Raw genomic sequence first — 67,517 nt, 5'->3', positions numbered from 1 at the left:
TAATTCAGTTTTTATTATGATCAAATAAAATAATAATAAAAAATACTAAATAACAAATAAATAATAAAATTAAGATGGACTACCGCCACTGTAAAGAAAATTAATACTCTTTTCATTTTTATTTAGTTTTGTTTTATAATTGGGGAAGGGGGGCCGCTAATGGGAGAAATCGAACCTACAGTTTAGCAGTTTGCTGCTCAACACTTATACCATTTGAGTTACAGCTCATTGGTTCATTTTTATTTAGTTGTCGCTTTAAAATAAATTGTTAATATTAAAAAAATGTTTTTTATCATAAATTTTAAAATTAAAATTAATATAATCCTATTTATTAATCCAATTAGTGAAGAGATTAGTTTTAAAATTAATAAATTTTAGTGGGATGGTTTTATAAGTAGATCAAATTTAGAAAATAATTATAAGAGTCACCTAAAAATTCTAAAATGGCAGTGGTTTATAGATAAATATTTTTTTAAAGTAATAAATAAATAAAAATAGAGAAAATTATTGATGATAGCTAATAAAACTAAACATTAAAAGAAAATCATTCTCCTGCTAAACTGCTAAGCTTTTTGAGAGCACAAAATATTTTGAAGCCAAAAGTTCAATTACAACATGGTTTTCAGGGCATCTCTACTAAGGGTCATCGAATTGATATTTGATGAGCCTTGTTCTCCAACAAGCATCATCAAAATTAATTTGATGACCATATTTCTTTTTTTCACATTCTCTCTCATCAATTTTGATGACTTTTTTAAGGGAAAAGAAACGAAAATATTCTAAAATAAATTAAATATTATTCAAATAATCAAAACTTAAATTCTTTACATTCATGACAAAATAAGGAGAAAGTTTATATTTTCTAACGAACTACTAAATAATAGTCATATTGCACACTTAAATTAGAAAAAAAGTCAAAAAAATGTGTCAAACAGCTGTAAAAACGCGTCAGTAACGTGTCTGACACGCGTGTCAACAAAGCGCGCCAGTTAGGCGTCAACGCGTGTCAGCGTGTCAGAATTATTTAAATATGTATCATTTATGTATCATTTATGTATCATTAATGTATCAAAACATATTTGTAACTCAATTTCAGTTGTATGATTTTATTTGGTTAATTATTCAACCAATTTCACTAATTAGGAAGTTGTACTGAATTTTTATTATTAGATGAATCTGTTCCACGTCTCCAAGAACCCAAAAACTTGGATTAGTTGCGAATGTTAGGGATATTTGAATTACTTTTGTTCATTGAAAATAATCTATCGACGATGTATCTAAAATATATCAGTCTCTTTAAAATTTATTCGTTAAAAATAATTATTATGAGTTGGAGACTGATTCTAAAAGTTATAATAAATGGTGTATCTATGATGTATCAGCGATGTATCAATGATCTATATATAATGTATCATCGATGTGTCTAATATGTATACATACTAATATATACATAAAAACTGAACCAACTTAAGTTTTAGTTAGAGATAGCTAAAAGTTTAAGACAAATCAAGCAATATGTTGTTAATAAGAGCATATGATTTTAAAAATTACAATTTATGGTGTATCTATAAAATTTATTTCGTTAAAAATAATAAAAAAAGATTAAAATATGTATCTACGATATATCAGTTGTCTATCTACGATGTATCGGTGGCGATTTATGTACTGGTGATGTATATACGATGTATCATTGATGTATCCAATATGTATATACATAATAAAATGAACAAATAACTATATAATGCCTTTATTAACATCAGTTGAAGTTAATCTTAAACAAACAAATTTATATCAAAAATATAAATATTTATATTTTTCTAATTTACATAGCAAATTAAATTTTAGAAATAATTCAGATACATCTCAGAAACAAGTCATGTGCATTTTAAAACATTTTATATACTTCTCAAAAACATCACAGATACGTCTCGGAACCAGCTCGGCTACATTTTTCAAAATAAAGAAAGTAGTCTAAACTTCCAACAAAAAAATTAATGAAACCATCAAACTAAAAAATAGAAGCGAACATTCAGTAAACAAAAAGAGATCAATACATACAAATATATAAAAATAATACATTTCACATATATCTAATAAACAGCTAAGATACATCTAAGAAAACAGTCCAGATGCGTCTCAGAACCAGCTCATGTATATTTTTTTAAAGTAAAAAGAAGTATTCTAAACTTCTTGCATCGCAAATGGCAACTTTTTTCGTATCGAAATAGCTCCACAAAATCAAGTCTATGTCCTTCCTCAAACATTCGAGAAACCAATTCTAACGCCACTTTAGTTAACTCAATTTGTGCATATCTAGAGACAATAGTATGCTAACAAACCAAATCTCTCTCATGAATTCTATCAAACAACTTATATGCATCACCAATTACTCTACATTTAAAATATATATTCACACAGGGATAGATATGAGGTAGGGCCAGTCAGGGCCTGGGCCCTACCTCAATTGTTTTGAATTTTTTTTATTAGCCGTGCATGTCTATTCACATGGTAATTGTATTCCAATTCTTCTTAACATTCAATTTCACACATAATGCACAGCCACTGAATTCCTATTAAAAAAGTTAGTAATCTTCATCTTTCATTACTTTAATAATAATATTAAATAGTCATTTTAATTTATTGTATCCTAAGTTTTTTAAAACAATTAAATTTTAAAACAAAATAAAATCACCTATTTGAAATTTACATATGACAAATTTGATTTTTTTTCCCTATGTTTAAGATTTAAAATTGACATGAAACGTAAATGGTTTTTTTTAAAAATATAAAATTTAGTAATATCAGAGCCAAATAATTTTTGTATTAGCGTTTAAAAATGAGTTAATATAACTTTTTTTAATAATTTGGGAGGAGAGCGTTTGTGAAAGAAATTGAACCCACGACCTAGCAGTTTGCTGTCGGCGCTTATACCGTTTAAACTATAACTCATTAGAGTATTATTAAAACTAATTGATGAAAAATGCCAAATTAAGTACAATTTCATTTTTAATGATTTTGTGGTAATAAAAATCTAAGTCTAGTTTGTGGTCTTGAAATTCTCTTTATAATTACTAGATAGGTAGTAATGTTATTCTATTTGAATTATATTATAATATATGTGTTTATATTTTTAATTAGTAATATAGTATTGATTAATTATTGTGAAATTTTCTAACTATGTAGATAATAGATAAATTTTTGATAAAAAAATTACGACCTTAATAGATAAATTTTTGATAAAAAGAGCATGACCTCAATTGCGGAATTGTTAATATTCTTAATGCGGGGTAATAGAAGAAAAATACCAGTATAGTTTAATGCCAATGATATAAATTTACAATCCCGGTATTCATGATATTAAAAATCAAATTTGTATGGAGTATTTGTTAATGTAAGAGATCTGATAATCTTAAAATACAGTTTGAAAAAAAAATAATACAAATTTAATTGGAGGAATTACAATACATCAAAAAAATAATTCATATTAGTAGTGGTGTTATCTCTTCAAACAAGTTTAATTGGCAAAAATAATTTTTTTTTAATTTTGTGATACGTTAATTTTATTTATTTTTGGTAGAATTAATTTACATTAGAAAAATTAATAATTATACTTTTTTGTGATATGATATCTTTATTTTTAGGCTTAATTTCTTAAAAAACCCCCACCTTGTACTTTTTCTTCGTTTATACCCTGACCTTGTAAAAACACCATTTGTACCCAATTTTGGGTTTTTATGTTTCATCTCTACCCAAAAGCATTAAATTGTACTTTTTTCATTTGGAAAAGAGTTTAAAACATATTTTTTTCTATTTTAAAATATACAAATAAATCCTTAAACTTAAAAAATAATCAAATACATCCAAATAATTAATTAATATTTTTAATTTGATAAAATAATAAAAAATTAAAAAAAATTATTATTATTTTTTATTTTTTTGTCGGAAATATTTTTAAAAAATTTAAAAAAAAAAATCGAAATATTTTTTTAAAGAATTATTATTATTTTTAATTTTTTGAAAAAGATGGTATTTTTGTACTATTAATAACATTAATATCTAATTCGTATATAAGTTAAAAATGAAGGATTGTTTTAAACTTTTTTTCAAATGAAAAGAGTACAATTTAATGCTTTTGGGTAGAGATGAAACATAAAAACTCAAAATTGGGTACAATTGGTGTTTTTACAAGGTCAGGGTATAAACGAAAAAAAAAATACAAGGTGGGGTTTTTTTAAGAAATTAAGCCTTATTTTTATTAACTAAATTGTGCCCTACCTCAAATTTAGAGCTGGCTTCATCACTGCATTCACAACCCTATTCATAACAAATAAATTTAAAAAAACCCACTAGTAACCAACTGTAAATCAGTTATTATTCAATTCAACATGAAAATAAAATAAAATAATAACAATCAAAATTGAAAAAATGAAACCTATCTTCCAAATCAATAATAAATCAAAACCCATAAAACATCATTTCTCTACAATATCACACAAAAATGAATTTGCTAGATAACCCCCAATTTAATTTAAAAATTTCCAATCCATATCTTTTCTTCATCACCAGCGCCGCCACCGAAAATGACAGTTACATCAGGCAAAGAAGTATAGCTATGACGATGATAATAACCTGAACTATGCCAGGAATATATTACTCAACCGAGAGCCGAAAGCATGCCAATAATCTCCTTACCAATATGGGGCTAGCCTGTATGGTTAAGGCGTCTCTAAGTGCATCAAGAGGTTGTGGGTTCGAACCACGCCTCGGTAACTAACAACTAACATGAGACTCTAAAGAGTCAATTTCCACCTTTGATAAAAAAAAACGTCAATCTTGTTACATAGTCGTTTTGATGGGGGTGATGGCTACTTCTTTGGGGATTTTTTTATTGGCGAAGAACCAAAGAGATAGTTTGTTTAAGGAGAAAATGACATTTGATGAAATAAATAAAACAACTGTAATCTATAAAATGATAGAAAATGTAAAGATTTTACTAGGTGGCTATTAGAGAAAACAAACACTGGTTTTGTAATTATTGTGTAATTTTCTCTTCTTTTTAATCATCTAATTGCTATTTATAATATTTTATTATTTAGTTAACTTACAATTTAATACTCATAATTTACTTTTATTTAATTAAAGACTATATTTAATTACAGAGTTAAGCATAAATAAATATAAAACTATTATATAATTATTGTGGAATAATTTTACACATGAATATTAAAATACTCTAATCATATATTTTCATTAAAATATTAAAATTAAAACATGACATTAATAATTTTACGAGGCGATAATTTAAAAACGAAACATACTACTACGATATTAGATAGTAAAGAAATAGAACATCCTTTTTAAATTAATATTCTGGTAGATTGGTATTATGTCTGCTAATATTGATAAAACAATCATCAAAGTTGTTTGAATTAGAAGATGATTAATTTTGTTGAACTCTTTTCTGAAATATTCGTCTATTTTCGGCTTTCCAATATGCACGCATGTCTTAATTCAAATAAATTAATGTAATATTTATTTTTATTAATTTTATTATAAATCAAGTTTTAAATAATATACGTTGTTTATAACAAAATAAATTAATGACATTTTATTTTTAAAATATAATTAATATTATATATGTTAATTGGATGAATATGTAACAAAAATAAATTTATAGGGGTAATTGGTAAAAAGTGTATAAAATGTTAACGTTAAAAATGATTAAAATAGTGAACTGCTCCGCTCCTAAATTACTAAGTACCGTCCTTTTTTTTACCTAAATATCCTTTTACCTTTTCCTAATTCTAAAACTCACATTCAAATCCTCTCAACTCACATTCAAACACGAATACACTTATATTAATTTTTATATTAATTTTTTTATCAAAAAAATATACTTATATTATTTTAAGTACAGATATATTTTTTTTTATCAAAAAAAAGTACAGATATATTAATTTTTTTATCAAAAAATACATTATATTATTTTAAAGTACAGATATATTAATTTTTATATTAATATTTTTATCAAAAAAATACACTTATATTATTTTTAAGTACAAATTATAGGCTATTTCATTTTTTTTAAAGAAATCATTTAATTTCAAAAAAATTAATTTCAAATTGTTTTCGTTTAATTTCTAAATGTTTTTCGTTTAATTTCAAAGGTATTTTTTTTAATTTAAAAAAAAATTGTTTAATTTAGAAAGTGTTTTTCGTTTAATTTCTTTTTTTTTTCAATTTTTTTTAAAATAAATTAAAGGACTTCTCCGGAAAACGTCTCCCCAAAGGGGAGACTTCCCCAACGAGGACGTCCTTTAATTGTTTTTTTTTTGAAATAATAGAAGGGCGAGGTAAAAAAATGGACGGTATCTAATAATTTAGGGACGGTATTTAGTAATTCCCTTAAAATATTAAAAAAAAAATATTTGTTGGTGCTAGATTTGATAACTATTGTTCGAGTGAATTTAATGATTTTCATCAAATTAAAATTTGATGATCTATTTTTTGATGCTAGGCATTGGAGATGGCCCCAAACGGTGAAAAAACAAATCTTCTTTACCAATTTTAGAAATAACATTTTTTTACTTAATATTTTACTTTTATTTTTAATAACATTTTAAATTAAAATTAATTTTCACTCTTCATCACTCGTCTTTAAAAAAATAACTATTTATTTGAATATGGTTTATATAGAAATAATTAATATTATTAAAAAAATGTGTAAATGTAATATTTAAATACTTCATCCGTCCCAAAACAATAGTCAACTTTCCTTCTTTTTTTTGTCCCAAATAGTTATTTATATTCCTTGTAATTCACAATTTAAAGTGTTGATTTTTCCATTTTACCTTTATTTAATGTTTATTATTTATTGCCATTAGTTTAAAAAATAAATTAGACATAATATTTAATAAGGGTATGATAGAAAAAATGAAAATAAAATTGCAAAAAATTAGAGCATTAATTGTGTTTTATAAACTGTGTGAAACAAAGAGAAAGCGAACTATTATTTTGAGAATGAAGGAGTAGATTATACAGAGTGCTAAACAAGTGAGCTATTAAATGTTAATTAATCAACATAACATGTCAAATGAGTACTTACTGGCCAATGAAACAATCTAAAAAGCATAAGACATCATATATTTCTATTTCATATACTTGGTTTGCATAGGCATAGACATCATATATTCGAATTCAGATTTGATGATCTGAAATCACCAATCCACAATACAAATTTTCTTCAAATTTTAAGACGTAATTCATTTATTAGTACCTCAACAAAATGCTTAGCCGAACCCTTCAGAACTAACCGCCCAAGCTGCTCTTCGATCATCACACGAGCGCAAACAAATTTAAGCTTTTCCGGTGAGCCCTTTGGAAATAACCACCCAAGCTACTCTTCAATCTTCATGCACGGGCAAACAAATAAAGCTTCCGTTGAACTCATGGAAACTAATCATCCGCCCCTGGGCAACCAATTAAGCCTCCCTATGCCCTCGGGAACTGACCATCTAGCCTACTCTCTACATATGTTCAAACAAATTATGTTTTCGCTGAACTCATGGAAACTAACTTCCACATTCGGGTAACCAATTAAGCCTCCGCTACACTCTTGGTAACCATTGTCGGCTACTCTCCACATAAGCGCAAACAAAATAAGCCTCCGCTGAACACTGGAAACTAATTCCCACACTCAGGTCACCACTTAAGCCTCTGCTATACTCTTAGGATATAACCATTTCAGCTATTCCCTGCATACACGCAAATAAATTAAACCTCCTCCGAGCACTGGAAACTAACTTCCACACTCGGGTCACCAATTAAGCCTCCGTTACAATCTTAGGATAAAACCATTTCGGCTACTCCCTGCATACACGTGAACAAATTAAGCATTTGTCGAACTCTTGGAAACTCACTTCCATACCTGGCCCCGGGCAACCAATTAAGCCTAAGCTTCACTCTTGGAAAATACCTCTCGGCTACTCTCCACAATGGCGCAAACCAATTAAGCCTTAGCTGATCTCGTGGAAACTAATTATCCAAGCGACTCCTCACATAGACTGCCGATTAACCCTCCTCTGTGCTCCGAGAAATTATACATCCGCACCCGCTAACCTATTAGGTCTCCCTTACACTCCAGGGAGGCACAAGTTACCTATCAAGCCCAGCTTCTGCTCTCATCAGTCTTTACAGGCTTAAGCAAATCAAGGCTCAGCTACATGATGGGAATTAACCATCCCCATAAAACACCAATTAAAGGGCATGTTTGTTAAATCTAATAAAAATTACTGAATTTAAAATACTTGGGTATTAAAATTTACATAAATAAGTAATAAAAAAAACAGAGAAAAAGCTTATACTCAACAAACGATCTCAAATTTTGCTTATGCTAATAACTTTAATCCAATCAGGCCAATAAAGCCATACTCCACATCCTTCAATTACTACAATTACACAATTAAGTTAATATATTTGCAACTTAAACAAAGAAAATGAAACAGATTTCATCATCATGGATCCCTCTCATATTGCATCAATAAATTAGTAAAAGAAATGTAAGGAAAAGTCCCATCTAAACTATGAAATAACTCAAACTCACTCTTCTTTACATCTTCTTTCTTAATCTCTTCCTCTTCCTCCACCACCATTCTCATCCCTGGTGCTTCTGTTCTTGAATCAGCAGCACAATGCTTTAAAGAATTATGTAACTGGGTATCTTTCTTTTTTGATACCATTGAACTTTTCTTCTTTAAAGATTTTACATGCAGGCCGGGATTATCAGCTGGGGCGTTAGTGGTGGCGGCAGCGGTGGCGGAAGAAGGGAAGTCTGATGAGGGAACATGGCGGAGGAGCCATTCAACGGTCTGGCCATTAGTTTGGTGGCCAAGCTCTCGAGTCAGTTGAAAGATTCTTGCGGCGCAGTCGGCCGGAAGACGCACACGTGTCCCCCGGCCATCCACCTTCTTGTGACGGTCTTTAGAGCGTGGTTTGGTTATAGAGAGGACGAGTTGTTCTTGGGTTTTGGCGAGGGGAGAGACGCTAGTGGCGGCTGCTGCGGTGGTGGATGGGGGTAGGAGCTGGTGGGTGGTGGGGATAATAGCAAGCGGTGGTTGTTGTGGTGGCGATGGATTGATGGGTACTGCTTCAGAAGCCATTGTTAAAGAGGAAGAAGAGGAGAAAGGTGTTAGGGTTTACAGAGCTTTTTATTAAAAATGAAGGATTCCCCCTCTTTAAAGATTTTGAATAGTAAAAGTGAGGATATTAAACAACCTAGGTCACTGAGTTATTTCAATATTATAAAAAGGGTACTAAGTTTCAAATTGTTAAACAATGGTCACTAAGTTATCAAATTATTTCACGGGATGTCACTCGAGGCAAAACGCACTTAACTTTTTGCGTTTTATCCTACGTGGCATGCCATAATTACAAAAAAATATATAATTTAGTATCAATTTTGACAAAATGGTATAACTCAGTATCCGTTTTGTAATTTGCTATAAACTTAATGATATTTTTTTAAAACGGTGACCTCTCTGAGAAATAATATGATAACTTAGTAACTATTTTTTAACGATTTGAAATTTAGTACCCTTTCTATAATATTGGAATAACTCAATGACTCAAAGAGTTTAATATCCGTAAAAGTGAAGAGGATTTTTAAATATTGTTTAATGTTTTTTCAAATGGTAAGAAGATCTTCAAGTAGAATGTGTTTGGGATGTTATAAGTAATAGGAAAATTACAAAATGGGTGTTTATCACAAAAATTAAAATTCAAAGAGTTATACTCTCTCTCTCATACACACATAAATATAGACAGAACTGATTATAAAAATAAAAAATAAATTAGTTATTTTTTATTATATTTTTAGTAGAGTGTAATACCCCGTAGAATTATTAGCGTTTATTTTCGTGTGTGTCCGATTTTAATTGATTAGGACCTCGAAAATAGTGAATAAATTCACGTGATGAATTTATATGGGTGAAAATGTGATTTGCTATGTGTTTGCCTTAAATGTGATTTTTGGCAATTTTACGTGTTAAAAGTGAATTTTGTGATTTTTCACTAAAAATCGTAAAAATAATTATTTTAAATATTTTTAAAAGCCCAAAAATATTTTAAAAACAGCCCATATGATATGATTTAATGTTTTTGAATATTTGGTAAAGTTGAAATTATTTTGCCCCTAGAGTTCGAATTATTTACAAGAATGCCATAATGGCAAACTTGTAAATAATTGAAACTTCAAATAATATCTAGATATTTTCCTAAGCTAAACTTGGTGCCCAAGTCTCTATTTCATCTTCTCCATTTGAGTGTGGGTGCCGAACCATTCAAGCTAAAAACACAAAAATTTATCCTTTGATTTTCTTTCAAAATTTTCTTAACGGAAATTGACGAGGAGCTTACGTAGATCATTAATCTATATTTGCATGTTCATTTGAGGTATAATTTCAAGCTCAAATCTTAGTTTTTATTTGCTGATGTTGGTTGAGGTCTAGAAACATGCATAGGATGGTTTACATTTGATGTTTGATGAATAATTAGTTGGTTTTGGTTGTTATTTATGTGGGTTTCGGTTTTTAAATAATTTTTCCGTAAAAATTAAATTATTTATTTAAATTTCTGGGCTGATCTATATGATGATATTTATATATGCTTTAAAGTGAAATTTTTGTGGATTAAAAATGTTAAACATTTCGGGTGTTAATTTAATTAGTTGGGTTTCGGTTTTTAATTGTTTTAAAGCTTAAAAATAGCTTAAAAAGGGTAAATAAAATGATTTTTAATTTCTGGAACTAACTTTGTTCATGGATGAGTTATATTTGTGGTTGATGTTAATTAAATGGTTGATGGTTAATTTTTAGCGGTTTAATAATCGGGTTTAATTTTTAATAACTCTATTCGGCTAAAAATTATGGAAAAAGGGTAAAACTGTCATTTTAAATTCTGGGCAGAAAATATTTATGAAAAATTTATGAAATGTGTTTGATAATTATTTGTGGAGTTTAAATGATTTTTGTGTAGTGTTTTGAAGGATTAATAATCGGTTTTGATTATTAATTGTTATTTCGGTTTTAATGGTTAAAATAATGGAAAATATTATTTTAAAAATATTGGGCTGCTGTTTTTACAAGATAAAAATTAAAAATGTATTTGAAATTATTTTTGGTGAATTTCGGTGTTAAAATGGCTTAAAATGGATTTTTAAGCGTTTTTAGCGTTTTTGAGTTTTCCGGCCAAAACCACCGGAATACGGTGACCGGAGTATGAGTAGAGGGGATAGAGCATGTTGGCTCAGTCCTAAACTCATTTGGCAGCAGTTAGTGCCGAAATGTTTTTTGGCAGAAAATAAGGGGGGGCCGAGCCCCGGGTCAAAAATATTTTACGGAAAAATATTTTTGGTTATTTTTGAAATGTGGTATATTTGTTGAGATTTTCTGAAGGTGTATTTTAGAAAATTATGTGAATTGAATGTGTGATAGAATTATATGGAATTATAATTCTATGTTTATTTATTGAAATAAATAAACTACGTGGTGTATCGTATAGAAATACGATGACGCGGATATAGATAGTCGGAATCAAATTTGGTTTGTGATTATGTGGTTATATGGTTGAGTCGGTCTAGAGTTTATCCTAGAATTTAGAGTTATTACATTTATTAATGTTTAATCTCTAAATTAGATCCAGCGAGTTTTGTCGCGGAAACCGGCGAGCAAAGGTTTTGATTAATCGACGGGTGGTATTTTTATAATTGGAATAAGCGAGTACTGTGAGTGTGTTTACAACTTATACTGCTAAATATTAGTATTAAAAATATTTGCGAACTGCTTTACATGATTTGCAAATGCTTTATTTTATTTTGAATTTAAATCGCATGAACTATTCATAGTGTTGAAACCGATTTAGATTCATTGAAACGTGCTTACTATTGGGCGGCAATAGTGCTGTGTGATCACCGGTATTGCATTTAGAATGGGTTGCATGTGAATATACTGTGTGAATCCTGGCGACGGCCTGGAAAGTCAGGCGACGGCCTAGACTCTGTGTGAACAGATCTTCAGAGGCAACGGAATATAGACGACCAAAGGCAGTAAAGAGAAACTGCCGAGATCTGAGAGGTTGAACCTTTTAAAAAAGTAAAAATGGCGACGGTATATATGTACTGCCGAAATCTGTTGTATGGTGAAAGAGTCTAAAGACCTTCACATACGTAAAAGATGAATGATCAGATTTGACGGGCTAAAGTACAAAAAAAAAAAGAAATGAATAAATACGGCCATAAAAAGGTTAACCCGAATATGATGAAATGATGTGGAATATTTATGTTTCCTGTTTTGAAAGCATATAGGAACATGAATCATGGTTTAGGGTTTCATATGAATCGGTAATCTGGAATGCATTGCTTTCATATTAATGTTTATTAGTACATGTTGTACGCATTCACCAGTTTTTATAACTGACCCCGTTGAATTTAATATTTTTACAGGCGAGTAGTTTGACGTGTGGATTTCCAATTTCTTGTTCCGGAAATCCCTGGCTTGAATAAAGTGAGAATGACTTTCCTTTATGTGTCTAGAGTTGCAGTAGCTAGAATAATGAACGGTGATACCCTAGTAGTCGTTGGACTTATTTATGCTTTATATTTTATAACGCTTAAACTCTGATAATATGTAATATGTGAATGCTGTGCGAAAGTCCGAGCGACTGCACTTGAATAAAATGCGGCGAGCGAATCTGCATAATGAAATGCAGTTAAATCCATAATGAAATGGTCTGCATAATGAAATGCGGTTAAGTCCATAGAGAAATGGCCTGCATAGTGAAATGCAGTAATTACCATAGTAAGTTGGTATGCATAATGAGATGCACGATAAACCATAATGAAATGGTTTTAAAAACTAAAATGCAATAATTAAAGAAAAAAATTATGTGCATGTTTTAAATGGTAATTGATAATAGAACGTTTTAAACTGCGATTTTAAAATGTTCGAAAATGTTTTGAATTCCGCGAAAAATTTTAAGTGAATTTTAATGTACTTTTAAGGCTTGCTACGGGTTTCGGAGCAACCACTCCCATTCCCTAGCGCCGGTCTCGATGCCGAGAATCGGGTCGTGACAAAGGTGGTATCAGAGCAATGGTCGAAAAACGGGCCATTGTCGAGTTTGATATCAAAGTGATGGTTTATAGTCTTAAACCATTACTAATATATGAAAGGAGTAATGAAAGTTGGTATCATTTCCACCGACTGAGTGATAGTCGAAAAGTGGTTGATAGTAAAGGTGGTATCATTGTTATATACCGTATGGAATGTGAACCTAGGAAATTGGTATAGAGTCTACTGCAACATATAGGATTTTCGGTCATGTCATTCGTTAAGTCATCATTTGTTTTTAAATATTCCCAGCTGTGCTCTAGGATCGAGTCTGTATGCTTGTTAGGAGTAAGTAGAGCCTGATAGTATACGATTAGAACGCTTAGATAGATTTTAATAGATGACGTGCTTTGATCAGAATGGCTGATCAGCATGAGGAAAACATTCAAGAGGAGAATGTTCATGATGAGGAGTCCGTTCATAACGATACGATACCCGCAGCAGGCGAAGGTCGTGGTCGTGGACGTGGACGTGGTCGAGGTCGTGGTAGAGGCCGTGGGCCTAATTTTAATATTCCGGGCTTTGATTTCGAACAATTTTTAGCTGGCATAGCAGCCATGCAAACGAATCAAGCGGAAGTGCAAAATATGCACAGAGAGCAGTTGGATTATCAACAGCAGAGAGTTGGTGCTAATGTTGATCGTGATCTCGTTATGGCTTACATGAGGCTCAAGCCCATGAAGTTTGATGGATCGAACGATGCGTTAGATTTCTTAGAGGAAGTAGAGATGAATGCTAGACGTCTTAATGCTAGTGAAAGACAGACTATACTGATGGTGGAGATGTCAGTAAAAGGATCTGCGAAGGATTGGTTTCAAAGGCATATTCAACCAAGTATGGGAGAGATGACTTGGAATGAATTTGTCACTCGATTTAAGAATTTCTTTCTGCCGTTTTCAGTAACGGAGAATCATCGAGAGAAACTGTTGAGTCTGAATAAGATAGGAAAGACTGTGCAGGAGTATGTGACGGAGTTCACAAGATTGAGTCGATTCACACCTGATTTGATGTTGGATAGAGATAGGGTGAATTCAAGGTTCATTAAGGGGCTAGGACCCGAATATATTGGATTGCTATCTGATGTTAGTAAGGATTTGGTGCAAATCATCGATAGTGCACGTCAGATGGAAAGTACTTTGATCCAATTTGGAAAGATCAATGTTACTAGTGAGCTCGTAAGAGAAGGAACTGCTAGTTCGAATACGAATAGGTTTACTGGACCATATCGTAAAGGATTTAAGAAAGGAAAGAAAGATAGGAGGTTCAGTATGTCTGGATCAAGTTCTAGTGGACGAAGTTCAGGAGGAACAGTACCACTATGTAATACTTGTGGGAAGAAGCATTTTGGAGCATGCTATTGGGCAACGAGAGGTTGTTACACATGTGGACAGCAAGGTCATTTCTCTAGAGAATGTCCTATGTCTGGACCACAAGGTTCAAGTGCTAGTGTTGTTCAACCAGTGTTTCAACAACCTAGACCTGTATATCCTGCAGTGTCTGGGCAGGCACAGAACCAGAATGTGTTTAATGGACAACGTGGAAGAGGATATGGTTTTGGTAATCGTGGTGGAGGAAGGACCATAGGCGGACGAGGATCTGGAGCAACTGCTAGCGGAGGGCAGGCTAGAGTTTTTGCGATCAATCCTCAAGAGGCGAATGCGTCGAATGCGGTAGTGCAAGGTATATTTTTAATATCCTCGCATGATGCATCAATTTTATTTGATCCCGGTGCTACGCATTCATTTGTATCGTCGAGTTTTGCATTAAAATTAGGAATTCAACCTGTAATTTTGCAAAACCCATTGTTAGTAGCTACACCTGTAGGCGAAAGCATAGACGTTACTGTAGTTTATCCGTCGTGTCCTGTGTTAATTGGAGAGCGAGAATTGCTTGCGGATTTGTTGTTGCTTAATGTTTTAGAATTCGACGTCATCCTAGGAATGGATTGGTTGTCGCGACATTATGCAAATGTGGATTGTAGAGAAAAGATAGTGACGTTCCATGTACCTGGAACTGAACTTATCTCTATTCGAGGAGAGAAATTGGAAACCCCAAAGAGTTTAGTCTCGGCTTTGAAAGCGAGAAAGATGTTGAGTAAAGGATGTCAAGGATTTTTAGCTCTGGTACGAGATGTTCAGAAGGAAGTTGGAAATGTGAATGATGTACCAGTAGTTTCGGAGTATTCTGATGTGTTTCCAGAAGAGTTACCTGGACTACCACCAGATCGAGAGATTGAATTCTGTATTGATCTAGTTCCTGGTACAAGTCCAATATCGATACCTCCGTATCGTATGGCACCAGCAGAACTAAAGGAGTTGAAGGATCAATTAGAAGAATTGATTGATCGTGGATTTATACGACCAAGTGTCTCATCTTGGGGAGCACCTGTGTTGTTTGTTAAGAAGAAGGATGGATCAATGAGACTCTGTATAGATTACAGACAACTCAATAAGGTCACAATCAAGAATAAGTATCCTTTACCCAGAATTGACGATTTATTCGATCAATTGCAAGGAGCGAGGTACTTTTCGAAGATTGATCTGAGGTCTGGTTATCATCAGTTGAAGATCAGAAATGATGATATTCCAAAGACTGCATTCAGAACAAGATACGGTCATTATGAATTTTTGGTGATGTCATTTGGATTGACAAATGCACCAGCGGCTTTCATGGATTTGATGAATCGGATTTTTAAACCGTTTCTAGATCAATTCGTGATAATGTTCATAGATGATATCTTGATTTATTCGCGCACAGAGGAGGAGCATGCGCAACACTTAAGGATTGTGTTACAAACTTTGAGAGATCATCAGCTTTATGCCAAATTCTCGAAGTGTGAGTTTTGGTTAGAAGAGGTAGCATTTTTGGGACATGTAGTATCTCAAAGTGGGATTAAGGTAGATCCTAAAAAGATTGAAGCTGTGATGGATTGGAAAAGGCCAAGTTCAGTGACAGAAATTCGTAGTTTCTTGGGTTTAGCTGGTTATTATAGACGGTTTGTGCAAGACTTTTCTAAGTTGTCTGCACCATTAACTAAGCTAACTCAGAAGAACGCGAAGTTCATTTGGAATGATCAATGTGAAGTGAGTTTCCAGAAGCTGAAGGAGTGTTTGACGACAGCTCCAGTTCTGGCATTACCAGAAGGTAGTGATGGACTTACAGTCTATTGTGATGCTTCTAGGATCGGGTTAGGATGTGTACTGATGCAACATGGACGAGTTATAGCTTATGCTTCTCGCCAGTTGAAAAAGCATGAAGTTAATTATCCAATCCATGATCTAGAATTAGCAGCAGTGATATTTGCATTAAAGATTTGGAGACATTACCTATATGGAGCAAAATGCGAAATATTCACTGATCACAAGAGTCTAAAATACATATTTGATCAGAGAGAGTTGAATCTCAGGCAGAGGAGGTGGATGGAGTTGCTAAAGGATTATGACTGTACGATCCAGTATCATCCTGGCAAAGCTAACGTAGTTGCTGATGCGTTAAGTAGAAAATCAGCAGGAAGTTTAGCTCATGTTACTTTAGTTGAGAAGAGACCAATGATTAGAGAAGTGCATTCGTTGTTTGATCAAGGAGTTCAATTAGAGGTTTCGTATTTGGGGAGTTTGTTAGCTCAAATGACGATTAAACCTACATTGAATGATCAGATTAAGGAACTTCAGACAACGGATCCTCAACTAAAGCATGTTATTGCAGAAGTTCAAAAGGGAATGAACTCTGAGTATAATTGGAAAGGTGGTATTCTGAAATTTGGTACAAGGGTGTGCGTGCCAAACGTAGAAGAATTGAAACAGAGAATTATGATGGAGGCACATGGATCTAAGTATAGTGTTCATCCTGGTTCTACCAAGATGTATCACGATGTTAAGGAGATGTATTGGTGGAATGGTATGAAAAGAGATATAGCAGAATTTGTTGCTAAGTGTCCGATATGCCAACAAGTGAAGTTGGAACATCAGAGACCATTTGGATTTTTGCAACAATTGCCAATACCAGAATGGAAATGGGAAAGAATAACCATGGATTTTGTCGTTGGATTGCCTAAGTCGCAACATGGTTTTGATTCGATATGGGTTATCGTTGATCGAATGACAAAGTCGGCTCATTTCATTCCGATCAAGGTTACCTATACGGCAGCGAAATTGGCACAGATTTATATTGACAAAGTGGTCAGTTTACATGGAGTTCCTGTGTCAATTGTGTCAGATCGAGGATCAGTTTTTACATCCCGATTTTGGCAAAGTCTGCAAGAGGCTTTAGGAACGCGTTTAGATTTTAGTACGGCGTTTCATCCCCAAACGGATGGACAGTCTGAAAGGACCATCCAGACTTTGGAGGATATGTTAAGAATGTGCGTTTTAGATTTCGGAGGCCATTGGGATGAGTATCTACCGTTAGTAGAGTTCTCATATAACAATAGTTATCATTCCAGTATTGAGATGGCACCGTATGAGGCGTTGTATGGACGTAAGTGTAGATCTCCAATTTGTTGGGAAGAAGTTGGAGAAAGAAAGTTGACAGGAGCTGAAATAGTTCAGATTACGTCTGAGAAAGTGCCGTTGATTAAGCAACGTTTAGAAACTGCATTTAGTCGGCAAAAGAGCTATGCTGATGTGAGGAGAAAGGATATAGAATTTCAAGTCGGAGATTTTGTGTTTCTTAAAATATCACCTATGAAAGGTGTAATCCGATTTGGAAAGAAAGGAAAGCTAGCGCCGAGGTATGCAGGACCTTACGAGGTAGTTGAGCGAATAGGAAAGGTAGCTTATAAGTTAGCATTACCGTCTGAGATGTCGCAAGTACATCCAGTGTTTCACGTGTCGATGCTTAGGAAGTATATTCCTGACCCTCATAGACTTATTCAACCTCAGGAGGTTGAGATAGATGAAGAACTATCTTATGAGGAGGAACCCGTAGAAATTGTGGATACCCAGATTAGGAAACTCCGTAGTAAGGAGATACCTATGGTAAAAGTGCTCTGGAGGAGCCGTACAATTGAGGAATGTACGTGGGAAACGGAGGCGGATATGCGGAAACGATATCCCCACTTGTTTGCTCAAGGTAATAGGTTGTTTTGAAATTCGAGGACGAATTTCTTATAAGGAGGGGTGAATGTAATACCCCGTAGAATTATTAGCGTTTATTTTCGTGTGTGTCCAATTTTAATTGATTAGGACCTCGAAAATAGTGAATAAATTCACGTGATGAATTTATATGGGTGAAAATGTGATTTGCTATGTGTTTGCCTTAAATGTGATTTTTGGCAATTTTACGTGTTAAAAGTGAATTTTGTGATTTTTCACTAAAAATCGTAAAAATAATTATTTTAAATATTTTTAAAAGCCCAAAAATATTTTAAAAACAGCCCATATGATATGATTTAATGTTTTTGAATATTTGGTAAAGTTGAAATTATTTTGCCCCTAGAGTTCGAATTATTTACAAGAATGCCATAATGGCAAACTTGTAAATAATTGAAACTTCAAATAATATCTAGATATTTTCCTAAGCTAAACTTGGTGCCCAAGTCTCTATTTCATCTTCTCCATTTGAGTGTGGGTGCCGAACCATTCAAGCTAAAAACACAAAAATTTATCCTTTGATTTTCTCTCAAAATTTTCTTAACGGAAATTGACGAGGAGCTTACGTAGATCATTAATCTATATTTGCATGTTCATTTGAGGTATAATTTCAAGCTCAAATCTTAGTTTTTATTTGCTGATGTTGGTTGAGGTCTAGAAACATGCATAGGATGGTTTACATTTGATGTTTGATGAATAATTAGTTGGTTTTGGTTGTTATTTATGTGGGTTTCGGTTTTTAAATAATTTTTCCGTAAAAATTAAATTATTTATTTAAATTTCTGGGCTGATCTATATGATGATATTTATATATGCTTTAAAGTGAAATTTTTGTGGATTAAAAATGTTAAACATTTCGGGTGTTAATTTAATTAGTTGGGTTTCGGTTTTTAATTGTTTTAAAGCTTAAAAATAGCTTAAAAAGGGTAAATAAAATGATTTTTAATTTCTGGAACTAACTTTGTTCATGGATGAGTTATATTTGTGGTTGATGTTAATTAAATGGTTGATGGTTAATTTTTAGCGGTTTAATAATCGGGTTTAATTTTTAATAACTCTATTCGGCTAAAAATTATGGAAAAAGGGTAAAACTGTCATTTTAAATTCTGGGCAGAAAATATTTATGAAAAATTTATGAAATGTGTTTGATAATTATTTGTGGAGTTTAAATGATTTTTGTGTAGTGTTTTGAAGGATTAATAATCGGTTTTGATTATTAATTGTTATTTCGGTTTTAATGGTTAAAATAATGGAAAATATTATTTTAAAAATATTGGGCTGCTGTTTTTACAAGATAAAAATTAAAAATGTATTTGAAATTATTTTTGGTGAATTTCGGTGTTAAAATGGCTTAAAATGGATTTTTAAGCGTTTTTAGCGTTTTTGAGTTTTCCGGCCAAAACCACCGGAATACGGTGACCGGAGTATGAGTAGAGGGGATAGAGCATGTTGGCTCAGTCCTAAACTCATTTGGCAGCAGTTAGTGCCGAAATGTTTTTTGGCAGAAAATAAGGGGGGGCCGAGCCCCGGGTCAAAAATATTTTACGGAAAAATATTTTTGGTTATTTTTGAAATGTGGTATATTTGTTGAGATTTTCTGAAGGTGTATTTTAGAAAATTATGTGAATTGAATGTGTGATAGAATTATATGGAATTATAATTCTATGTTTATTTATTGAAATAAATAAACTACGTGGTGTATCGTATAGAAATACGATGACGCGGATATAGATAGTCGGAATCAAATTTGGTTTGTGATTATGTGGTTATATGGTTGAGTCGGTCTAGAGTTTATCCTAGAATTTAGAGTTATTACATTTATTAATGTTTAATCTCTAAATTAGATCCAGCGAGTTTTGTCGCGGAAACCGGCGAGCAAAGGTTTTGATTAATCGACGGGTGGTATTTTTATAATTGGAATAAGCGAGTACTGTGAGTGTGTTTACAACTTATACTGCTAAATATTAGTATTAAAAATATTTGCGAACTGCTTTACATGATTTGCAAATGCTTTATTTTATTTTGAATTTAAATCGCATGAACTATTCATAGTGTTGAAACCGATTTAGATTCATTGAAACGTGCTTACTATTGGGCGGCAATAGTGCTGTGTGATCACCGGTATTGCATTTAGAATGGGTTGCATGTGAATATACTGTGTGAATCCTGGCGACGGCCTGGAAAGTCAGGCGACGGCCTAGACTCTGTGTGAACAGATCTTCAGAGGCAACGGAATATAGACGACCAAAGGCAGTAAAGAGAAACTGCCGAGATCTGAGAGGTTGAACCTTTTAAAAAAGTAAAAATGGCGACGGTATATATGTACTGCCGAAATCTGTTGTATGGTGAAAGAGTCTAAAGACCTTCACATACGTAAAAGATGAATGATCAGATTTGACGGGCTAAAGTACAAAAAAAAAAAAAGAAATGAATAAATACGGCCATAAAAAGGTTAACCCGAATATGATGAAATGATGTGGAATATTTATGTTTCCTGTTTTGAAAGCATATAGGAACATGAATCATGGTTTAGGGTTTCATATGAATCGGTAATCTGGAATGCATTGCTTTCATATTAATGTTTATTAGTACATGTTGTACGCATTCACCAGTTTTTATAACTGACCCCGTTGAATTTAATATTTTTACAGGCGAGTAGTTTGACGTGTGGATTTCCAATTTCTTGTTCCGGAAATCCCTGGCTTGAATAAAGTGAGAATGACTTTCCTTTATGTGTCTAGAGTTGCAGTAGCTAGAATAATGAACGGTGATACCCTAGTAGTCGTTGGACTTATTTATGCTTTATATTTTATAACGCTTAAACTCTGATAATATGTAATATGTGAATGCTGTGCGAAAGTCCGAGCGACTGCACTTGAATAAAATGCGGCGAGCGCATCTGCATAATGAAATGCAGTTAAATCCATAATGAAATGGTCTGCATAATGAAATGCGGTTAAGTCCATAGAGAAATGGCCTGCATAGTGAAATGCAGTAATTACCATAGTAAGTTGGTATGCATAATGAGATGCACGATAAACCATAATGAAATGGTTTTAAAAACTAAAATGCAATAATTAAAGAAAAAAATTATGTGCATGTTTTAAATGGTAATTGATAATAGAACGTTTTAAACTGCGATTTTAAAATGTTCGAAAATGTTTTGAATTCCGCGAAAAATTTTAAGTGAATTTTAATGTACTTTTAAGGCTTGCTACGGGTTTCGGAGCAACCACTCCCATTCCCTAGCGCCGGTCTCGATGCCGAGAATCGGGTCGTGACATAGAGTTCAAATTCGCTCAAGCTCGTGTCCAGGCTGAATTCGAATTTGAGAATTTAATATCATTCGAGTTTGAACTTGAATAACACGTTTGAGCTCGAGCTCAAGTAGCTTGGATATTATTCAGACTCGATTTCGAACTTGAGAATTGATATTCATTCAAGCTCGATTTTGAGCTTGGATAACACACTCGAGTTTAAGCAACTCTCGCCTTAAGCGTTTACATTGAGAACAAAATGTATATTCAAGTCTCTTTTTTGTCCATATTATTAAAGTTAAATTCATATATTTTCATTTGACAATATTAAATTACGTATTTTTAATTTTGTAATCATTAAATTTTTTTTATCACAAAAATAAAATGCGTATATTGTTAGTGCAGTGTGGATAAGTTTTTTATGATCGTCTTTTCTTTTTAATTTATGAAATTTAGTCCATCTATTTTAATGTTTGTTAAAATTAAATTTCTAAAATAACCTTTTTTTTCTCATTCGAGTTTACATCGTTAGCACATTTTGTGACGGACATTCGATATCTATAAAATTAAAAAAATAAGTTGTTGATGTTTATAAATATAAGAGAAGGGCCAATGTCCAAAACATGACAAGTACATGGACTCAAGAATAAATTATGCCAAGGTTGGGGTCACTGGCTAGCCACTAGTAACCCAGTGGGCAGCAACAACCAAACAAAAACAGTCAAGTTCGTAGAACTACAAAGAATGTTCTGGAACCATTTTTCAACAATAAAACTAAACCCTAATTGTAAAACCCATTTCGTTTCTCTCTGGGTCTTGCCTCTTTTCCTTATCCAAACAAAGCTTTAGAAAAAATGGCAACTTCTAATGCTATCTCCACTGCTTCCATTTTCTGCTCTCCCAAACAGGTACTACTCTTACTGGCTTCAATTTTCTGTTTGTTTCTTTGGAAAATTATATAAACTTTCTTTCATTTTCTTACATGTAATTGTATAATTTAGTAACCCTATAGTGAAAATGGTCGTGGGTTTAATTTGAGTTAATAAAGTCAGCGTTTTTACCATTTTACTACATGGTAGCTTGTTTTATCAATTTTGAATTGTGCTTGATTTTTGAGTTGCAGGGAAGTTTGAGAAGGAGAGTGAACCAGCAGCAGAATCAGAAGATGAATTATGGACAGAGCTCTAGAAGATTTGCAGTGAGAGCTAATGCTAAAGATATTGCATTTGACCAGAAGTCCAGAGCTGCACTTCAGGCTGGCATTGATAAGCTTGCTGATGCTGTTGGCCTTACTCTTGGCCCAAGGGGTAATTTCATTTCTTCATCTTAATTGCTCTAAGAGATGTTTTACTAGGAGTGTTTTACCGTTTATATAATCAATTGCTGAGGTGGTTTTGTTATATAAGATTGTTATGGGTTTTAACGTGATGTAAATAAAGTTGGACATTTTTTTAAATTTGTCTTATGGTTTGCTACATATTAAAGTGTCGACTGAAACATATTTGTGTGCATATTGTAGGGAGAAATGTTGTTTTGGATGAGTTTGGAAGTCCTAAGGTGGTCAACGATGGAGTAACAATTGCCCGAGCTATTGAGTTGCCCGATCCCATGGAGAATGCTGGTGCAGCTCTGATAAGAGAGGTGAGACCTTGTGATTCCTCTCCTACTTCTCTATATAATTTAAGAATTCACCTGCCATTGTTGTATCCATGTGAATCAATGGTTTGTTGTAGTACATGTTGCATTTTTATGTCGTCTGGATTCAGAATTAGAAAATTGATATGTTTTGGTTTTATGGAACGAAGGTGGCTAGTAAAACTAATGACTCTGCCGGTGATGGAACAACAACTGCATCAATCCTTGCCAGGGAAATAATCAAACTAGGACTTTTAAGTGTCACCTCTGGCGGCAACCCAGTCTCAATTAAAAAAGGGATTGATAAAACTGTTCAGGGTTTGATAGAAGAACTAGAAAACAAGGCTAGGCCTGTTAAAGGTCGTGATGACATCCAAGGTATTGTTCTGCTTACTCATTAGTTCAATAAATCTTTAAAGCCAAATCTTTTTCTGACATGTGATTGCCAACTGATATCGGGTTATATGCCTTTAGCTGTTGCTACCATTTCTGCTGGAAATGATGAGCTTATCGGCATAATGATTGCTGATGCAATTGACAAGGTGGGGCCTGATGGTGTTTTGTCAATTGAGTCATCATCTTCATTTGAGACAACAGTGGAAGTTGAAGAAGGAACAATGGTATTCTATTTATCCCTGTTCTGTCTCTCTTCTGTTTAGCTCACGAGACAATCCTTGTTTTTAGATTCTAAAATATTAGTATGGCTCTATGTGATATTGTAGATAGACAGAGGCTACATCTCTCCCCAATTTGTTACAAATCCCGAGAAGTTAATTTGTGAATTTGAGAATGCAAGAGTGTTGGTGACCGATCAAAAAATTACAGCGATAAAGGACATAATTCCTCTGCTGGAGAAGACCAGTCAATTGAGAGCACCTTTGCTTATAGTTGCTGAGGATGTTACTGGGGAGGCTCTGGCTACGCTTGTTGTGAACAAGTTGCGAGGTATTTTAAATGTTGCAGCTATCAAAGCCCCAGGATTTGGTGAGCGGAGAAAAGCATTGCTTCAGGATATTGCTATCTTGACGGGTAATAAATCATTTGATATTTTTATGATTACTGCTAAGTGCTAAATTGGTGCAGTGTGTAGCTATATGAGAACCTTAAGGTGAGAAAAATGTAACTGGAGTGGTTTGACAATTTGCATGACGGCTAGTGATCATTTATTTGTGTTAGTAAGGCTTAATTGCAAAATAAATGATGAACTCTAACTTGTTTTGCAATTTTAACATGAATGTTCAACTTTGGCAATTAAGAACACAAACTACCAATTTTTGTAATTCGAGATACTGGTCAATTTTTCGTTTAAAAAATGCTGATGTGGATGTTCTGGTGTCTGCTGTTCAAGAGTCCACATCGGCATTTTTGTTCCAAATTGCAAAAAATAAAATAAAAAATGTTCGTGTTTTAAATTGCCAAAGATGAAAAATTCGTGTTAAAATTGCTAAACAAGCCGGGGTTCATGATCTATTTTGCAATTAGCCCTTCTATTAAATGAATATTTTGTGTTAGTGTGGCTGATGGGTTCTAATCCTCCGTCCACCTTTCCTATATTTAGGAGCTGAGTTCCAAGCCAGTGATCTGGGTTTACTCATCGAAAACACACAAGTTGAACAACTCGGTATTGCAAGGAAAGTGACCATTACCAAGGATTCCACAACCCTTATTGCAGATGCTGCATCCAAGGATGAGTTACAAGCTAGGGTTGCTCAACTGAAAAAGGAGTTGTCTGAGACAGATTCTATTTATGACTCAGAAAAATTGGCTGAAAGAATTGCCAAATTATCCGGTGGGGTTGCTGTAATCAAAGTAGGAGCTGCAACAGAGACTGAGCTTGAAGACCGTAAACTTCGAATTGAGGATGCCAAGAATGCTACATTTGCTGCAATAGAGGAAGGTATTGTTCCCGGTGGTGGTGCTGCATTGGTTCATCTCTCGACATATGTTCCTGCCATCAAGGAAACGATTGAAGATGCTGATGAGCGGTTAGGTGCTGATATTGTCCAAAAGGTAACGGCTGTTCTACTTAAATGTGTCTTTAATATTGAAAGTCAGTTCTTAAAAATTTCAAAGGAGCCAGTTTTTTTTTGCTTAAAATTGGTGTTTCAAGATATAATTGATTTGTTTGAGATTGATTCTTGGATAAATATGAGCTCCAAATATATAGTTGAGATTTTATTTGTGGGTTTCGAGTTCTTATCTGTTCGTAGTGCCCCTCCTAGTTTTTTTTGGATGCGGATGGAGTTGACTGATTCTCTTGTTAAGTTACAAGACCTTACTTTACATACCTGTTTGCATATTTGTAGTTGTTGATAGGTGTGTGCAAAACCGAATAATCCAACTGAACTGATAAATTCAGTTCCGTTCAGTTTGATACTATAAAAAAGATGGGTTTTTGGTTCTTTTCAGGTTTGGACATCAAAAAATATCAGTTACATTTTAGCATAAACCGAACCAAACTGAAAAATTAACTGAACCAACTAGTTCGGTTCGGTTTGAAATCTTTAATTCTTAAAATTTTGGTTCGGTTTGGTTTGGTTTTTAGAAAAACAAAAAATTGGTTTGCTTCGGTTAGAACCAAATGCACTCCTCTAGTTGTTGACCTAATTAATTTATATTATCAACTGAATTTCCCCACAGGCATTGGTAGCACCAGCATCGTTGATAGCTCAAAACGCTGGAATTGAAGGCGAGGTAGTTGTGGAGAAGGTAAGGGCTCGCGAGTGGGAGATTGGTTACAACGCCATGACCGACAAATACGAAAACTTAGTGGAGGCAGGCGTTATTGACCCAGCGAAGGTGACTAGATGCGCCTTGCAGAATGCTGCATCAGTTGCGGGAATGGTCCTAACCACTCAAGCCATTGTGGTTGAAAAACCTAAGCCAAAGGCACCTGCCGCTGCTCCTCCACAGGGTCTTATGGTGTAATTTACTAGGAAATTCTTAGAACTAGTTAGATTCTTGAGAGATGAGTTTGGTTTTGTTTCGAGGAGCTACGAATTGTCAGTCCGGGATCTCCGTGTATCTTTAACTATGCTTATCATTTGATCAATAGCTTCAAGTTTGTCGGAACTGGAGGTTGTATACAGATTAGACTGGAGTCGAGGGATTTTACGACATTGTGATCTGATTGATGCTGTACAAGGGATAATCATTCTGTACCTTCTTTACTCTTTTGCTGTCATGAATAAAACGTTATATCAAAATATTCAAACTTTCTTCTGTGTAAATTATTGTTTTTATCAGAGCAGGTCAAATAAAACTGAAATGAGGAAATGCATTTATTTTTTTCAAAAAAAGAACGAATTAATCGAATTGCAGTAAAATTGGTTAAATTGATGAAAAACATAAAATTACTATTAAAAATAAATAAAAATATGAAATATTTGTTGAATTGAATTTCTGAAATAAATTAAAAGAATTTTCTTGTAATAATTGAAATACATCAATTGGCACTTTGGAGTTTACAGTCTATAAATTTTTTAACAAAAAATAATCTGGTTTTTGATCTTATAATTTGAAAATAAATGACACATTTTTATTTGATCAATTAAGAATAATATTATATATTTAAGTAAACTAAGAATAACATATTTTATTTTAAGTCAATCAAAAAAAATTCTTAGTAGACTCAGTCCACCACGTTATCCGTGAACTAATCCTATCACATAATGACACGTTATTAAAATGATGGCAATCTTATAATATTACTATCGACTTAAGTAGCAATATGGCTCAATTGATCACAAGTGTGGACAGTAAGCATGGGACATAAAAGAACCAAGGTTCGAATCCCATATCCCTCAAATAGGACTTATTGGAAGCATTTGTGGATGAGTTGTTAAGCCAATATTAAGCGGGAGGTTCGGGCGGTGGGATGCCGAGGCTAGCCTCCCCGAGAGTTTACCCAGGTGGTCGGGCTCCGCCGTAAAGGGTGGTCGGGCTACGCCGGGGGTTCCCTCGTTACCAAAAAAAAAAACACATAAATTAATTTTGTTGGCAAATCAGTACACGAACTTGGTGATTATGGGCAATTAGCCTATTTTGGCAAATTAACTTACAAATTAAGAGGACAAATTACCAATTGAGGGAACTATTAACTTACAAATTGAGGGGACAAATTGCCAAAAAAGGGCAAATTGCCCATAATCACCAAGTTCGTGTACTGATTTGCCAACAAAATTAATTTATGTGTTTTTTTTTTGGTAACGAGGGAACCCCCGGCGTAGCCCGACCACCCTTTACGGCGGAGCCCGACCACCTGGGTAAACTCTCGGGGAGGCTAGCCTCGGCATCCCACCGCCCGAACCTCCCGCTTAATATTGGCTTAACAACTCATCCACAAATGCTTCCATTGGCAAATTAACTTACAAATTAAGAGGACAAATTACCAATTGAGGGAACTATTAACTTACAAATTGAGGGGACAAATTGCCAAAAAAGGGCAAATTGCCCATAATCACCAAGTTCGTGTACTGATTTGCACACAAAGTTGATTTATGTTAATTGCCTATTGCTTACAAGTTGAGGGGGATATTGCCACTTAAATCTATTACTATTCAAATGTGTAAATAAATAATAAACAAATTTACAAGATTGCCATTATTTTAATGATGTGTTATTATATTATAGAGGTAGTCCATAAATGACGTGGTGGACTGAATCTACCTAAGAATCTCTCGTCAACTAAAAGTAAAATTGGGTCCTAATTTTTGTTCTTATCCATATTTTATAACTTTATCTTTTATCAATTTAAAATTATTGGATATTGCTCTTAAGTGATCGAGATGGTTGAAATTGAATTATTTTATTCAGATTAATAGTTTAATGACCAAATTAACCCTTTACTCATAAGTTTTTCATCAGAGAATGTTTATAAAAACAAATGAGAAGTACCATTTCATTTCGGGTATTAGAATTAGAAGTAGAGTTAGAAATGGTTATTTCATTTCTGGTATTAGAATTCGACATGGAGAAAACGAATAATATATGGACTTTTGTTTTTGAGCTTTCATTTATCCTTATTCTATGATGATCTATGGAACTTTGAGATTAAGTATTTTTACGTTTATTGTTATTTTTAAATTAAATATAATGGAACAAGATTCATCTTTAACTTAAACTAGAAAAATTACGTTGCTTCACTTCGGACAATTATTAATTTAAAGGTAATCATGACTAAAAATTAAAAAATAATTATTACCTAACTAATTGATGAATAATACTTATAACCGGCAAATGAAAATTATTCATCGACACATATTTTTAATTCAATTTGAATTATTTACAGGAAAGAAAATATAATTTTTTATCATATAATTAGTCATTTTTTTGCGATTCCCCTCCCATAATTCACTAAAATCTAAAATGTATCAATACTTAGAAGTAATATTTTATTTTCAATCATACCGATTATTCATATGCAAAAAGATAAATGTAATAAAAAAGTAAATTGATTTGTTTGTCTATATAATTATTGTAGCGTAGATGTACTTTTTTAATAACTACAATTTTGTTTTTTTTAATTGGGATTGGCGATCCTGGGATGAATTGAACCCATAGACGGATTCAAGATAAAGTTAGGGGTAGCCCGAGCCAGCCCTGTCTCAATTTTTCTAAAAAAAATTACATTTAAAACATTTTAAAAATATAATATAAATATGCCTTACTTTGGATTTTAAAAAATTATATCTTTCAGTGTATTTATAATGTAGTATAGTAATATTTTATATTTATTTAATTAAATTATGTCTTATTTTAAATAATAGTGTGACTTCGTCAGTGACCCACAACTTTAAAAGTATATTGTTTAATGTTTATATTACGTAATCTATAACACACTGTAATAATTATAAATTAAATTGTGCACTATTTGATAAAAAAAACAATCTGATAAATTATTTTAATCACATATGAATAAATATATGTGTGGTTGTTTTAAGTAAGAATAACATTTTATTTATAATTTTTTTGATGAAATATTGTGTCTATGTTAATTCAAAAACTACATTGCCGAGGTACTATGACAAATACATTAATATAAAAATGTTTTGATTAATCATTTTAACCTTAATAAAAAAAAGCATGAAAATCATGTGTTTTTAATAAATAGTAACATATTCCTGAAAAAAAAAAAACATTGCAGCAAAAATTTAAATTTAAATCATTTAATTAGTGAAGTGATGGTAGCCATTTAATGAACCATTCATCACATCCATTGATTATTATACCAGGGATGCTCTCTACCGTTCAAACAAAGTCCATTAAGACTTTGTTGTAAAATAAAAAGATCAAATGTCAGCAATTTTAATTAAAAACTAATTTGGTATTTCAATTTACAAAAACCTGAAAATTAGTGATTAGTTTTGCAAATCACCTAAATTTTTATTTTAGCTTATGCGTATCCTACGTCGAAAAGACATGTACCCAATTGATAATCTTAAGGGACAAGGAACATATTGAAACTGATTGGGGTAATGCAGAGCAGGAGAAGTCTTGTTTTTCCCAATTAAAATGTGAACTATTTAATTTTTTTTTTTGAAATAAAAAGTTCTATTAATCAAAAGCTGATTGATCAGCCAGTACATAGAATTTGATAATCGGAGGGACATGCCCCAACCAATTAGATAAACTAAAATAGTCATATACTACCACATGAGATTTTCTATCGTAATTAAAACAGCATATATGCATCTCAATTAAGCTAAAGTAGTCATGTGCTATCAAACTGATAATATTACAAAGCAAAGAGTTGTTGTTGAAGGCATCCATTACAACCTTTGAAATAAAGGGAATTAGATTAGCTTCGCTTGCCATGATAATACTAACTTTAATCGCACGACTGCTACAGCTAGCAGCTATAATTTCATCGTTAAAAGCCCTAATCACATCTTTTGTGACATATCTCTTCTCTTGAACATTAAAGACATCATCTATACTGACGAAAAATATACCGATATTTGGTGAAATCCGTTGTAAGATGGTGGCTCTAATTGTTTTAGAGATCCAAATCGCTTGCATCGCAAAATACAATTTCATCTCCAACGATGAAAAAAACTATTCTTAATTTCGATTAGAACAGATCTAATAAAATTAAGATACTAAGGTAGAAAAATAATTTCTAGATCTAGACCAAAATTGGCCAAGAAATAAACTTTATTCAAAATTTAAAGAGAAAAACTATGGAAAAGGCTAAAAAACTGAATTTAAGAGATTGGGGAGGTGATTTTTGGCCAAGAATGGCCAAAAACCACCTCCCAAATGAATAAAAAGGAAAAACTTACTAGGGTTTGAGAGGTTTCTCAAAGAGAGAGACGGCTAGGGTTTGTTGTTACTCGTGAACTATTTAATTTTTGAGAGTAATTATTCAACACAATTATTATGCTATGCTATATGTATAATTTATAATAATTTAATCAGTTAATTCTGTAATTAAAATAAATATATTCAGTCATCATTTTAAATCTATTTTCGAACTTATAATCATCATTTTAAACCTATAAAATTCTATTAAAATTAAAATTGAAAAAAATAAAAAAAATAAGTATATAAAATAATTATTCATTGAATTAACATGTTATAAAATAACCAATGAACTATAACTCAAATGTTATAAGCGTTAGACAATAAATTGCTAGTTTGTGGGTTTAAATCCTCCCAAAATTGTTTTCCCCTTCTTAATTATATGAAAAAAAATGTTATAAAATTAATTTTAAAAGATAAATTTTAAATGAGGATTGGGCATATTAATTATAAATTATAAAATTAATAAATCAATGACGTGGCTAATCATCAATTACGTAGAATAATTATTTTCCTTAAACACATTGAAAAGTGACGAATCAAATGCATTTCTCAGTTTATTTATTAGATAAAGTTGGAATAATTACAAAATTGATACCATAATTAGAATTTAGCTTTTGAAGTTTTTTGCATTCACATTACTTTCTGGTTTTGCTTCTTCTTTCTTTTTATCCCTTTCTCAGCCGTTCTTTTGTGCTTCTTATAATGTATTTTCTTCTATAAATTGGAAATCTTTTGTTTCGTATTTTTTTTCTCTTTATGTTTAACTTTTTGCATTCGGCAAAAATAAGAGTCTACCTTGAAAATTTTGTTCAATTTCATATAGTAAAGTTCATAATTAATACATTTAATATTCCGGATTAATTCCAAAATAAATAATGACTTATAGCTTTTACAATTTTAATACGAACTTTTGACTTTAATAATTTAAAATTATTAATTATGAATTGATTTTTTGCAAATTAAACCGCCGAAGAATCATAAAAATGCTGAAGTTGGAATATATTAGAGTAAATTATTATTAGATCCCCCACATATATCACAATTAACACTTTTTCATCCTTTCTATTTGAAAATCAAACGATATGATTTCTCATTTTTATTTTTCTCAACGATCTAATCATTCAGTCCATTTTTGGTGTTAGTCAACCGAGTCAACGAACTACATGGTCCCTCACTTTTATATCTCACAATGATTTCGTCTCTCATTTTTGTTTATGTCAACGATTTTATTCTTCATGACTGAAAATTCATTTACCGCTAAAGCCTTTAACTTAGTTAACTAACATAAAAAGTAAACGGAGGAATTAAACTGTTGACTAAAGTAATAGTTAAGGAACATGTCGTTTGATTTTCAAATAAGAAAAATTAAAGTGTAAATTATTATATATGTAAAGGGTCTCATAGTAATTTTTTCTATATACTACTACATCACTTTCCGACGTCTACTTATTAACACTTTTTTATATAATTTTTTTTTGAATCAAATCTTAATCTGAGCTAGCTAGAATGGAGTAATAAATAAGGCGGAACCAAATAGAATGATAAAAAGCATGTATGTTTTTTTTCGTTGGGATAATGTTGAGAAAAAACCCCAACTTGTAATAGAGTGGACCTAAGTCCGAGTTATCGATCCCACAAGGAGTGAATTCAAGAGTGATTATTGATGAGAATGAACTTAGTTGCTATTCAATTCGTTTAGCAAGAGAATAAGTATTTTTTTTCTTAATTAACCAATCAACCAACTACTAAAACTAATGCTAATTTAGGAATTAACAAATTACTAATTTAAAGAACCGAGTAAATACTATAATAATAAACGAAATTCAAGTGATAAAGAGGTTTGGGAGCTAATAATCCTCTTAGGTCATGCAATCAAGGGTATCGGGTTTAGGGTTCTAAACGAGGACCGAGTGTTCTAGACCGCAACTCCCGCTCTCTCGAGCTTCAAAGAGCTACAAAACCGCGACTAAACGAGCTTAACCTACTCTCGTAGCACTAAACGCAAATAGAAGCAATTAACAAATAATTCACAACTCATAGGCCACCTAATTACTAACCCACTCTCATGGTGTTACTAACTAAGTCTCTAATTAATCAAATCCAACTAATAAACCCTCTCTCAAGGTGAGAATTAATTTAAGAACAATACTTAGGTAGCTAATCTAAGCAAGCTTTAGGTTCCTTAATTAGAACAATCAACACAACCCCAAAACCCTAACCCAATCATACACAACTAAGATTCAAATTAACCCCCAAACATGGGGTTTAGCCAACCATGGTGAAGATAACAGAAATTACTAATTTATCAACAAATATTAAACATCTATTGCTATTCATAATGAGTAAAAGACAATTACCTTAAGTAGAGCTTGTGTGTAAATAATAGTATTCACTAGATAATGAAGCTTGAAATAGTAATAAGACTTGTAGAAGAAGAAAAATCATAAAGAAAACTAAAATCTGGAAATTACTTCATAAGAATAATAAGAACAATTGTAGATCTACAAAAGGAAATAAAAAGTACTATATTAGGATTGAGGCTAAAAGTGTAGCATGTTTTACCCTAAAAACATAAAGGCCTTATATAGCCAAGCCAAAAGAGGCTAAATGACAAATCCACTAGTACAAAGGTTTGACCAAAAGGGGAAAAATGGGCCCACTAGCACACTGACCCAAAAAGATTTTCTTCTCCAGGTTTCCTTCATGTCTCGATCGAGAAGCCTTTGTAAGGATGCTTCTCGATCGAGACCCTATTTTTAGGTAGCTCTCGGCTTCTTTTGGAGACCTTGGTCTCGATCGAGAAGCTTAGAACAGAGGCCTTCTCGATCGAGACCTGCATAAAAAGAGGCTTCTCGATTTGAAAACCTTTGTCTCGATAGAGACCTTAGTAAACCTTGGGTCTCTTTCAATCTTGCGTCCTAGCTTCCGTCTTCTAGATTTCTTTGATACTTCGCCCTTTATTGATCAAAAACCTTCATAATCGCTCCGATTACCTGAAATTGCACGCACACGTAATAAGGCATACAATTGCTTTAAAAACGCATATAAAACGTTCGAAGCGATGCTAAAAAGACTCGAACCGATAGGAGTATTCCACTCCTATCAAACCTCCTCACACTAAACTCTTGCTTGTCCTCAAGTAAGAAGAATTTCTCACTTAACAACTACGGAACACAATCTTAGCAACAACTATACTCCCAATTTATGAACACGCAAATGCAACATCTAGTGTCAACAACTCACGAATCATGCAAACAAATGAGGAATGCAATAGCCAAGACATGAGGAATATGGCACTTTGAACAATTCAAAAAGTTTAATAAATCTTTCAATTGGCACTTACGAGAGCACTATCATTTAAGGGACATGCGATATGTTGGTCAACTTAAAACATGAGCACCAAGTCAATCACCCAAGAGCATTAAACACGAGCACAATTATTTCTCACATGATTTCTCTCTTTCGCACAAGTGTTTAAGGTAAGAAAATGCAACACACAATCACGGAATTCCCATAAGTTTGCTCATAGTCCTAGACTCCACTACTAGCTCGGTAATTTGATAATTATCATATGGACTTGTAAGGGTTGTAACGTGGCCAAGGTTCGGGGACGGTTTAAATTGATATGTAGGCTAAAAACTTGACTTGAAACTAGGTGATACTCTATCATCGGCCTTAGGTTAGCTTGGAATTTTAGCACATTTGAACTCTTATTGTCCTCTAATGCCCTTATTTCTTTTCTCTTCTTGCTTTTCTATCTCTTTTTTTTTTTTTTTTTTTTTATAAACTTTATTTATTCTTTCTTTGTTTTGTTTTCTCTTTTCTTCTAGGCATAGACTTTCGGCTTTTAAACTCGAGTTCAATCTATCTTGTTTCGTCAAGCTTCTATATTAACCTCCTCACACTAGTTTTCCAAGTCAAGTTTTGGGTGTTTTTAAGCGGAAATGGAGAATAGGATTGCTTAGGTGACAATGGTGATATCAACAAAAACAAAGTTTTAGGCTCAAGCTTGTGTTTCTAGAGGTACAATGGTAGGCTTTTAAAGTGGGCTCTAAAACAATGGTTACTCCTAATGCCATATTCATCTAATCATCAATTACTCAACATTGCAATTTTGAATGGACACCGAGCAAATTCTAGGAATTCTCGGCAAAAAGACACTCACAATAATCTATTAGGCTCAAAAGTGCTCACATACAAAGTGGTGTTGTGCTCAAATGCTTAAATCAAATGAATTCATGCCAATGTATGTTCATGTTCAAAGCGACACAACAATATTCCAATCAAGGTCACACATCATGAATCCGCATCAAGTATCTCGGTCATGCCTAAAGATCGTACAATTGTAAAACTTGCCCTAATGCCAACTCAACATGTCTAATTCCATTGCATTTCATTAAGCAAGCATGAACCGTAAATTGTTTAATTAGATAAAAACATTTAAACATTCATAAACCGGGAGATAATACTTGTTTTGACGAATTTTCTAAATTTGCACGGATTATCATTCCATAATCGAGATTTGATTTCAAACAAGAGGTCACGGAGGTGACTCACAAACTAAAACAACTATCACAAACTAAAACAAACTAGACTCACAAGACTCGACATAAAGCGATAAAAGCAATAAAATAACACACACTAAAACGAGATACAATCTTTGCCAACCCTCCTCACACTATTTCAAGCTTAGCCCCTAAGCAAGAAATAAAACAAAAACAAGCAAAATTGTATGAGTTGAGTTAGAAGGATGCAAATCTCGATTTAGTCGAACTCCGGAGGCTCGGGAGAAGGTGAAGGAGTATCAATCCAAATGTCGCCCGTGCCGTTCACATAGTCACGGAAATCGCGCCCATGGCGGTTCACTTTCGCTTTCAAACGCTCGTGATAATACTCCATCTTGCGCCACATTTTCCTTTGATCCTCCATAAACTGAGTTTGCGTCGCCATGAATTGGCGTTGTTCTTCATAGAACCCCATTGGTGGACCGTGACCCATTTGTGCATCCGCCGGAACCCCTTCGCCTTGGTTGCTTGATTCGACCGGTTCTTTCCCCGCTCTTCTCGATCTCGGAGGTGGTTGTGGTGGCTCCGGTGGTGCCTCTCCCGGATATTCCGCCTCTTCCCCAAATTGCGCTTTGTAAGCCGCCACAACTCCATGCTCCTTTATCCATTTCTTTCTTTGATAGTAAGGCAACATGTTGTCTTCCTTTGCATAACCGGCTTTCTCCAAGTGATCGGAGTCGAGCTTCCTAGCCGGAATCGGAGTGAAGTTCGCAAAGGCTTCATCGGAAACCCCTAACATTAAAGCAATCCGAGTTACCAACCAACCAAAACCAAGTTTGGTATCATCATTCGGCACATCCCTCAAATTCATGATCAACCGACACGCCATATTCAACTTGTAGGCCTCCACTTCCGGATGCATAATCGCATTCATCATAAGAACTTCGGTTTCTCCTATCTTGTTGTACTCATGCCTTCCGCCAAAAGTGTGCCCCACCCATTTCAAAATAATCACAAGGATAGAATCCTTCACATCAACCATTTTGGCCGTTTTGGCCTTGTAGCCCTCCATTCCCGACGCTTCCAACCAAACGTCTCCATAGCTAAATTCCTTTGGATTGTCTTTGAGTCCCGTAGTTGGCAACCCAAACTCCGCTTGTAGCATCTCCATTGTCAACACATACTCCACACCTAGGAGCCGAAAATGGAGTGTCAAATTGTCTTCACCTTGAGCTCGAAGCGTGGTGAAGAATTCCCATGTTAACTCTTCGTATCCGGTGGTTGTGCATTCCGCCAATTTGTACAATCCAAGAATTTCAAAATATTGTCTAACCCGAGTGCGTATCTCTAGCACAAGCATGGAATGCCAATCAATGATGAACGGAATGGCAAAGACCCGCTCCTTGATTTTCTTGAATCGCTCTCCTTCCTCCACCGAATGGATTTGGAATGGAGAATCGTATTGTCTTGTGAGGGCCGCCGGAGTGGTAGTACCGACAACTCTTGACCCGGAAGCGGTTGTCTTCTTCCTTGAACGGATTGGTTGATGGCGTGGTGGTGGTGGTGGTGGTGGTTCAAGTTCCTTGGTGGGGAGATTAGCGGAGCTCTTTTTCGACGTTCCGGTTTTTCCCATGTTGATTTGTTGCACAAAGGGTGTTTGAATATGTTTTTACTTTGATTTTTGGTGGTGGTTTGAGTGGTGTTCTTGTGGTGGCCGAATTTTTCAAGAAAGGAAGAATGGTGGATATGGTTTTTGTTAAAAGAGGAAGGCTTTTTAAAGAAAATGGAGAGGTGGGTGTGTATTTATGGCAAAGTCATTTGTTTGAAATGGATGTGTGGGATTTTGACAACTCATCAATCCATGTACTTTGTGCTTCTTGTGAATGGCCGAGATCATGCCACCTCAGCAATCCATGTGCTTCTCTTTTGTGTCTCTTGGAAATTGCATACTTTGACTGAAGTCAAAAGGGCTTCTCGATCGAGACCTACCTGGGAAAGGAGTCTCGATCGAGACCCTATTTTTGGCATGCTCTCGGCTTCTCAAAGGGAGTCAGGTCTCGATCGAGAAGCCTAATCCCATGAGCTTCTCGATCGAGACCAGGGCAAAATCTGGGCCATGGTTTCTCAATTCAATCCTACACACCACAACGAAAAACAAATACCCCGGCATTATCTTGAATATAAAACGATAACTGACGAAGAAACTAACAAAAACAAAACTAAATTTAATTTAAACAAGGAAAATGAATAAACACAAATAAAACTAACCTCTCGGGAATGCCTCCCGAGTGCGCTTTTTAAGGTCGAAAGCTTGACCGTCAAACAATGAACTCAAGTAGGAGTAGTGAAAGATATCTCATCTTCCACTCGGTTCGTTAATGGCCCGAGATACGGCTTACACCGGTGCCCGTTAACTTTGAAGGTCTCGCCTTTAGAGTTCTCCAATTCGACCGCTCCATGACTTGCCACATGCTTGATTTTGAATGGACCACTCCATCGGGATTTGAGCTTACCCGGAAACAACCGCAAACGAGAATTATAGAGAAGGACAAATGCACCAACCTCAAGCACCTTGGGGGCAATATGGGCGTCATGCCATTGCTTCGTTTTTTCTTTGTAAAGCTTGGCATTTTCATATGCCATGAATCGGAATTCATCCAACTCATTCAATTGAAGCAATCTCTTTTCCCCCGCCTTCTTGAAGTCAAAGTTTAACTTCTTAATAGCCCAATACGCTCTATGCTCGAGCTCTAGAGGAAGATGACACGCCTTCCCATAAACAATACGGAATGGTGACATACCGAGTGGAGTCTTGTAGGCCGTCCGATATGCCCACAATGCGTCATCCAACTTCAAGGACCAATCTTTCCGGGATCCATTCACCGTCTTCTCGAGAATTCTTTTCAACTCACGGTTCGAAACCTCAACTTGGCCACTCGTTTGGGGGTGATAAGGTGTGGCGACCCGGTGATGCACATTATACTTCCTCATAAGAGCTTGAAATTGCCGATTGCAAAAATGCGAACCACCGTCACTAATAACCACTCTAGGAGTCCCAAACCGATTCACTAGCCGCTTAAGAAAACTCAACACCACTTTAGCATCATTAGTGGGCAAAGCCTCCGCTTCTACCCATTTCGAAACATAATCCACACATACCAAAATGTATTGGTTTTTGAATGAAACCGGAAAAGGCCCCATGAAATCTATACCCCATACATCAAATATTTCCACTTCTTGAACCGAAGTCAAAGGCATCTCATCTCTCTTCGAGATGTTGCCTACACGTTGGCACCGATCACAATGGTCAACAAACTCCTTGGCATCACGAAACAAAGTTGGCCAAAAGAACCCGCTCTCAAGCACTCTAGCGGCGGTTCTTGCCGAACCATAATGTCCGGTCTCATGACATGAACTCAAAATGGGCATCATTTCTCCCAAAGCCACACATCGTCTCAACATCCCATCCCCACAAATTTTAAACAAGTAGGGTTCATTCCATAAATACCTCTTAACATCGGATAAAAACTTCTTCCGTTGATGCGATGTCAAGTCCGGAGGCATGACTTCCGATGAGAGATAATTGGCGAGATCGGCATACCACGGCGTTTCTACTTCCCGAATCATCATAAGTGTTTCATCCGGAAACCGCTCATTAATCTCCATACCGATAGGAATCGGCTCCGGGTTTTCAAATCTTGACAAGTGGTCCGCTACCACATTCTCCGTGCCCTTTTTATCCCGGATTTCTATGTCAAATTCTTGCATCAAAAGTATCCAGCGAATAAGTCTTGGCTTGGCGTCTTGCTTAGTAAAAAGATATCTCAAAGCGGCATGGTCGGTGTAAATGATGGACTTTGATCCGAGCAAGTATTGCCGAAATTTATCCAAGGCAAACACTACCGCTAACATCTCTTTTTCGGTAGTAGTGTAGTTGAGTTGTGCCCCCGCCATCGTCCGGCTAGCGTAGTAAATCACATGCACCCGCTTGTCCTTTCTTTGCCCCAACACGCAACCCAATGCTTGGTCACTAGCATCACACATTAGCTCAAAAGGCAAACTCCAATCCGGAGATGAAATAATGGGAGCGGTCACAAGTGCCGATTTTAGCTTCTCAAAAGCATCTTGACAATCCTTTGTGAAGTCAAACAACGCATCTTTTACTAGCAAACTTGTCAACGGTCGCGCAATCGACGAAAAATCTTTAATGAAGCGCCGATAAAAACCCGCGTGGCCCAAAAATGCCCGAACTCCTTTGACCGTAGTTGGAGCGACTAATTTTTCAATAACCGCCGTTTTTGCCCTATCCACTTCAATTCCCGCCTCCGATATCCTATGCCCGAGCACAATTCCTTCATCCACCATGAAGTGGCATTTTTCCCAATTTAGCACTAAATTTGTCTCCACACATCGTGCTAAAACCCGCCTTAGATTCGCTAAACAACCATCGAACGAATCGCCAAACACGGAGAAGTCATCCATGAACACCTCCATAATGTCTTCAATCATATCGTTGAAGATTGAGGTCATACACCTTTGAAATGTGGCGGGTGCGTTGCATAGGCCGAAGGGCATTCGCCGGTATGCAAAGGTACCGTAGGGGCATGTGAAGGTCGTCTTCTCTTGATCTTCCGGGAGGATTAATATTTGATTGTAACCGGAGTACCCATCAAGGAAACAATAAAACTTGTGTCCCGCTACTCTCTCCAACATTTGATCGATAAATGGTAGCGGAAAATGATCTTTTCGGGTTACCTCATTGAGCTTCCGATAATCGATGCATACACGCCAACCGGTTACCGTCCTTGTGGAGATTTGCTCCCCTTTTTCACCTTCCACCATCGTCATACCGCCCTTTTTAGGAACACATTGAATGGGACTAACCCACTCACTATCCGAAATTGGGTAGATTATTCCGGCGTCGAGGAGCTTGACGATCTCTTTGTGCACTACCTCCTTCATATTCGGATTCAATCTTCGTTGCCTTTGAGCCGACTTCTTTGACTCGTCTTCGAGATTAATCTTATGCATCACAATTTGAGGACTTATTCCTCGAATGTCGGAGATTTGCCAACCCATTGCTAACATGTGTTCTTTCACCACTTGTACAACCTTCCTTTCTTGATCCTTAGAGAGCTTGTTCGAGATGATGATCGGCAAGGTCTCGTTCTCCCCAATAAAAGTATACCGGAGGTGCGGCGGTAGCGGCTTCATTTCAACTTTCGGGGGCAACTCCGAGGATGGTGGAGTCACACCATTCTTTTTGTTCAAATTTTCCGGCTTAGGTTCCTCTTCCTCGGTGTATTCATCATCCACAACCCCGGAATGAAACGTGACACTAGCAACACTTGGAAGTTCTGCTTTCATAATCTCAGAGGAGGTCTTGATCGAGACACAGGAGTCTCTATCGAGACCAGGCATAATTTTGCCTTGTCTCGATAGAGAAGCTTCAGTCTCGATCGAGACCAGTGGTCCTCTGAGATACCGAGAGCAGCTCTTTTTTGGGTCTTGATCGAGAAGCATAGATGGTGGGGCTTCTCGATCGAGACCTGCCTCTGAATACCCAAAATCATCGAATTCCCTTGTAACTCCCCGGTTTAATGAATCCATATTTTCCTTCAACTGATCCTTCACAATTTCATCGACCAAATCAATCCTCATGCAATCTTCCTCCTCGATGGCATTCCGCATCACTCTCTTCATATCAAACTCCACACTTTCCTCATCAATTCTTAAGGTGAGCTTGCCGGCATGAACATCGATGAGAGCACGCCCGGTGTTCATGAAAGGGCGACCAAGGATCATAGGACACTCTTTATCTACCGCATAGTCTAGGATCACAAAATCCACCGGAAAGATGAATTTGTCCACTTTGACGAGTACATCTTCCACTATCCCATACGGCTTCTTGAGAGAGTGATCGGCAAGTTGCAATACCATCGAGGTGTGTTTTACCGGTTGATCACCAAACAAGGACCTAAAAAGAAACAATGGCATCAAATTAATACTTGCCCCAAGATCACACAAACAATTTATAGCATTCATATTTCCTATGGTACAAGGTATAGAAAAACTCCCTGGATCCTTAAGCTTTGTTGGTAGGTTGCTTTGGATTATAGAACTACAATTTTCCGTGAGCGGTATTGTCCCACCTTGCTCCCAACTACGCTTGTTCATAATTATGTCTTTCAAGAATTTTGCATATTGGGGCATCTCCCTTAGTGCGTCCGCCAAGCTTAGATTAATTTGCAACTTCTTGAAAATCTCAAGGAACTTATGAAACTTTTCGTTCCCTTGAGATTTCCTTAACCGGCTCGGAAACGGAACCGGTGGTACAAACGGTGGCGGCGGCGGTGGCCTCACATAAGGCTCTTCCACCTCGATAACCACCTCCTCACATTCCTTTGGCAACTCTTGACTTGAACTTGCTATGTCAATCACAACTTGAGGCTCATCCTCCTCAACAACTTGTCTCTTTCCACTGGCTTTCTCAAGGTTTCTCCCGCTTCGGAGCTCTACCGCCTTAACATGCTCTCTAGGATTGTTCTCCGTAGTAGACGGCAATCCCCCTTGTTGTCTACCTTGAAGCGAAATCGCCATTTGAGAAATTTGAGTTTCCAAATGATGAATGGTAGAAGCTTGATTCTTCTCCCTTTGCTCCATTTTTTCTAGCTTCTCTAGCACCTTGGAAAGCACATTTCCCTCATCCGTATTCTTTTGTTGTTGGAATCCCGGAGGGTGTTGAGGTCTACCACCATAGTTGTTTCCTTGCCCTTGATGGTTAGGGTAAGGGCCTTGATAAGGACCTTGTTGTTGGGGCCTATTTCCTCCTTGGAAACTAGGACCCGCTTGTTGATTTGCTTGCACATTGCCTTGGCCATCTTGATTCCTCCATCCGAAGTTAGGATGGTTTCTCCACCCCGGATTATAGGTATTCGAGTAAGGATCATTCCCTTGGCGTTGACCTCCCACATAATTCACTTGTTCGCTCCAAGTTTGACCCGTGGCATAGCACTCATTACTTCCATGATTGAAATCTCCACAATGCTCACAACCTACTTGAACATATGCAACCGGAGCATTCCGTGGACCCACTTGCTTCTTCAAGGCATCAACTTGACTTTGTAAAGAGGCATTCATGGCTTTTATTGCTTCAAACTCCTTGGATTGGTCAAGTGTCATTAATGTCTTTTGAGCCGGTGGTCTTCTCCTTTCCGAGGACCAAGTGCTACTCACCATAGCCAATTTTTCAATCAACTCATTAGCCTCATCAAGCGTCTTTTGCATCAAAGATCCTCCCGCGGCCGAATCAATAGTAGACCTTGTGATCTCACCCAAACCATTATAGAATATTTGAAGCACATGTTCCCTTACAAGCCGATGATGAGGTACGTGCCTTTGGAGATCCTTGAACCTCTCCCAAGTTTCATAGAGAGATTCTCCCTCATATTGGTAATAATCAATGATGTCCTTTGTCAACTTCGCGGTTCTCCCCATTGGAAAGTACTTGTGAAGGAAAGCTTGAGCAAGATCCCGCCAATTGTGGATAGATGCATTAGGAAGTGATCGAAGCCACAAGCTAGCCTTGTCTCTTAGTGAGAACGGAAACATTCGAAGCTTGATTTGATCGGAGGTGACATTATGGAGCTTGAATGTGTCCAACACTCCCAAGAACTTGGCTATGTGTTCATTCGGATCCTCACTTGGTAACCCAAAGAATTGGCACCGATTCTCTAGGAGTTGAATCGTGCTAGGCTTGATCTCAAAAGTAGCCGCGGTGACCGGTCTTGCAAAGCACCCATAGGTAGCATTATCCACATCCGGGAGGAAGAAATCCCCCAAAGTTTGTCTTTGTGCTTGATGGCCTTGAACTTGAGGGTGATTGTCCCCTTGTTGCTCTTGCCGATTCCTCTCATCGAGTGGAGGAGGCGGATGTTGCCTCACTCCATCGACTTGAGGGTGATAATGCTCCTCCTCATAGTTATCATCCCCACGTTCCATGATAACGGGTCTACGATTCTCCCTTCTCACACTTCTTTCAAATCTCCCGAGGTTGTCTTGAAACGGTTCTAGCGGAAGATTGACCCTTCGTGTATTGTGCATACACTATAGTTGATCCCCTACACAAACAACAACAAGCAAACCACGCGTAAATCCGGAAAGAAGCAAAAACAACAAAAGTGATAAAAAAAAAACAGAAAATAAAGCTAACTCGACCGAACAATAACTAATTTCAATCAGTCAATAAACACTCGTCACTCCCCGGCAACGGCGCCAAAAACTTGTTGAGAAAAAACCCCAACTTGTAATAGAGTGGACCTAAGTCCGAGTTATCGATCCCACAAGGAGTGAATTCAAGAGTGATTATTGATGAGAATGAACTTAGTTGCTATTCAATTCGTTTAGCAAGAGAATAAGTATTTTTTTTCTTAATTAACCAATCAACCAACTACTAAAACTAATGCTAATTTAGGAATTAACAAATTACTAATTTAAAGAACCGAGTAAATACTATAATAATAAACGAAATTCAAGTGATAAAGAGGTTTGGGAGCTAATAATCCTCTTAGGTCATGCAATCAAGGGTATCGGGTTTAGGGTTCTAAACGAGGACCGAGTGTTCTAGACCGCAACTCCCGCTCTCTCGAGCTTCAAAGAGCTACAAAACCGCGACTAAACGAGCTTAACCTACTCTCGTAGCACTAAACGCAAATAGAAGCAATTAACAAATAATTCACAACTCATAGGCCACCTAATTACTAACCCACTCTCATGGTGTTACTAACTAAGTCTCTAATTAATCAAATCCAACTAATAAACCCTCTCTCAAGGTGAGAATTAATTTAAGAACAATACTTAGGTAGCTAATCTAAGCAAGCTTTAGGTTCCTTAATTAGAACAATCAACACAACCCCAAAACCCTAACCCAATCATACACAACTAAGATTCAAATTAACCCCCAAACATGGGGTTTAGCCAACCATGGTGAAGATAACAGAAATTACTAATTTATCAACAAATATTAAACATCTATTGCTATTCATAATGAGTAAAAGACAATTACCTTAAGTAGAGCTTGTGTGTAAATAATAGTATTCACTAGATAATGAAGCTTGAAATAGTAATAAGACTTGTAGAAGAAGAAAAATCATAAAGAAAACTAAAATCTGGAAATTACTTCATAAGAATAATAAGAACAATTGTAGATCTACAAAAGGAAATAAAAAGTACTATATTAGGATTGAGGCTAAAAGTGTAGCATGTTTTACCCTAAAAACATAAAGGCCTTATATAGCCAAGCCAAAAGAGGCTAAATGACAAATCCACTAGTACAAAGGTTTGACCAAAAGGGGAAAAATGGGCCCACTAGCACACTGACCCAAAAAGATTTTCTTCTCCAGGTTTCCTTCATGTCTCGATCGAGAAGCCTTTGTAAGGATGCTTCTCGATCGAGACCCTATTTTTAGGTAGCTCTCGGCTTCTTTTGGAGACCTTGGTCTCGATCGAGAAGCTTAGAACAGAGGCCTTCTCGATCGAGACCTGCATAAAAAGAGGCTTCTCGATTTGAAAACCTTTGTCTCGATAGAGACCTTAGTAAACCTTGGGTCTCTTTCAATCTTGCGTCCTAGCTTCCGTCTTCTAGATTTCTTTGATACTTCGCCCTTTATTGATCAAAAACCTTCATAATCGCTCCGATTACCTGAAATTGCACGCACACGTAATAAGGCATACAATTGCTTTAAAAACGCATATAAAACGTTCGAAGCGATGCTAAAAAGACTCGAACCGATAGGAGTATTCCACTCCTATCAGATAAGAGAGCTTCTCACTTCAAACAGAATCTGGTTAGGAAGAGAAAGGCTTGAAGTCAGTACAATGAGCTTGAAAAAATTTAATAGTTTGTGTTTAAATTATAAAATTGAGTTTCCCTATTTAAATTACAAAAAAATACTATTATTCATGATCTATTTTGAAATTATTCTTATTCTTAGTATACATGTGCTAAAAGAGGGGTGGCTCCCATTTTCTGCATATCGATTTTAATATTTAAAATGTAAAATAAATGAGATTTAATATATAACCAAATGTAAATTAATTTCATCTGATTATGAGATTAACTAAAACTTACAATACTCAGTCTTAACAATTTTAATTAGTAACTGTATAAATCAATAATTTGGCGGGCGCTGCTTGTTTTGTAGTACAAACCAAAGAAAAAAAACAAAAAAAATTAACACAAACATTTATAAGTTGACAATCCACCAATGATTTACGCTATACTTTAAAACACCAATGATTTACGCTATACTAAATCAATAATTTTTTATAATATTCTAATTTATCAAAATAAGATTAAAAATAATATTTATATCAAAATAAATTTAAAAACATTAAAAATATTAAAAATTAATTAAATTTAATATATTAAAATTTAAAATTTATGTGATTCAAAATTAAGTCATATCAAAAACATATTGTACTATATATTTTATAAATAGAATAGAAACAAACCATATTGCCTAATTTATAATTTAAAATAATTAAATTTAATTTTAAATTTCATAAACATATCTTTAAATAATTATATAAATATTTTATTGTTTATCAAATTATTATAAATAAATTATATAAATTTACTTGAATTTGTTTTACGTTTTTATGAATATATAGATTATTTTGAAGAAGAAAAAAGTAAGTTCACAAGTCAAATTTATATTTTAATTTTGACAAAAGAACATTTAACCAATGGAAGGAGATAGTATTTAATTTAATCAAACGTTAGGAATAAATAGTTGACTTTTTTAAAAATTAAGGGGTAATTAGTAACTATAACCTAATGTTAGAGGATAAATGTAATTATCCTTTATATTATTGAACAAAATTGTAATTTTTTGGTATGATATGATACCCATATAGGCTATAGCGCTTAGGAAATGTAATTATGCTAAAATCACATAATTGCACAAAGAAAAAAAATGAAGTTAGGTAAAGCATTCATTTTAAAAATTAAAAAGATTGGTGTTTTGTTAATTTTTTTATTTTGATAATTCGGAAGAAAAAGCATTTGTGAGAGGAATATAATTTATAATTTATAATTTTAATAAAAAAATAAAAATATATTATATATATAAATTTGATAAATAAATTATTTAACTCAAAAGATTAGTTAAATTTTATTAGTTATAATATAATAGTTTAAATTTTATATAATTTATAAATAATTATATTATTTACATTAATCTAAATAAAAATAATAAGTTATAAAAATAATATATTTTAATATAATAAGTTTATCTAAATATTTAATAAAATTAAATAAGGTATTAATCGTTGAAAAATAAAAATTACTGATTATGTTAAATTATTCAACATTCTAAAAGGATTTAATTGTTGGATGTTGAGCAATTCATGTTTCAACTCGAGACAGTTAAATATTAACTAAATGGCCCGTCTGAGATTGTTGTTTTGAAATTTAAAAACCTCTTTAACAATTTGCTATCCATCACTTATACCATTTAATCCCGCAACTTTCAAATCACACACACACACACACACACACATATATATATATATATATATATATATATATATATATATATATATATATATATATATATATATATATATATATATATATATATATATATATATATATATATATATATATATATATATATATATATATATATTCTCAAAACAAAATAAATACTGACGAACACTCCTTTATTTCCATGGTCCTCCATTAAAGATTCCATTTCAAAATTTCCTTATGAACGTTCTAATTTATGATGGGACAAGGATTGTTGTTGCATATTGATTTTGACATGGTCTTCCTAATTCAAGACGCCAATTAATCTTGAAAATGACCATACGAAATACCTTTCTACATAGTTGGTCTATTACTTAGCCATCTCAAAATTGTGAAAAAGATTTATATGTATTTTATAAAAATAGATTAAAATTATAAAGTTTTTTAGTGATAAATATAGCAATTTAATTAAGTCTCAATCATTCAAAAATACCCAACCTTTTCGATTTTTTTCATTTAGGGCTACATCTTTCAAAATCTTCAATTTTAACCCATTTTTTAATTTTTCACTTTCAATTGTAGCAATTTAGCCGAATTGGAGTGGAAAAAAATTCAAATATATTTGCATATTACTTTATATTATTTCAATTTACATTTCTATCATAATAAATTTTAAAAATAAAGTAATATGAGAAGTTTATTTGAACTTTTTCTCGCTACAATTTGGATAATTGGCTACAATTAAAGTGAAAATTGAAAAATAGGCTAAAATTGAAGATTTTAAAAGATGTAGCTATAAATGAAAAAAATCAAAAAGTTGAGATATTTTTGAATGATTAAGTCTTTAATTAATATTGACTAATTAGAATGTAAAATATACAATAACACTAAATAAAGAAATGTTTGGACTCTTAAATATTGATTAATTATAACCATTTGAATAACTAGTAAATAACAATCCTAATATGCAAATAACACTAAATAAAATATACAATAACAATCTTTCTTATAGTAATACACATTTTCATAATAAACATATGATAATAATACTTTGTGTTTATTCATAAAAAAATAGTTTGTGTTAATCAATTTAATTTGGTTAATTTTGTATATACTAATATGAAATGTTGGAAATATCTAGTGAGATTATTAATTATAAAATTTAAAAATAAATTACAACTCAATATAAGATAGATATAAAAATGTGCAAAGGGCACTATAACTTTTAATTAGTACAAACAAAATTTTATGAAACTAATTTTAAAAGGCTTGATGTCTTAAAAGTATTAAATTTTTCCGGTAAATTCAATTCTAATCAGACTTTAAAAAACACTAACTTTTGACTAATTCGTTTCACTTTTAGCCAGCTATTCATTATTTTTGAAAATACCAAAAACTTTTAGTTTATTTCAATTATAACCATTTCGTAAATTATATCTTAATTTTGATAAATATTTTTTAAAGGATTAGTTTCATATTAGATCAGCACTTTTCACCTTTTTTTTCATTTTTATCACAATCTTTAAAAATTGTAATTATATAAAACCACAACTTTATAAAAAAATTCAAATCCATCACATTTTAAATCCGGAGAATTTCTTATGAAAAAATGGGAAAGATTTGAAATATTTTTAAAATGTCGTAATAAAATTGAAAAAAATATAAAGATGGTGATTAATATGTAATTAATTCTTACAATAACTTTCTGTCATGTTATTTTCCGTCAGCCTAGTCAGCGAAAATTTGCCGGATTTTAAAAAGATGATAGATTTGAACCTTTTTAAAAAATGGTGATTTTATATGACAACTTTTAAAAGTCGTGTTTGAAATGAAAAAAAAAAGTGTAAAGTTGGAAATTTAATATGAAATTGATTTGTTTTAAATGAAAAAATATTAGATTTAATTAGAATTGAAAATATTATTAAAATTTTGACATTTTTTTGAATGAGTAATTGGTTAAAATTTAAATATAATTTATGAAATTCGTTAAAATTGATGTTTTCAAAAATTTGATTAAAATTGACCTTATTCCAAAGGTATATGATATTTTTAAGACATTAAAACATTTTAAAATGTAGATATAAATTAAAAATTGACAGATATTTTTTTTTTTTGAGGGAAATAGGAACTTTCATTAATCAAGAAGCTGGTAAATCAGCCAATACATGATGAATAATGTCAGGAGGGACACAACCCCTCCATTTTAGACAATCAACAGATTCAACTAAAGCTTTTTTAGACAAATAATGAGCTACCATATTGGTACGTCTGTTAGCATACATAATCTGCAGATCAATAGAAGCAGTCTTCGCCATCTCTAAGCAATCAGTGACTATAAGACTGAGTTCATTGCATTGCGGTGTTTTGCTGGTGAAGGACTCCACTACGACCTTTGCATCAGAAATGATGACAAAGGGAATTAGGGCCTCTTCAGTTGCTAATGCAATTCCATCTCGTATAGCCATTGCTTCTCCAATGCTGGTGTCTGGTAATCCTTGCTTTTTGAAACACCCAGCTGCCTTGACATGCCCAAGCCAGTCTCTGATAACTACCCCAGTGCTGTATCTCCCATTAGCTTCGTCAAAACTGGCATCAACATTGAGGTTGTATGTGTTCCGGGCAGGAGGAATCCATCTCAGATCAGTTGCTGCTGAGGTAGAAGAGCTGTTACTGCTGCTTTCTTTCAGAGATATTTTCCTAGCATTCTGATAGTCTTCCACATAAAGTGCCGCCCAATCTAAAATTTGATCTTCAGGTTTCCCCTCTTTTCCTCCACTTGAAAAAAGAGAGCCCTTCCATGATTGGAGTTTCTTCCAGATCCTGTCTTTGATGCCACTCAGACTGTCTTTTTTCCTTCTACCAATGGTTGATGGAAGCCCCAAGTACCTTTCATGGCACTGGACCACCGGAACTTGCATCACAGATTGAATTTGACTTCTGCTCTCCATACTGACCCCTCTGCCGAAAGAAAGTGCAGATTTGTCAAAGTTTATGGCCTGGCCAGAAGCTTTGCTATACTTGTTCAGAATACTCATAAGTTCTCTGCATTCCTGTATGTTAGCTCGCGCGAAAAGCAAGCTGTCGTCAGCAAAGAAAAGGTGGGATACTGTGCAGTCTCTCCCAAACTCAACTCCCTGAATCAAATGGTTCTCCACACTTTTATTGATTAAGCTAGACAAGCCTTGGGCACAAATGATAAAAAGGTATGGGGAAAGGGGGTCCCCCTGCCTTAAACCTCTACTAGGAACACAACTTCCTTTCATATCACCATTTATAAGAAAAGAGAAGCTTACAGTCGAAACACAATTCATAATCTTACTAACCCAGTATCTATCAAAGCCCAACTTCAACATCATAGCTTCTAAGAACTTCCACTCAATCCTATCAAAGGCTTTAGACATGTCTAATTTAAGAGCTAAGGGGCCATTGATTTTCTTAGTAGAGTTCTTAATGATATGCACACATTCAAAGCCAACTAAAGCATTATCAATAATGTGTCTGCCAGGGATAAAAGCAGATTGGGCACAATCAATCACATCATCAATAACAAGTCTGAGCCTATTAGCAAGCACTTTGAAGACAATCTTATACAAGACATTGCAAAGACTAATAGGCCTAAAATCAGCAATTTTGACAGCTTTACTGACTTTAGGAATTAAGGCTATGACAGTGTCATTAATGCAATCCAAAGCAGAGTTATCATTAAGAAGTTTCAGACAAACCTTGGAGATTTCAGAGCCAACAATTCCCCAGTATTTCTGATAGAACATTGCAGGAAAGCCATCTCTCCCGGGGGCTTTTAGAGAGCCCATTTCCTGAACAGCTTGGTAGACTTCTTTGGCAGTAAACTCGGCAATAAGAAGGGCATTCATACTACTACTAACTGAAGGATCCACATGCCCTGTAACATCTTCAATGTCCTGAGGAGAAGGATTTGAAGATTGAAATAGAGTAGCAAAATAGCTTTGGATAATTTTGACGATCTCATCAGGTTCTTCTTTCCAATTCCCTTCCTCATCATTCATGCCCTTGATTCTGTTTCTGGTTCTCCTCTGAGTGGCCTTTCTGTGAAAGAATCTAGTGTTCTTATCCCCATGAGCAAGCCAGTCTGCTCTGGACCTCTGCTTCCAGATTATTTCCTCCTGCCTGAGCAAGTTTTCAAGAGTTTCTTCAATACTTCTGACAAGGCCAATAGAAATAGAAGCATTTTGGGAGCTAAGGACGTTATTCAGCTCTTCCTTCTTCCTAGCGATCTTTTTTTTCAGGTTTCCCACTGTAGCTTTCCCCCACATTCTGAAGTCAGAAGCACATTTCTTCAATTTTCCAGGGATTTCTGAAATGTCATTACTGCAACCCTTATTCCTCCATGAGTCGTTGACAATTTCTTTAAACTCTTCATTCTCAGTCCACACTTCCTCGAAGTGGAACCTGCTACCTCTGCTCCTCTTCTTATTCCTCATCGGACAATCAGCCTTATCCCCACTTATCACAATGGGTTTATGGTCAGAACCACAAAGGTCAAGTAGAGAAACTGAGGATTCTGGGAATAGAAATTTCCAAGAAGGATTTATCACAAATCTATCAAGCCTTTCACGAATAACGGCTTCACTACGCTTACCCCACCAAGTAAAGCCAAGATCTTTTCCTCCAGCATCAAACAGGTTGTTAGAATCAAGGGCTTCTCTGAAGTTTTTCATGAGATACTCAGCTTTCGTAGCACCCCCTTGTTTCTCCGAGCTGTCACAAATCTCGTTGAAGTCACCCCCGCAAAGCCAAGGGCCTTCATACATCTCATTAAGTCTGTTCAAAAGAGTCCACGAGTGGATTCTTTGAGAGTGAACAGGGTTTCCATAGAACCCTGTAAAGCGCCATTTCCTTTGGTTGCCATCAGTAACAAGACAGTCTATATAGAACTTCGAGGAAGACAAGATAGATATAGTACCTGTATCATCCCAGAATAGCCCCAGACCACCACTTTTACCCTCACAGTCAACCCCTGCATAACCGTGCATATTCAGTTTCCTTCTTACATCCTCGAGCTTCACAACAGACATTCTAGTCTCCATCAAAAAAACAATAGCTGGTTTTAGTCTTCGAACATGCTCATTCAAACTTTTGAACGTTCTAGGCGAGCCTAAACCTTGAACGTTCCAGCATAGGCAAATCATTGGACTCGGCGGACCTGCTCAGCAGGTGCCACCGTTGGTGTCTTGTTACCGTTGTTGTAATCCCTTGGCAGAGAAAACCCTTCTGAGACCACTTCCATCGAGCTCTTTCCTTCCGAGACCAATTCTCTAGAGCCATTTCCTTCAATTTGCAAACCCACACCTGATCTCCCATTCTCACTGTCAATCAAATTTGAGATGTCAATTAGGGGAATGATTTTCCCCAAATGTTGTGCCCTAGTCTTTTTGCTGGAATTAGACTTAGTATTGGGCTTTTTGAAACCCTTGTCCTTGGCCCGTAAACTTGGCCCATTTTTATTTGGCTCATCAACTTTGAATTTCATTTTCATGCGCGCCAAAATCTCCTCTCCATCTGGCTCAGATTCCTTTCCAATCACAACATCCACTAAATCCGCTACATTCAAATCCCTTCCATCTCTGAATCCAGTTGAATTTTGAATGTTTTCCTTTTCAAAATTTCTAGTTTCCACAATTAACGGATTCTCTCCGCTATTACTGGTAACAATCCCAGGATTTCCTCCTCTTTCCTTAGCTGAGTTCTGCAAGCTTTCGCTGTTCTTCAATGGCTGATTTTCTTTTGTTCCAGCCCTATCAATACCCTGTCTGTCGGTGAATCTAGTTCGTTTTATCTTACTGCCAATAATCTGGAGTGGCCCAGCCCTAATAGACTCATTATACTTGTAAGGGGGGCCGTCATCAGCTCCTGCTCTCAAAGGGCATTCCACAACAGGATGGCCAACGAGACCACATTTTAGACAAAATTCTGGAAGCCTTTCATACTTCAACGCAGCCACTACAATTGTTTCCTCATCAATTTTCACCTTAAGTCCACGCTTTAATGGCTTTGTGATGTTAACCTTAGCACGGACTCGTATGTACTTTCCAATGCAATCTCCAGAGGCTCCTGGATCAACATCAATGACATGACCCACTTGGGAGCCAAGACTCCTTCCTGCTTCTCTGGTTTGACACATTAGCGGCAAGTTATGGATCTGAATCCAAAAAGGAGCAAATTCAAATCTCATACTCCTGTAATCCCCCATCCTCGTAGGGATTTCTAAAGCAATCAAGCTTTCCTGATAAGTCCAAGGACCACCAGACAAGACTCTTGTTCGATCTTCTTGGCATCCAAAGTGAAAAACAAAGGTGTTGATATCAACATTTTCCACTACCAAAGGTTCTTTGGTACGCCATAAGAAATTCACTGTTGTAATAACTCCTTCCCTGTTAACTCTTTTGGTAGACAAGATTTTGCCTATCAATGATTTTGCTACTTTCTGTTCTCCTGACGCCCTTGCAGTATCACCCAAATCACAAATGACAATATCATCATCCTCGTCTGATAGTGACAGAGATTGGCACAAAGTAGAGATATCCATACTAACCACAAAGGTGGAAGAAAACTATTCTATTCTGCAGAGTGCAGAGAAGAAACTTCTAAATATCACACTTTTGTCCGCCTTTTTCTAGTAGCTGCACAAGTAGATGAATTGACAGATATTTGAAGTTTCAATTTTCTGAAAATTGGTTCTTTGTACCATTCTATTATAGAATAACAATAAAATTTCCATACATTTAATTAAGATTGAAGTCTTATGAATTGAATATGAATATAGTAACACATAATGCCCATATATACAAATGTTATTTACAATTTTTTAAAGGCTTAATTACTTAAAAAACCTCCACCTTGTAATATTTTTTCGTTAATACCATGACCTAGGAAAAAGTTCATTTGTACCCTTTTTTTGATTTTTTGTTTTCAACTCTACCCTAAAGCACTAAATTGAACTTTTTTTTATCTAGAAAAAGCTTAAAATAATCCTTCATTTTTTAACTTATTTGTATTTTTTCAAATAGAAAAAAGATGATATAACCCTTCTATTTAATTATTTTTAATATTTTCATCCTTTAATTAATTAAATTGTCAAAAAATAAAATTTTGGGGTACAATTGAAAACGAAAAATCAAAAAAAGGGTACAAATGAACTTTTTTCTAGGTCAGGGTATAAACGAAAAATTGTTTCAAGGTGGGGTTTTTTTAAGTAATTAGGCCTTTTTTAAAACATCCAATTGGATTAAGATATCATCTTAAATTTCCACTAAAAATAGAATATAACTAAAATTAAAAACTGTTCTCACCTAAGCTTCAGATTTGAACTTCCTCTGATTCGGTTCTTTCCAGAAAAAGTGAAAACAAGTTTGTCGTTTATTATATTAAAGAAAGATGAAAATTGGCCGTTGATCATGGAGATCATAAGAAATTGAATGGTCAAAAGTCCATCTTTATCGCCGCTAATCATAAAGTTATACCTTAATGCAGGCCTAATTACTCAAAAACCCCTCACTTTTAAACTTTTTTTCAATTCCACCCCGACGTTGAAAATTTGTCAATTTTACCCACTTTTAAATTTTCCGTTTTCAATTGTACCCTAATATTTTAATTTTTGTTAATTTTTTTACTTAAATGATGAAATCATTCAATTAATTAAGTTTAAACATAAAATTAAATTCTTTTTTATTCAAAAAAGTACAAATAAGTTCTTTATTTTTAAAAATTAACTAAAAACCATAATCAAATTAACACTAATTTAAATTCTTAGTTAATTTAACTAAATTTAATTAAATTTTAAAAATATACAATCAATATATGCGAGACATGGAGAATGTTTTAAACAAATTTTCAAACGCAAAAGACGTTAATTTAATTTTTCAGGGTACAATTGAAACACAAAAATGCAAAATAGGGTAAAATTGACAGATTTTCAACGTCAGGGTATGATTGAAAAGGGGCTAAAAGGTCGGAGTTTTTTTAAGGCATTAGGCCTATTTTTTTAGTGTATGATACGGTCTAACGATTTACTTTCGAGAGCCGAAAAAATGGGAGGGCGGAATCAGTCGTTGTGGATGATTAATGGTTTTCGAGAAGCGGTAATGGAGTGTGATTTGGTTCATCTCGAAGAAGAGAGATTCTTAGATAGACTAAGTCTACCACGTCATCCGTGAACTAGTCTATCACTTTATGACACGTCATTAAAATAGTGGCACTGTCGTAATTTTGTTTATTGAATAGTAATATTATGATAGTGCCATGTGTCATAATATAATAGATTTAGTCTATAAATAACGTGGTGGACTGAGTTTACCTAAAAATTTCTCCTTGAAGAAAAAGGTTGTCGATATGTGGGAAAGGGGATCGAGGAACGATTGGGTATATAAAGGAAAGATTGGATAGAGTTTTATGTAACAATTATGGGCTAAGTTGGTCTGTATAGCTTATTTGGTTTGGCGGGTCCGAAAAAGGTGGCGGTAAAGTCGGAGATGTTTATCCAATTAAATATAAAAACAATACTACAATTAATTTATATTAAACAATTTAAATTATTATTTTTATTATTACTTTTTTAAATTTGTGTAGAAGAAGGATTTTTGTTGTATTTATAACATCAAATAATATTTAAAATATATGTTAAATATGAAGGATTTGTTTGAATGTTATCCGAGTGAAAATAGGTCAATTTGATGTTTTAGGGTACAATTAAAAGTCAAAAATGTGAAATGAATAAAATTGACAATTTTGGAACATTTAGGTGCTATTAAAAAAAGGGTTAATTACATATAAAATCACCACCTTTACACGAAATTGCAAAAATAACACGACCTTTAAAATGTGGCAATTCAGGGCACCACCTTTCATTTCTTTTCAAAAATAACACAGGCACATTTTTAGTGGCATTTTTGCTGACGTGGCGTGACACTTGGCACTCTCATCGGCTGTCCAAGTCAGCAAAATTTTATTAAAAAACGTGCCCATGTTGTTTTTGAAAAGAAATGAAAGGTGATGCCCTGGATTGACACGTTTTAAACGTCGTGTTATTTTTGAAAATTCGTGTAAAGGTGGTGATTTTATATGTAATTAACCCTTAAAAAAAGGGTTAATTCCAATAACATACCAAATATTTTCGGACTTTGGCAGTTATAACAAAACTTTTTTAAAATCGGCTAGTTTAGCCTATTTTGGGATATTTGAAACCTATTCTAGCCATTCATGAATCAAACCGAAAAATTTGACATTCCTGAATGGGCTAAACTAGCCGATTTTGAATGATAAGGGATATTTAAATCATATTCTAGCATTTTAGCCCATTCACGAACGACAAATTTTTCGGTTTGGTTCATGAATGGCTAGAAAAGGTTTTAAATATCCCAAAATGAGCTAAACTAGCCAATTTTGAAAGGTTTGGTTATACCTGAGGGATTTGGGCATCTCGAAGGCATTTAAACCTGCAAAAGAAGGTAGATGACTAATCGGACGGTGGTTGTCCGATTAGCTCTCAGATGCTTAAGTTAGTTTAGTTTTAAGGGAGAATAATTGTATTTTATATAAATTGTGTGTTTTAGGCATATTTAACCTCCTTATGTAGTACTAGTGAGTGAATATCTTATAGAGCCTAAATAGGAAAAGGATTTCTATTTAACATATGAATCCAAATAGGAAAAGAATTCTTATTTGATTTGTGAGTTTATAGGAATGAATCTCCTAAATATGATTATATTTCTTATATGTGAGTATGCCTCCAAATAGGAATGTGATTTCTGCTCTTCTAAAAGATTTGTGCCTTTTGTAATCTCTTTTTATAATATTTTGATTTCTATCATTAACCCCTCGCAAGTAATTAATATCTGGATATTCATACCTTGTTTGATTTTTAGCTTTTCCTTATTGATTTGAGTTTCGCCTTAGCGAGTCCTCTTTTTTGGCGAGACTAGATTCTCGGTAAATCTCTTTTGATTTATTTCGATATTTTATTTTCAGGTATTTTGTTGTTCATATTTTTGATTTCTTCGAATTTGTCTTTTCATTTCCAATCAACTTTATGACTCGGTCCATCGACCTTTTGAAATTTTTGATTTTTATTTGTTTATTCCTTTTTTTCTCTTTGTGGAGATCCTCCTTGGCGAAACTCATTCTCTAGGCAAGATTGATTGTTGTTTTATTGTTTTATAGTCAAAGTTTTATTTGACTCCTCATCGTTGAGTGGAACTTTTATATTGGATCTTTGGGTGAAACCTTTGTACTGGGCGAGTCCTTATCTTTGGGTGTTCCCCCATCTTAGAAAAACCTTCATTTTTGGGTGAAATCCTTGTTGAGCGAACCTTTAGTGATCTTTGGATGGAACCCTTATTAGGCGGACCCTCTTTTGTGCGCAAAACCTTTATTTTTTTTATTTCAGGGTTTTGAACTTTTCTTATTTATAACTCGGTCGAGTCTTTTCTTTTTTTATTTATATTGTTCTTTACTACTATATTACTCCTTATTTTCCATTCGTTTTACTATATTTATCTTCAAGTACTTGATTTTCATTGATTGTGATTTTAAGTTTCTTGTTTATTTATCGTTGCTCTTTGTTCTCGATGTTCATTCATCTTTTCGTATTTCTTAGTTTCAAGATTTCACGATTTTTTTTTTTTGTGTTTGTCTTTATCTTCATTGAGCAAAACCTTTTATTCCAGCTCCCTTTTGTTTAAACAATGTCATTATATTTGGCGAAGTTAATATCTTTGGGTTGAAACCCTTATTTTGGCATTCTCTTTGAACAAATATGAGTCTTTCGATCTCCTCCAAAAGTATATTGATTTCAGAGAGTTTTTATGCCCCTTTTTTATATCAGTTTATTTTGAATTTCCTTAAAATCTTGATTCTTTTTGGGGAGATTGCCTTCCTTTTAAAAAATTGGTCCTTTTGGACGAGTTGTCTTTCATATTTCTTTTGGGTCGAGTTGCCTTTTGTATTTCCTTTTGGGCGAGTTGCCTGTCGTATTTCCAGGATTTAATCTAAACCTCTTTTTGTTTCAAGAGTTAATATAAACTATTGGATTTTAAGGTTAATCTAAACCTTTTATTCAATATTCGGCGAACCTATCTCTTATCTTTCTTTTGTGGTTTTTATTCAAGATTAAGGGGAACCTATCTTTTTTTTTTCTCTATTAAGGTTTTTTCTTCAAAGTTCAGGCTTACCTATCTTTTTTTTTCCTTTTAGGATTTTTTTTGAACGAGTCTTTTTTAGGCTGATTCATCTTTGCTAAGTCTTATTCGGGCGAGTACTTTTTTGGTTTTCTTGATTTATTTTTTGATGTGAGGGGACCCCTCGCGGCGTGAGGGCAAGCCTCACGACGTGAGGGGAGCCCTCGCGGCGTGAGGGAGGCTTGGCAAGGCATGCCAAGCCTATTTCGTCACGGGAATGACATCCCGAGACCCGTACGATGTATTTACAACTTGATTTTAACCTACGGACTTCAATTTAATGGAATTTGAACATAGAATATAAGTAGGGTTTGATATACGGAGTGAGAAGTCTAGGTTTAAGGCTTAAGTCGTAAACCTAAAGCCGTATAGAGATAGTATCGAAGATCGATAAGTAAAGATGGAATGATACGAGTTTAGACGCGATTAGAACTCAACGAGTTACGTATATGTTTATATCTCGAGTCTATAATGTCTTTAGAATTAGATTCTTACTCGAGTTATGTTTGTCTGTTTCATAGATCCGGCGAGGCAACCAGCTACCGGACAAGGAGCTCGTGAAACTTGACGGGGTCGTGTGATCAAAGTTTTTGGAATAGCAAGTAGTGAGTTTATATGTGTTTACTTTGATGTATTGAAAATGCATTACTTTTGAAATGCAAATTGTTTTATATGAATTGCATATCATGATTTATTATCGAAAATGCTTTGTATGAAATACACGCATCATTATCTTGAAACTAGTATATATTCGATGGAACATGCTTTCCTATTGGGCGGAAATAGGAACTACGTGATCACTAGTTAAGTTCAAGCTGTATGCTTCTTCGTTGTTATGAAGTCGATACAAGATCAGCTTGGTGGAATTATCCCGCTACCTGTATATAATGAGTCACCTAGGTTGAACTATCCCGGGACTCATATCGATCGTTGGATTTGAGTGATGGTACGAATCACCTTAGTTGAACTATCACGGGACTGTACCAGATGGTATTGGTTGACTTGGTTGAACTATCCCGTAACCTACCATCAGGATTAAGTTAATCGTTTTTATCGTAAAGAATATTCAATGAATCGAGGACTAGGGTTTCAATCGGAAGTTATATTCAGATGCATATAAATGAATGAATTGTAGTATTGTTTTGTTTTATAGAATACTCACTTGTAAACTATGAACTCACTCAGTTTTGACTGACTCCATTGTTTTAAACACTTTCAGGTAAATAGTCTTTTGACGTGACGAACTTCTATCCTTGCCTCAGAAGTCTGTTTAGAAGTGTGTACAAAGGAAGTTTAAATCGATAGTGCTGCAATAGTCTAGTCCTAGATGTCTATATGGTCAAACGGTTTTATGTATCGCCCATACTCTGATATTTTATAAAACTTGAACAGTTTATCTGCGCTTTAAACCGCTTGCTTTTGATGTGCGAAACAGAGCAATGTTCGATGTGGCATCGCATTGTAAGACCCTAGTTTTTATGTATAGTTTTCAGAATGCTAATAGATGTTTGTAATCGAATCGTTTCTAAAGCCTTTCTGAAAACGTTTTGCATGATTACTATTTGATTTGATCGCAAAAAGTTTATTGTGGTTTTAGGCTTGCTACGGGCTTCAGAGTTACCACTACCATTTCCTAGCGCCAGTCTCGGCTCGAGATTTTGGGTCGTGACAAATTTGCAGATTCGGTTGATGAAATTGACCATACCCAAATCTTCGTGGCCCTTGAAGCCCTTTTTGATACATCCAAGGACCAAAAAAGCATTTTTGCCTCACTTTTCATGGCAAATAGTGATAATTCCGAATTTAATAATTAAAATAGACATCCAACTCAATTCTAACACCAAACATACAGTTTGAAGTTAACCTAAACACTAACTTAAACCCTAACCCTAACTCACTATTATAAATATAACATTATAAACCCTAATCAGGGGTGGCAATTAATCAAACACATGAACTAAATTGTACGTATAATCAAACACAAAAACCCTAATTTCTATTGACATAGCCAAACCATACATCATTCCCCCCAAACACTACACTCAATTTCAGACCAAAAATCAAGCTAATACGCTTCACTCTATCAAGAACGTATAATGACACTTCGATCTAGCGAAATTCTTCATCCGGATTGCCAGAAAACGAGCCAAGGACTCATAACGATACTTCTGAGGATCCAATATCATCCTTATCATGTTTTACTGCCATATGTCAATTGTGTATTTAATTTTGTCATGTAGGATGCATGATTAACTGTTTTAATCGTTTTGCCATGAAACTGCTATAAATTGTTCAAACTTCCATATTGCCATGATTGTCATGCCTTTGATCTTTGAAACATTTTTAGGTTTTTATTTTTATTTTTATGTACATATTTTGATTATATGTTTTTCCAGACCTTTAATTATGTATTCTCAACTGTTTTTTCATAATTTTGTGTGATTCCCAAACCGCCAAGAAGCTGCCCGGACCAGGATTTGGTGGCACTGCTACCACATCATTATGGCGCCACCGCCAGTCCATTTAGCACCGGCGCCAGATTATCTAGTTTCGACGTTCTTCTCTGCAGACACTCCCGAATCTTCGTTTCTAGTTATAATCAGTGTTTTTGTGTTTTAGGCTCGTTTGAGCTCGAAATTGGGCCCGTTTGAGCCCACAGACTTGTAATAATTGTAGGGTTTTATTTCTGTAACTTCTCGGACCCGTCCCAATCAGCATCAACCTGTCATATTAGATCCAGTGGACTGCCACATCACCATGGGCTTCGAAGCTTAAGCCCGTCGGACCAAAAACTTCCATACCAAATTCCTAGTTCGTTTGAACTTAGAATCGACCCGGTTTGGACCAACATACTTATATTGACCCAGAGGAAGAACTTTCGTGTTATGTATAGATCTTAAATCCGACCGCACAGACAGACAACTGCCAGACACTCTAGAGCTTCAAGGTTTAATGTATATCTTATCTTGTAAGTATATCATCTGCAAATGGATACGTTTTAGTTGTTAATCGTTTTCCAAGCATGTTCCGATCCACCATTTAACAAGCTTAATCAGATAATCACGTTAATTAGCATTAAATCAAACAAATCACCTAGATTTCTTAGGACTGCCATGAAAATATAATTAAAGATTGTATAGGCATTCAAGACAATAATAACTAAAAACAATCTGACATATGCATCCAGTTTAGACTTTATTTATGCAAACTGAATAAAATCAATCTTTGTCTATTATATAATAGAAACTCCAAGATTAGATGCTTGTTTAGGAGTAATTGCTACGTGCTCACATATCAGTTAAAATCGAGTCATGTGCATATCATGCATGTTTTTTAGTTTTTTCATTTCTAGTTTTTCAGACTTGTTTATTTTCTAGCACTTTATCCTATGAACTGCTTTGTATGGTAAGAGGAGATATTATGGACATGTCTTATAAATCGATATGATCAATAATTCAAGTACAAGAGTTTTGGTAGTGTTCACGAATCCGGTCTTTTAGTATGATGCACGATGATCTCACCCATAAGAGTGTGAGGTTGTTTAGTCGGTATGAATTTGCTAGCTGAGTTAGGTGGCGACTCCATTATTTTCAAAACTCACCAGATCTGAGGTCAGCCATAAGTTTGGGCGAGCGCTCTTGAAACCCGCTCCGCTTATAAATATAAGTATATTATTTTTACTAATTCTTTTAAATATTTTTAGAGAAACATGTAAATATATCTCCAATATTTATCTGAGGAATAAATATGCTCCTTATGATAAATTTGGTTCTAATATACTCTTAATTTTCTTAGGCTAATTATACTCTTCTTGTGAAAAAGAGATTTAAAACTATTTGGAAAAGGGGTGTCATTGAGCCGTTTTTAAAAATTTAAGCATAAATTGGAATCAAATTTGTCATGAGGGTAATTTAGGCCACTAGCTAAACATTAGGCGCATAAATAAACATTTTCTCATTACATTGCTAGATCTTTGATAGCAGCTGATTTATTGATGCGCGTGCCAAAACCGTGTCCATTTTTTTATCATTCTTTTTTTGTCGAAATTACTTCAAACACCTAAATTTGTGACACGGAATCATCTAACTCAATTTATACTTGTTTGAGCAACTAACTCCAAAATTCTTCATTTTTGAGTCAAATAATCCCATAATTATAAAACATATAAAATACAAATCGGAGGTAAGGGATGTAAAAAAATAATTACATATTTCTCTAATTGTTGCGATATAATTATTCTAAATTTATTTTTTGAAATAAAAATATAAATTATGAGATTATTTGACCCAAAAATGAAAAGTTTCGGGGTTAGTTGCTCAAACAAAATCTAGGTTAGATGACCCCGTGTTACAAAATAGAGGGGACGTTGACCCTTTGTTCATTTATTTTACTATGGCGTGAATTTCCAGGCTCATAACATTTACGTGTCAAATTGTCAAATGATTCACATCCAGACGTGCCATATCAAATCGATTTTATATAATTGCCCATAATAAGAAGACCCATAATATACTCTCTTATTTACGTGCATGCCCTAATCTCTGTCTAGTACTTCTAGCGTAGATTAGAGGGCTATTTAGTCAAAATGGCACCAAATTTTTATACCTTGTATTAAAATGATACTTATTTTGTATAATTTTTTTGATACCAAAATTTTATTATCTGTTTCAGATTACTTTTTTTTTTAATAATAACGGCCATTTTTAATGCTATAGCAACCGAAATAAAATTGTGTTTTTACATCAGATAACACATTATATAAATTTATCTGATTGTATATCATTAAAATAAATTAAAATAAATTTTTGTATGTCACCTAATATTTAAAAAAATAAAAAAAATTCTTATTCTAGTTGCCATATCATCAAATGCAGCCGAAATTTGTAAAAAAAAAACCGATTTGAAGCAAATAATGGAGTTATGACTCAAAAAAATTACTCATTAAAAATCGAATTTTGATAAGATATAAAGTTCTGGTACAATTTTGACTAATAATCCTAAATTATATCTAATTTACCATTGATAAAAAATCTAATTTACCAGTATTTTATTTTTTAAAAAAAATGAATTAGCTTTTTTGGGATAATAATTTTGCATTACGTGTCATACATAGCTCGTGATTTGACTCGTTAATATATTTATTATTTTAGTTATAATCAAGAAATAAATAATACTATGATTTATTAATATTTAAAATTAATGGACGACAGTGGCATTTATGCATAATTTATTATATAATTAAATTTATAATTGTTATAATGTATTTTATATATAATTAAAATTAAATTAGTACTATATCTTACGTAATATTTAAATTAATATTTTTAATATTTTTACTAATAATTAAATTTAAAATTATATATTATATTACAAATAAAAATTAAATGACTGAACTTATATAAAATGCTGATTAAATAATAATTAGTTATAATTAATATATTTTTTTAGAAAAAGATTCAGCGCCAACAACCTATGTTATATTAAACCTACTGTTATAATTTGTAATATTTTATTTGGACATGTTCTTTTTCATCCACGATCTAATAATTTGCTATTCAGCGCTTATAATTCATTATTCTTAGCAAAAACATCAAACAAAATAAGTGTAAATAACAATATTTTAATATAGTCAAGTTAGTAAATTATTAAAAAAGAGTAAGTTAACTTTGTTTTGTTTTACTTAAGTCAAACTATTTCATTTGTTTTCAATGTTTTTGATTATTAATTCAAATTAAATTTCAATTACAATTAAACTCTATTTTCAATAATTAAATACGTATTTTTTTATGATGAATAGTTAAATACATATTTTAATTTATAGTTAATTTGTTAATGATTATAATTTTTTTAATTATATTATGAATTGAATTGAGTTATTTAATATAATTCTTTTTTATATAAACGTTATAAAATTATAAATTAGGTCCTATAATTTTTTTTAAAGTTATTGAAACTCTTAATAAGTTTAAAGTTTAAAACCTAAATATAATATATTTATTAATGATATTACGAAAGTATAATTTTCTTTATAAATTATTTATGTGTACAATATCTGACAAGTAAATAAATTTATCTGTCTTTAGAAAATTATAATATAAATTAAATTTCTCTTTTAAACTTCATCTAACGTATTGAGGAAATAATTATATATAATATATTAGCTATCATAGAAAATATACTTCACTAGAATAGTTGGCATATTTAAATATCATCATTATTTGACGAGTCTTTAAACAATTTTTAAATACGCTTATTCCACAATATTTAAATTTAACTCGCATCATTCACTTATTCCACAATATTTAAATACGCCAACTGTTTTTCGATTCCTGCTTGTCGGTACAAGCAATATGATTCACCAGATCTACTTAGAATTTAAAACATCAATTACTGAATTAAATCCTAACTCTAGAATTTATTCTAGACCGACTCACATAAAATTAAATAATCAAATTTAATTCCGACTATTAATCGTATTAATTTACGATAAGTCCTATACCACTATAGTTTATTGAAATAAATAACTAAATAAATAAATAAATGAAGAATTATAATTTATTTTTCTAAAACTCAGTATTACAACCATATTAATATATTTCTAAAAATATGTTATTTTTAGAAATCTATTTTAAAAATGTTCTGATACTTCCAATAATTAAAGTGTAAACACATAAAACTTTAACAAATCGTCTCAACTCCCCACACTACTAGAAAACGGTGATTTAGTGACGGAATTTAGTGACGGACTAATTTTCCGTCGCTAATTTCACACTTTTGCGACGAATATTGTGACAGATAGCAATTTTGTCGCCAATCATATATAGCGACGGATATTCCGTCACTAAACCGTCGCTAAATTGGCGGGACCTTGGAGGGAAAGCTTGGCGCCTGAATTGAAGCCAAAATTAGCGACAGACAAAGGAAATCTGTCGCTAATTGCACCACCCATCAAAACTCAGCGATTTGGTTTACTAGTTGGCGACAGATTTTATGTCCGTCGCTAAATGTAGCGACAGACGTAATAATCCGTCGCCAACTAGTAAACCAAAACGTTGAGTTTAAATTAGTTCTAATTTAGCGACGGAATTGCAAATTCGTCGCTAAATTAGAACTGATTTAAATCATGCGAAGGGTTTCTTCCTTATGCCTCATTACTGAAAATCAAAAACCGCCGCTCCTCTCTCAATTTTTCGATTTTTGATCACGGTGAAGCTACGGCGCCGCTCCTCTCTCAATTTTTCATTCCCTTTTGTTGTTGGCTTTCTTCCCGGCTGGTGTTTGGTCGTTTTTTCTTGGTGTTCTGTCACGACCCAAATTTATGAGTCGTGACCGGCGCTAGGGAATGGGAGTGGTGGCTCCGAAACCCGTAGCAAGCCTAAAATCCTGTGTAAATTTTTCGCAAATCAAATTATTTTCATATATCAAAATACATGTGACCCCATTTTACAAAAAATATCAGAGTTAAAATGCGCTATATAAATACATAGACAAAGACATCTAGACTACTGCGGACCGCTAGAATGAAAACCTTCTTTAACTTCTTGTGCAAATGACTTCCGAGAATTTAAAACTTCGGAAGCTTGACTCTCCAAATCATATCATACTATTCCTGAAAAATGGGAGGAGCAACGGGGTCAGTATAAAACTGAGTGAGTTCACCAAATTACACGCAATATCACATAAAGGGTTAAAACCATTGAAAACCCATTTTATATATAGAAAATACTCCTTTGAAATCATATTTCATACCCTCTCTACTTTCCTTCATAACTTTTTGTTTATTTCATAAACTTATGGCATCTTTGATTTCTTATTGTTGAGAAAACCGCAAGTGTACGGTGTCGCAACTAGTAATACTCGGTAAGACCGAGGTCGAATCCCACAAGGATGAGAGATTTAAAGTGAGTGAAATATGATTTTGGAATCCAATTCGTTTAGCAATAGCAAGGTAGTTTATTTGGACTTTGAACAATTAAAACATTAACTAAAGCAAACACAATTACTAAACAATTTAACTAGAAAAATGCGATAAACAAGTGATTGAATGATTAAGATAAACTATGGATAACGAGCTTGAGGGGTGATACTACGATTAACCAATTACTATCAAGGGGTCGGACTATGGCTTCTAAACGCGAACCGAGTTTTTTCTAAATCGCAACTCCCGCTCTCTCGAGCCTCAAAGAGTTACAAAACCACAACTAATTAAGCTCAACCTACTCTCGTAGCACTAAACACAATTAGAGGCAATTAGCAATTAAACACAACTCATAGGCCACCTAATTACTAACCCACTCTCATGGTGTTACTAATTAAGCATCTAATTAATTAATTCCAATTAATAAACCCTCTCTCAAGGTGAAAATTAATCTAGCAACAAATACTAGGAGATCAATCTAGCATAGGCATTAAGCAATTAATTAGAACACACAAGCCAAAACCTAACCAAATCTAGCAATTATTCAACCATCATATCAACCCCCAAACATGGAGGTTTTAGCTACTCATGGCAAAGTTAAAATCAACAAACAACCAAAAACAATTAATAAACATAAAGGAAGAATTAAGTACCTCTTGAAGACAATAAATGAGTAGAGACATTAGTTAGAAAAGATAAAACTTCATTAAATTGCAATATCCATATAATGAAAGCTTGAAATGTTCTTCAATGGGAGATACTAAAAATGCTGGAAATGATGAAGAAGATGGTGGCTCAAAACCCTAAAATTAATCTACTCCTAAAAATGACTAAAAATGTGTAGAGAATAAGTGATGTATGTATTTACATGATAAGTGATACCCTAAAGGTGAGAGATAATGAGCCTTATATAGGTAAAAACAAAAGAGGAAACATAAAAGACATTCTAGTCCACGTTTTGTTGGGCTAAATAAGGAAAATGTTCAAAGCAAAGCTCTAAAGTCGAATTTTGGTCTTTTCTGAGTTTTCTTCATGTCTCTATCGAGAAGCTTGTTGAGAAGTGCTTCTTGATCGAGACCCAATTTTGGCTTGCTCTCTGTTTCTTTTTGTAACACTGGTCTCTATCGAGAAGCTCATCTGAACATGCTTCTCGATCGAGACATGCACAAAAGTTTGTCTTGAAAGAGACACTATTTCTACTGCGCAACGACTGACTTCAAAACTTCATAACTCTTTGTAGACACCTCCAAATGAGCTGATTCTTGAACCGTTGGAAAGATTAGGATGTCTACTTCAACGTTCATGAAGAACACAAATTCATTTGAAGCTTCTAGCTAGTCCATATTCGTCGATTAGTGCAGCGGGGTCAGATTTTCAGGTTTGCAAATGTGCTTTCGGCATCTCTTTACTTCGGAAACCTTCGGAATGCTCAAATTAAACCAAAAACTCATTGATTTCCATGTATTTAACCTGAAATACTAAAACACACAATAAGACCTATAATAGCTCAATTATAACAATAAAAGCATATTAGAAAGACCAAAACTGATATAGAAAATAGGAGTATTTCTACTCCTATCACTTATTATGGTGTTGATATTTTTCTTTCTCGTTTTGTTGCATTAATTTTCGACAGAATCTTAAATCTTAGTTTATATCATCATGATTCTAAGTCGAATTAAATCATTGGCAAGTCTCTTGTGACTTGATCCTTATGGCTGGGTCCCGAGATAGTTCAACCGAGTTACCCATAACCATATGGTACAGTCCCGAGATAATTCAACCGAGTTACTTGTACCATTTCTCAATCCCAAACGATCGATAGGAGTCCCGAGATAATTCAACCGAGTTACTCCTTAGACACGGGTCCCGAGATAGTTCAACCGAGTTACCTTCGTGTCTGC

General features: G+C 34.0%; 2 protein-coding genes and 1 non-coding gene across 6 annotated transcripts; 2 read left to right on the top strand and 1 right to left on the bottom strand.

The window, feature by feature from the left end:
* Positions 1-7,122: 7,122 nt before the first annotated feature.
* LOC126665944 (transcription factor PCF1-like) lies at positions 7,123-9,256 on the bottom strand. Of its 4 annotated transcripts, none has more exons than XM_050358884.1 (3): positions 8,603-9,256; positions 8,159-8,447; positions 7,123-8,118 (listed from the first exon to the last, which is right to left on the bottom strand). In XM_050358884.1, exons 1-2 carry the CDS (start codon positions 9,156-9,158, stop codon positions 8,377-8,379), a joined length of 627 nt encoding a protein of 208 aa, XP_050214841.1. In that variant the 5' UTR covers positions 9,159-9,256; the 3' UTR covers positions 7,123-8,118; positions 8,159-8,376. The 4 variants fall into 4 exon arrangements, with proteins under 4 accessions (XP_050214841.1, XP_050214842.1, XP_050214838.1 ...); XM_050358885.1 differs by having other exon boundaries at positions 8,159-8,218; XM_050358881.1 differs by having other exon boundaries at positions 8,159-9,256.
* A 13,002-nt stretch (positions 9,257-22,258) lies between these two features.
* Positions 22,259-26,375, top strand: LOC126683929 (ruBisCO large subunit-binding protein subunit alpha). The gene is made up of 8 exons (XM_050379448.2): positions 22,259-22,418; positions 22,634-22,817; positions 23,030-23,151; positions 23,316-23,523; positions 23,620-23,765; positions 23,868-24,174; positions 24,704-25,155; positions 25,786-26,375. Exons 1-8 carry the CDS (start codon positions 22,365-22,367, stop codon positions 26,071-26,073), a joined length of 1,761 nt encoding a protein of 586 aa, XP_050235405.1. The 5' UTR covers positions 22,259-22,364; the 3' UTR covers positions 26,074-26,375.
* A 15,955-nt stretch (positions 26,376-42,330) lies between these two features.
* Positions 42,331-42,437, top strand: LOC126666467 (small nucleolar RNA R71). The gene has a single exon (XR_007637964.1). It is a non-coding gene; the product is annotated as a small nucleolar RNA R71 (small nucleolar RNA).
* The last annotated feature ends 25,080 nt before the right edge of the window (positions 42,438-67,517 follow it).

This window comes from Mercurialis annua, linkage group LG1-X (assembly GCF_937616625.2).
Source record: "Mercurialis annua linkage group LG1-X, ddMerAnnu1.2, whole genome shotgun sequence".
NCBI classification, from domain to species: Eukaryota; Viridiplantae; Streptophyta; class Magnoliopsida; order Malpighiales; family Euphorbiaceae; genus Mercurialis; species Mercurialis annua.
The sequence above is the reverse complement of the archived record's forward strand: the minus strand, read 5'-3'. Positions and strand labels throughout refer to the sequence as shown.

Bases quoted from the DNA above. Each gene is read 5' to 3' on its own strand.
- LOC126665944 (XM_050358881.1), bottom strand. From the start codon at position 9,158: ATGGCTTCTGAAGCAGTACCCATCAATCCATCGCCACCACAACAACCA.
- LOC126683929 (XM_050379448.2), top strand. From the start codon at position 22,365: ATGGCAACTTCTAATGCTATCTCCACTGCTTCCATTTTCTGCTCTCCC. The intron at 22,818-23,029 runs GTAATTTCATTT...TGCATATTGTAG, and splicing joins CCTTACTCTTGGCCCAAGGG to GGAGAAATGTTGTTTTGGAT. The intron at 25,156-25,785 runs GTAACGGCTGTT...ATTTCCCCACAG, and splicing joins GTGCTGATATTGTCCAAAAG to GCATTGGTAGCACCAGCATC.